Source organism: Perca flavescens, chromosome 4 (assembly GCF_004354835.1).
Source record: "Perca flavescens isolate YP-PL-M2 chromosome 4, PFLA_1.0, whole genome shotgun sequence".
NCBI classification, from domain to species: Eukaryota; Metazoa; Chordata; class Actinopteri; order Perciformes; family Percidae; genus Perca; species Perca flavescens.
Genome location: NC_041334.1, coordinates 28,776,661 through 28,837,608, shown reverse-complemented (window position 1 = coordinate 28,837,608; position 60,948 = coordinate 28,776,661). Strand labels below are relative to the sequence as shown.

Here is a 60,948-nt window from a genome sequence, read left to right as displayed (position 1 = left end):
ACTGGGTGAAATAAGAGTTGAGGAGATTTAGATGAAGAGGTCTTACTCCTGTGGAACTATTTAAATCATTTATCTCAGAGGCAGTCAATCCTTCACTTTTAGTTTATCTGGGGACACAAAATATCTCAAGCCCTGCCCTCCCCCCCACACAATCACACATAATCACACACACACACACGTACGCACGCACGCATGCACGCACGCACACACACACACACACACACACACACACACACACAGAGTACTTAGTATATGGATAAGGATGTAAATAGTAGATGTGCTCTCTTTGTAGGTGACAGTCTCAAAGGCACAATTCAATTTTACCAGGAAATAAAACTGGACAAACAAAATGACCAAATTTGGTTGTGCAGGTGAAGTTTCTTGAAACTTGGTATGTTCCTTTTGAAGTAAGCTTATTACTGTCATTAAGTTGAAGACATGGAGAATGTAATGCAATTACAATTGCCACTGTTTGTACTCTAGTTTTTTAGCTTCCTGGAGAGGGCCTTTTTTAGCGGCTGGTTCCTCTGGTCCTGGGTAGTGTCCTGATCAGGGTGAGTTTGGGCCGTCTTTGACTCGTAGAGCTGTTTGAGGCTAAGGATCTGCTGCTCCTTTGTTGTTTCTCGTTGGGCCTGGCGTAGCAGACGTTTCATGGTCTTCACCTTTTCCCTCAGGTGGTCGTTGGCTTTCTCCAAGGAGCGCACCTTCTGGGAGAGAGTCCAGACCCTCTCCTCTTCCTCAAACAGAGCCTTCTGCACCGCAGAGCACAACAACTGTGAAGATCAAATACATTTGAAATATCAGGAAAAGCGTGAGGAGCATGTCATTAAGTGTAGTGCAGGCAAACCTGACTAACTGTGACCCATTTAAATACTAAACTGTCACATATTGATTAAATACTTTACATTACTTGCATGAAGAAGGCCAGCATCAGCATATATTTTGCAAGATTCCCAACAGATTTTCATCTCCCTCTCCCTTTTGAATGAAATCATATACAGAGTTTCATCCTATAACTGCTCATACTAAATACTAGTGTCATATTTAGTATGTTTTTTGTTTTTTTTTACATTTATGATGTAGCACGTGTTTTTGATACTGGATTTCCTTTGCACATGAGAGAACACTTCTGGCATGCTCTTTGGGCTGACAACCAGCGCCAACAGCTAGTAAGTCTTTCAGCATATTTCACTGTTTATGTAAGAGTGAGACAAAAAAGGGTTTTTTTGGCTGCTTGTAGCCTAAAAGTAAAGAAAGGGGAAGGCGAAAAAAAGTCAAGGAATTAATTAAGTCTTATTTTAAGTTATACCCGGTTTATTCAATTCACTTTAAAAGTTGTCATGTACTGTATGATCTTCATTTACCAGCCAATTAAAATAAGCCAAAGACAACAAACAGTGTTGCTCTAGGTCTAGGGACCAAGATGTCTCTGAGGGAGGAAAATTGGTTACCCAACATGCCCTGCCTGTTTCAGCGAGACACCAACAAGAGATGAAACCCAACATGCCTGTGAACCTGCAACAGACAATCCAAAGGCCCGGACCTTTTCCTAGGTGAAAGAATTAGCTCCAGCTGCCTCTCACTGCATGCTTGTTTCCCTGAGTGTGGATTTCCTCCATAGATCCTAATGCTTCCACATGGGGCCAGCATGAAGCATTGATGTATATTCCCTGCCATCAGATAACAACCGCTGAGGGTTTTGAGGAAATGTTAAAAATGTGCTGCTGGCTGCCGGCCCACATCACTGGTTAATGCATTACTCTCTGCAATATTATCTGTGGATTTTTTCCATGTGCTCTTACTTATGTCCCATAAGGGATTTGAAAGGGGTATGAAACATTATAATGCAAAAGATGAAGTTCAGGAGCAGAACAATCAAGTTATGTAAAGCATGAGGCAGTGGCGGACTCAGGCTGTCTGAGGGGCAAAAGGGAACAGCTGCATGTAGTGGGCCACCATTGTGCAGAAAGTATTTTTAGCATGTAGGGCGGCCTACACAGCACTGCATCCTGTTTTTTCTCAATTTTAAGGCCACCCTAGAGGGCACTTCATCATGTTTTCTCCACTTGAAGGCCACCCTAGAGGGCACTTTATCATGTTTAATCAGTTGTTATATCATGTCTACCCGGTCATCGCGATCCAGCTAGAATCACAGGATCACATATCACACGAAAATCCATATTTTTAGGCTTCAAGTAATGTATTTGTGTCTGAATTTCCAGCTTACCAACGCAATCAGCATCATGTGACCAAAAATCTTAGAAATTGGTCCAGTATTTAGCGAGATTGCAGTGACGAGCTGAAGCGAACCGAGCTGCAATGTAACCTAATGGGGCAATTGTGCAGCCTTGATTTTGATTTTATTAATTTTTTTGCATCCTGACTGGCTCAGATTGTTACTGAAAGTGTCTGACAACATTATCGATTTGAAGGATGTGACTTTTTGTCCGAAGACAGCGGTGTGGAGAGTGGAACGCGAGTCGAGAAAAAGGCGTTCTGGGAGTACGACCTCAACGACCTCATCCACATTGTCGAAATTATTTAAATATTGAGCCATGGTATTGAAAATCTTTTAGATAACAGGAGCCTATAATTTCTGTAGCCTACTTCGAAACAGAAGCCTTTTTCTTGACTCGCGTTCCACTGTCCACACCACTGTTTTGGACAAAAAGTCACGTCCTGAGATGGATAATGTTGTCAAACACTTTTAGTAACAATCTGAGCCTGTCAGGAGCTAAAAAGATTAAATTAAGGCTGCACAATTGCCCCATTAGGTTTCATTGCAGCTTGGTTCGCACCGGCTCGCCACTGTGATCTCGCACAATACTGGACCAATATCAAAGATTTTTGGTCACTTCAGTCTATTAGACCCAAATGCATGGGGAAATGGGGTCCAGGTTGAAAAAAAACAGTAGTTACCCTTTAACAGGACAGAATAATATACGAAGATACAGACTTAATTAAAGCAGTGTAGACTACTGCCCTTACAGGAAAGCAGTCTTTCCTACTAGTTTCCTACTAGCAGTCTTTCCTATTAGTTTGGATATATTGTTTCTAGGGCTGTCAAAATTAACGCGTTAATTTTTACATCTACATAACAGCAGGCGGCGCTACTCTGTATTGTTGCCCAAGTAATGAAAACCGGCAGCTGATTGGACGAACGCGTCACATGGGTTTGTTTTCTCCGGAAATCCAAAGCCAGACTGTCATGGCGGCCGTTCAGAATACGATCTCATATTGTACTAAAATAGTTCACTGAAACATGTTTCTGAAAACATTTTAAGCAAGAAATAGGCCTTGCAGTTGCTGAATCTGTCTTCATTTCAGAAGATTTTCGTCAGATTTTGAGAGACTAGTCACCTCATTGCGCTTGCCATTTCCGGGTGAGTCCCGACTGCCCTGCCGGCGACTGAACTCGTTGGAGATGAACTGCGCCTCGCCTGTAAAGTAGACGAGAGCAGGCGACAGCAGCCGGGGACGGTGACAAAAATCTGCTCTCAAGTCAGACAGTTTCTAGCCGTTTCAGCAGCCTTCAGCAGGACTAAATAAGCCAAATTGTTGCTGCTGTTGTTCTGAAAGATATTAAACATTCTGAACTTAGCAGAACCTTTCCTTGTTTGTTTTTTTCTTCATATTTGCAAAGTTAAGTGATCTAGCATTTAAATATCTATTATTATAAGCTTCAGTCTCAATTTAAAAAAGCAATTAATCGCAATTAATTACAGCAAATTGTGCAATTAATTAGTTAATTTTTTTTAATCGATTGACAGCCCTAATTCTTTCATAAGCATTAATCAATCATCAGGGCAGGTTAAGTATGGGCCAGAGCATAGATGAGATATGACATGACGATTTTCCAACAAGGGTTTTGTAGATAAATATAGATTGGTTATTAAGTCTCTTAATAATGGAAGGCACATTGAATTTATTCATCATATAAAGTGCAGCAGTGAGTATTTGAATTACCTCCGGTCGTAAACTTAGGATTTAAAGGTTTAAAAGAATCAAAATGCTTATGAATAGACCCAGTCGCATATCCATGAATCATATCGTCCTACAACTCATGGGGAAGCATTATTTTGTTTTTTGTACAAAAAGTAAAGCTTCTGTCACAGTTTAGCAACAAGATCTTCTATGCGTTCTTTGTATATTTGCCATCATGTCAGATGCTAAGATAATTGATATGAATATTAAAGAGCGTGAAAGGAGAAATGTATCTATACCTTTGTATCCAAAAATCAACATACATTTTGTTTAATTTGCACTACTAATCTAATGTCATTAAGAGCTGTGTATAAAAAGAGAATTGTCAGGTATATTGTAAAATCATACCACTGGCATAGAGACAATTTGTCAATCAAACAGCAAAGTATGGTTCAAGTTCCCAAAACACTGATTCCTACATTTCCCACAATGCAACTTTGTTACATAGCGCTTTCGTTAGAGCCCCCCAGCGGTTTTCAAACTCAAGATCCCCAGTCTTTGACAGGCCCCGAAATGGATCCATGGGGCACACCCTCGGTACCCAGCAGGATTGTATCCACTCTGATGTCATCCAAACCTAACTGTAACATGTACAAAACAAAAGGGTTTATATTCTAAGCAAGACCGAAGTCTTCTCTATGTGTTATTTTCCATCTCAGAGGAGGCATGCTTGACATCTGAGAAAAAACAGACAAATCTTAGTTGGACCACGTTAACTGAAGCTGAAATCTTCCTTTGTATCCAGCCATCAAGTCAAGGCAGTGTTTGCAGCCGTTCAAAGCTAATATTTCTGCATCAGTGTTGGGACCACAAAACTGTGGGAAACTGCTTAAAATAATGTTTTTATTGCTGATACTGTTTGGTGTTACTGTAAATCTGAAAATGACATCATGCCATCTGATTAACTTTGACATTGGATTATGTGATGTCATGATCAGTTCTGATGTGATTTTAAGTTAGTTGTCCAAACAATAGTTGCGCAGTACCAGTAAAAACAAAGTCTGTTTTTATTTTGCTAGGAGGAAATCTAATTATGAGAATGATGTAAGAAAGCAGCATTTATATCTAAATGTTGCTCTGTAATTACAGTCACGGGCTTGACCCAAAAGTTTGCTGTTAATGGAAATACAAACCACGTTTTCATTCTCTTTTATCCATGGTGGATTTGTGCTTTTATGAGTATGATTGGAAACAGAAGAAGACTGACCTAAATCAGGTAGATTAGGCCCAATGCTTAGATTCATTAAAGGGGATAAAGCAGTGGTGATTGACTGTAAACCATTTATATACTGACACATGGGTTCTGGGACAAGAATCAGGAAACCTACAGTGTCAGGGAGCACCAGGTGTTAGCGTTTGCCATGTGTGTTTAGGTTAATGAGCTTTCATCAATTAAATACTGAAGCTGAAGCATATTGATTTAAGTCATTTTGTCATAAGCATTAGAAAGAGTAGTGACCTTTAGATACTCTCACACACTCATCAATCTGCATTTTCCTGTGTAATCCAGGAGCTATTTTCTGACCCATTAAAGCGTAACTCTTGCCAAAATGCAACCTAGTATCACCAGGGGCTTTACACATGAACTCGAACTTGAAGTAAAATCCTGAGTCCTCTTTATCAGAGACCGAGACAAGACCGAGTAAAAATGTGGTCGATTCGAGATGCAACCGAGACCTTCAAGAAGTGGTCTTGAGACCTAGACCGGTCTCGAGTACTACAGCACTGCTTGTGGCTACGCTTGTGTGCTAGTCTACAAATGTAGATAAGTACAAATTGTTGAACATCTGCATAAATTAGCACTTGGTATTTCATTCTGAGGGACTGACACACAAACCTGACTTTTGTGTTTTTTGAGCCATCAAAGACCATTGCAGTTGCACTGGACATGTCTCCACATGATGTCACTTCTACATTAGAGCTGTTGTCTTTGGGCATAAGAAAATACTCCATTAAACAACAAAATGGTTTGCCAAAAAGCTGGCAAAAACAATATTTCTTAAAGAAGATTTTTCCTTTACACATAGTGAGTTCTTTGTGTAGCCCAAACCTCAGGAAATGTGTGTTTGGTTTCCCATGCATTAAGAACATATGTCACTTTTCAGTTTCTTCGTTGTATTCCTTTGAAAACAACAGGATGTAATATTGAATCATTTTATGTGTGCAACACAGTACTTTGGGGTATTGTGGCTCACTCCAGTCTTTTTCCCAAACCATTTGTGTAGCCATTATAAATACATAACAACATAATCAACTTATCATTAACTGAGTGTGAGAAAGGCACTTCAAAAGAGGCAAACAATGCTAGGAACCATGGAATGGTGGTGGTTCTGATTTACTACGTACCCGGCTATCTTCCTGAGCCTCCCACTCCGGGGCGTAACTGTGAACCTGGGTACCAGACGTGCAGTTGGCAAATTGGAAAAGGCTGGCAAACATGCGGTGGTTATCTGCAGTGTCGGGGAAGATGGGGTCCTGGAAGTTCACTCCATGAGGCATAATGTTGTAGTTCTCATCCATCCTGCATGGCAGAAAAGGAAACGATTGTATTGATACGCAAAAGAAAATTAACGTTTAATTGTGCGTGTGTAAAAACAGAAGCAGATGCACAGGCACACAACCGGAAGTCATAAACAACAAGAATATGCAACAGTTAGTCTTCATGTCATCAGGATTTTAAATTAAAGCAAACAGAAAGGGTTTTTCTTATTCATCCTATAAATAGTAACAAAAAACATCTCTGCATAGTTGTTTGCTGAGCTTTGTCTTATGCAAATTCAAGCACTATGTGGATGAGTCAAGCCAGCAAACTACAAGCCAAATGGATTTACTGTGCATGTTTCATATCTTCTCCTACAATGTGAAGTGTGTGAGGGAAGGAAGTCTTGAAGCAGCGTGTTCCCATACATCTGGATTACATCTCGTATCCCTCGAGGGACATCAAAAGTTTGGTTGTCCCTATCAGAGTGTGTGTGTGTGTGTGTGTGTGTGTGTGTGTGTGTGTGTGTGTGTGTGTGTGTGTGTGTGTGTGTGGTGGAGGGGTGGGGGTATTGAAAGAGCACAAAGAAAGCTGATGTTTTGCTTTCAACAGAAGAGGTCAAATGTAAGGTGTAAGCACAGTGACCAGGAGGTCAGAAGGAATTGTGGATCCAAAGAACTTGTCTTGAATGATGGAAACATAACCAAACATAACACAAAAAATAAACTGAGCACAACAATAGTGACATAAAGTCCCTTCGTATAATGTATTATATATGTTACACTGAAGCACCAATGCACTAACATATTAAAAACCTTGTAGTAGAAGTAGTAGGCATAATTTCTTTACAGAGAACTAATGGCTCAAGCAGAACAGCCAATCTGTTTTATTTAAAGGTCCTGAGGGACATCCTTGGTTCTCCATGTAAGGCTCTGATTTGTCCTGTCCTGGGAGATTATACTCATGATGGATTGGAAAGACTATTTTTGGTCTGAGATAACTGTTGTTCTTCTATAACAGGAAATAGACATCTACTGGAGACTGCGATGAGAACTTTTTAGTTTTGGCTGGCTCATACACGTGTCAGGGACTCAGTGTCGCAGAGCTGCCACAACAACACTCCTTTGAAACTCTATACAGGTATGTTTTAGGTTTATGACGGGGAGTCTAACGTTCGCGAGAATGCCATGGAGCTCATTACTTTTCAATTTTCATGAAAGTTGACATTTACTCTGAATAGTGATACAGCTATACAAGGTTCAATACCAGTAGCGTAATAAAAAAAATTGAAGGAAAAGTTCCGGCAGTTTGGGAAATCTTATTTGATTTTCTGAATATGAAGCAAAAACCAGCAGACTGTTAGCTTATCATAAAGACTGGAAACAGGGTAAACAGCTAGCCCGGCTCATCCCAAAGGTAACTAAAATCACCTAGCAGCACCTATAAAGCTCACTAATTAGCATATTGTATCATGTTTGTTTAATCCGTTCAAAACCGTAGGTGCAAAAACGGCAAGTTGGACATTATTTATTACCCATCTGAACTATGTTTTGTTTCCTATAGATCAACATAATCGGTAAGGCCTGTCAGCACACGTTCCCCATCTCAAGTGTCTCCCTAGAAAAGGAGCCAATGAGGAGGCGCGTTTTCCCCTGGAAAGTTTTAGGCGAGTTTTGTTTCTGCGGAGGAACATAGGAAGATTTTGACTTTGTTGTTGTTGTTTTTTTTTTTTTTTTTTTTTTACTGTGGGCCTATGTTACCTTAGTGCAAACAAGAAATAAATAGACACTGATTATAACACAAACAAACACCTGGCGATGTGCTGTTTGGATGCTCGTATACAATGTTTTGACTCTGTTGTTAGAACACATTACACACAGGCCTGAAACACACACACATGCTCAGTACCTATACATGCACCCATGGAGAGATGTCAGAGTGAGGGGGCTGCAGCTGTCGATGGGTAGGTGCCTCGTTGGGGGTTCAGTGCTTTGCTTAAGAGCACTTTGGCAGTGCCCAGGAATTGAACTGGCACCTCTCCAGCTACCAGTCCACCACCGTACTTTGGTCCATATGGTGTACTGGTAGCTGGAGAGTGCTTTGTGGGCTAAAGTATGCTGCAAAGGAAAATGTGCATGAGCATTCTTGGGGAGTTGATCCCTCCATTATATCCCTGGGAAACACTGGCAACAAAAATCACTGCTTTGGTTTACTGGAGCAATAATTGCTTCTTAATTATCATCAGGTCTGCACTTAAGCGCAACTCTGTTGTGACTTTAGCTTCAGGGAGTTTCCGATGGTGGTCGCCAGGCTTATTATGGGGATAAGGTCCGGATGTTTTCGCCATCACAACACATGCGGCAGCAATGTCATCCGTGGAGGTGTAATGAACTAAAACCAGTGAAATCATCTTAAAAGGCTTTTAGCCGTCATCAGACATACACAATCACACAATGTGAGAGTGATTCTGTGCATATGATGTGTAACATATAGTATATAAAGAATACTATAGTAGTTGGCCCTGCTGCAGACCCTCATGTGGGACAGCCAAACTTTGAACTTCAGGAATGCTTTTCAGTGCCCCCTCTGAATATCTAACTCTTCATCTGTATGAGACAAAATATATCGGTAAGGCCTGTCAGCACACGTTCCCTTGATCGAGCAGCAAACTTGTGTGTTTCAGCAAGACAAAAGGTGGTCCTATACCGACCGGGTTTACCTTCAAGCTGTTGGGAAATGTCTGGCTCTGTAATTACACTGGCTGGAATGCAATAGACGTTTCCTGAGTAACAGTGTTGTTTCTGTCCAACACTGAACAGACATTTAAGAATGAACCTGCCTCATACTTTTTTGAAATCTGAGTGGAACGTTTGGCAGGTTATTAAATATATTATTAGCCTGAAATGAATATGGTACCACATGGACAGATGCTGATTAAAAGAGAATATGTGTGGATTGTGCCAATCCTCTGCTTTTGACTGCTGAATGTTTCCTTATTGGCCAACGATTGATTGAATCCTCTGAGAGTCCTTACTTCTTTTTGTAAGAGCTCTGTGCACAGGTCTGAAGACTTTCTGGTTTTCATTGGAGAGACAGGCCATGAGGAGGTGAGGTTAAATCCATGGATTTTATACTTTTTCATACTTAGAAAATACATTACTGAGAGATGTACTGGAGGACTAGCGTTCAATTCAGTATCATTCCCCCTCTGGCTCCTCCTATTTTATGCATCCTTTCAACTGTTACTGTCACTATTGAATAACGTCAACAATGCCCCAACATTTTTTGCAACATAATTTCTTAAAAGAACAAGTTTTCCAGAGAGACTTTACATCACATGCATAGGATTACTTACCCCACTGTTTCACACGTTTATAGAAATTGAAATATAGTAGGCTATGCAGTTTTCTTTCACAATCGGTTTTTATCAGATCATTAACGTTTTGCCATTCATGGATGCAAAATGAATTCCAATAAAAAGGAGGCAGTCCTGTCATCTTTGCTGGCTGGGTTTGAGTTAATAAACTGCCTTCCAAAAACTTGAGAAAGCTGATGCCTGCTTTTTAAGCATCCAAAGACATTTATGCAACATTTTTCAAGCTTTATCTTTTAGCTCAAACAGAAAATCTGGAAAAGCAAAGACACACAATTGAAAAAAGAGGGTTCAAGTGGGTAATGCATGTCCTCTCTGAGCAACAGTCACACTGACAATCTTTTAATATTTTCAATCCATAACAAATATTCATTTTCAGAAACCTTACCCTGATGAGGGCATACATATATGAGATAAGTATACCCTAACTAAACAGGTTTATTTGTTTGGAAATGAATCATAAAAAAAGTTTATTTTATGTAGACTTAACTCTATTGATGCATAAAGTCTCTCTAATCATTATACAATAAAACTAAATGCATCTTTGACAATAAATATTTTTCATGACTGATTCGATCAATAGGCTATGGGATATCCTGTCTTCTCACCTTAGAAAGAAGTAGTAGTTGTTGTTTTTGGTGACACTGTAGGAGAAGCAGGTGAAGTAGCCCATGCCGGTGACATTGAACCTGGAGCCGGCGGGGACCTCCAGCATGCTGCCCCACGCCTGGTCGCACAGCAGCTCAATCTCGGCGGAGAAAAGCAGCTCAGTGTCGGACGGCAGGTCGTTATACACATTGTAAGACTCCTTGTGCAGTGCCAACACCTTGGCAAAGACTATGATCTCCGCTAGCTCGGCACGGCACGCTTCTGTCTGCGGTCTCCAGTCGCGGGGCAGCTGACATCCCCAGCACCTATCAGGACCCGCCGCTGCCAGAATAAACGCCCAAATAATCCACATGATCCGACAGAGATGAGACGACTGTGGGTCAGTGAGGCGCACCGACGCGCACGATGCAGCTGATGAATGAAATCACGAAGAAAAAAAAAAAAAAAAACTGCAGGGCTTTCACTCCATGCACATACTTAAAAAAATATAAAAAATGCTGCCTCAACAGATATTTACAGTGAGTAAATAATGTTTTAGTACCGGACCGATGATTACTTCTCTGCGGCCTTTGCTTCCTCCTCCAGCCACAATACCTGCGATCAGTGGATCAACCCGTCCACACCAGCATCCCCTGCAAAAAAATGTGCCTCTGACCTTTGAAATGAGAGCAGGAGGTATGCAAGTGTGTGCATTCAGGCCTGTGTGTGAAATTTCCAAACGTAAAAACTAATAATTTTATATAAAATAGGCTAATACATACAATTAATAATAGATTAGCAAAATCGTCCAGCTCCAATGTTGTGAGATTAGGTGGCATTTAATGCAACAAAGAACCGTCGTTAAAGTCTCTACAGCCAATAATGAAAGACTAAGTTTAGAATAAATCAGTGACGCCCTCTAGTGACAACATGGACACATGCTCAGTGGAGTTGACTTTAGAGATCTTTTCCACACTTATTAGGCACACTCCAGGCTCTATAATGAAAATGTAAATTCGCAGGCCGGCTGTCGAATTTTGTTGAGCTGGTGCTCAGGTATGGTAGGTTGATATATTTATCAGCTGACTCCAATAAAAACCAGCTCTGATCAATGCTGTTCATTATTTATTCGTCCACTCTCTCATCTTAATTCATTACCAATCAAACCCAAAGCTTCCTTCCATTATTTGGCAATCAAGAAAGATCTCATATCAATTTCTCACCAATCACAAAACCGATCTCTCCCGGTACGGTAATTTAGATCCCTCCGTAGGGCCAGTGGCGCAATGGATAACGCGTCTGACTACGGATCAGAAGATTCTAGGTTCGACTCCTGGCTGGCTCGACTTTTTAACGTTGAACCTATTATACTTATACCTATTTAGATTACATTATGTAACGTAAAACATAATCAACCGTCATCATACCACCAAATTATTGTAACACAATAATACAGTAGGCCAGATCATATAGGGCCTATTTCCTATTAATATAGGCCTATTGGGAGGGACAGATCATGATGTCATTCTAGTTCTTCGTTGACTCAGAGACAAAAAATCAGTCTAACTGCGGCTTCTGTCCTTAATCTGTAGAAAGTGTCCTTCTAGGTCAAGAGTGAGCGAATAATGTACATTAGTTCTTTGCAGGGCCACGGCCGGTCGGCTGTGTGTCGAGCAACGGCCAGCGAATGACAGCTCGAATAACTCCCTAGAAATGGCCAATGAGGGTGCTCGTTACCACCAGAAAACATGCTGCGTTCATACCACCTCGGAATAACAGGCACCGACCCCCTGGTTACGTTGTTTTTCCGACTGGCAGAGTTCACATGGTCGGCATGAGTGTTCTTCTTCTTCTGTTATATTAGCGTTTGGCATAACAACTTGTTGCATGACTGCCACCAACGGTCGGCCGTAGCCTAGAGCATCAGGTGTGTGAAAACATGGAAGCCACAATAACAGAAGATTCTCTGCTATTTTCTTATACGAGCATCCAAAAAGCACATCGCCGAGGTGGCATGAACGCATCATGTTTTCTGGTGGTAACGAACCCCCTCATTGGCCATTTCTAGGGAGTTATTCGAGCTGTCATTCGCTGGCCGTTGCTCGACACACAGCCGACAGGCCGCGGCCTATTCGCTCAGTCTTGACCTAGCATGACACTTTTTACAGATTCCAGACAGAAGCCGCAGTTCAAAGTGACCGAAGGGTCCCCTCCACCACTTCAAAACGATTGATCACTCACAGACTGATCTGCTTCATTCATAAAGCTTGACTGAGTGAAAGTCATTGTTTTTTTTTTTTATTGTTTTTTTTGTTATTGTTTTTTTTTTCAAAACGTTAGCATTAGTTAGATTTAAATCACTGCTAGGACACACCTCCACGGGAATTCAATGGTACACTTACTTTGTGTCTAAAAAATCTTATTTGAATACAAATATTTTGCATCTACTTACATAACCTATAGTTTGATGTGTTTGTTTTATGTTTTAGTGATTTTCAGGTGAGCTCGTTGGGGTGGAGTAGCCTATTTGTAGCACCAGACTGGCCGTGCACCGGAGGACTACAAATGCACACTGGCTGCGTTGGCGGCAGAGGAGGTGTCTGTGGCCGAGGATGGATAACGCGTCTGACTGTGGATCAGAAGATTCTAGGTTCGACTCCTGGCTGGCTCGACTTTAACATTTTAACAATTAGGCTAAGTAAGATCATTCTAGCCTGGGAACCAGACGAAGAGGAAAAAGAGAAAAAGAGGAGAAAACTAAATTCTGTGGCAACTCTGTTTCAGTCTTTTGGCATTTTAAATTCTTTAATCCCTATAATATATATATTCTTTTAATTAAAAAAAGTTATTTTTGTGCATTTTTAGAGCAGGAAGACATGTCCACAGGATCACCGGTTCGAATCTCAACACCGGCAAGGTTGAGTTTTAGAATATGCCGAATAAAAGTGTTTGTGTTGCCCATTTAAACTTAAATTCATTCAAGCTGTTGACTAATGCACATAGTCTAGATTACATATTTAGACTATCTATACATTCTTTGTATCTCTAATATGTATTTATGTATTATATTTAAAAATATTGTAACGTTTTTGCCAAGTGTTCCTTAAAAAAATAAATGTTTTTGCTGTCAGAGTGGTGTTTAAGCCTGTTTCAGGTTTTCAAATATACCAAAATAACATTATAATCATCCTTTTAATTTGAAAACACTGATAATAAAGGATCACAGTGTTAATGTGCATAAATCATACTAATATATATATATATATATATATATATATATATATATATATATATATATTATAACATAAGTATGATGTATGCACATCATGTGATTTCACATCATGTGATTTCATTATATACGGACTGTATACAAGGTTCAAAATTAGCACCATCTACCATCCAAATGCTGGTAAAATACGCAGGTGGCTGGTAGATTTGCTTCACTCACCAGCCAAAAAAAAAGGCAATCTATTGCGTCGCTGGTAAAATTTGAAACATTCACTAGCCATTTGGCTGGTGGACGAAAAGGTTGATTTTTAACCTTGACTGTATATAATGAAATCACATGCTGCCTCAGACACCAACCTGATGAAGGCAAGTCCAAAATGTGTTTTGAATAAAGCAGACCTTACTTGAGAAGACCTGTGCAATGTGTTTCAATTGCAATGGACTTACAGTATTGATATTAGCTATAACATCATGGAATGTAGGCTAATTAAAATAAAAAGTTACATGGCACAGTTGAAAATTAGTCAAAAAAGGAAAGTTTGGCTGTGTAGGGTTAGGAACCAGTGGTGTACATGGACATCTAACCAAATTTTGCATTTATTGTGTTTTTATATTTGTTTATTAGGAAAACATTCTCATATTAAGATGATATACTAAAAAATACTCAAATAACTTGACTCTCTATGCTGAACAGGAATTAGACGTTATTCATGAAGGTTTGAATATTTTAGTAAAAGTCGTGTGTGTACAAAAAGGGCTACCATGCAGTCATAGTAAAAGAAGCAAAACATGTATGCTTGATGTTGCTGCCAACTAGAGGTGCATTTATATAAAATATAAAAAACATATATCATTTTTTATACATATATAAATGCCCCGCTAGGTGGCAGCAACATCAAGCATACATGTTTTACTTCTTTTCTCTTGACAATCACATAGAAGGCATGATTTGCTGACCATTCAACACGGGCACGAATACATTTTCACATGAGGATATTCTGGTAATTATTTCATTGTTTAAAGTTCCATTACTTGAACTCTGAAATTATCCACTGTACTTGAATACAACAGTTGTAGTTACATTTTTTTCTCTATTGCTCTGACGCCCTGTCAGTGAGTCATAGTGAATCATAACACATCATGCAGGAAAAGTGACTGAAATAAATGCAACATTTTAAAAACATCTTTAAAATTTTAAAGATGTCTCTTTCCAAACCAAAATCCATTCTGAGGACTTTGCACCCTTCAAACACACACACACACACACACACACACACACACACACACACACACACACACACACACACACACACACACACACACACTTTTCTCATCACTCTCACAAGGCCTTCAACACACACTACAGATATTATGTGTGGTCTCCACACACTCACACATTTGTTCCCTTCCCACTGCTGACTTGTAATAAATCCACCCAATGTCTGTTGTCCCCTTGGGAGTGAAACTGGGAGGGTGGTGGGCGTAGGGATTTCTCAGGTGACAAACACAAAGTGCCAGGAGCTGCAAGGGGGCAAAACATTCAAGTGTGTGAGAGATGAAGAGTCTGCATGAGGAGATGGCCGCAACACTGCTGACTATGATGCTCATGATCCCCTACATCTGCCAGGGAGGTGAGATGTTTTTATTACACAGCATGACTGATAGTTCACAAGAAAATGCAACCTCTCGGCTATTATCTGATGGGAAATTAATGCATCGGTGTGCCACCTGTTTATGCGATAGCGCTGCTGAGAAAATCGACAGCGACGGACTTCCTACAAAAAATAAGAGAGAAGCGTGAATCAGAGTGTTTTCCTGGAGGCTGCAGCTCAGAGGTCAGCGAGGCTGGAGAACTGATGGAAGCAGAAGATGTAGGATATGTAAGTTTTCCGTCCTTTGGTCTGTCTTTTACATTTGATGCCAATAGAGGGTTCCGTATAATAAACATTTACCTGAAAATAGATTTTTACATGTGTTTTTTTGTTTGTTTTTATGTAAATCCTTCAGCCAGCAGCTGAAGAAGCATGTCACTCTGATAAACCAGGGTTTAGTCATTGTTATTTTAAATTGTTAAAAACTTGGAATTGCTACATAATAGATATTATCTTATATTATTTGTGGGACAAGTGGAAAGTAGTGAATTTGTTTTGATTTGTTTTTAGGTTTGGGAGGAACACAATCATGATTACAAATGATATCTCAGTAATGTAACTCATGACATACTTTGTACAAAACCAGAATCAGATACAGTGAAGTTTAAATACAGTCCTATTCTAACCCTAACCCCTAACTTCTTTTCTATTAATTTATCTCAATGTTACCTTTCAAAGTTACTCAGGTCAAGCTTTTTACTAAAACACAGTAAAAAAAAACAATACATTTCAAAGCACAATTTGACTATTTTAGAAGTATTCAGACTGAAAATCTTTAGAATTACTCTCTGCAAGTTCTCATTTTTCAAAACAAGTTGAATTCAGTAACTATAGACAATGTTAACAGGAAGGTTTCAATTACAGTAAAAGGGGGCCATCACTCTGTTTGGGTAGGTGAGTGTCTGCAAAGAGGGAGATTCTAGACACATGAAATGAATAAAGACCATGTCCAGAACTTTGACTCAAGAGTTTAGAAGCACTCCTCTGTTCGACAGGGATAAGGTGTAACTCAATCATGCAAATCACTCAGGCATTTACCATTACTGTGTTCCTACATACGAGGCTTGCAATGAGAAGACAGAGTGAAGGCAGGCCATTAACATCAACCTTGTTACTTAGTGCACCTGCTGCAAATATCAAGTGACCAGCATAAAAGCCAGTAGAGAGGTGGAATGTGATCGAGTAGGATTTCTGTCATGTTGCAGGACATTTATCTTGTTCCTTTGTTTCACATAAAGTCATGCCATAAACCAATTTAGGTTTTTAAGAGAGACCTCATGGATAATTATCAGCAATCGCAGCTTGGTATTGTTGTGTATTATGTACTTTGTTTAAAAAATATATATATATATATATATATATATATATATATATATATAAAACAACTTCTTTATAGGAGGAGAGTCCCAGCCTGCTGTATAATGGAGGTGCTGCTCACAAAGAAATAAACCATGTAAGATTTGGCTTTTTTTTTTGTTGTTGTTGTAAGTCATATTACACAAGATGTTTATGAATAAAGCTACAACACCTGTGCCATAAAAACACTTTTGTCTTGTAGCAGAGCCCTGGAGGGGAAGCCATAGTGGATGAAGGATCTGGGATGTAGCCAAGAGGGAGAGCGCAAGACGACATGTTGTTGTTGGGTCGAGGGAAGCTCGGCTTTCCCAAAAGCATCCTGGTACCAAGGGCAACTTTGATTGATCAGTGAAAAACATTACAATTACCAATACACTATTAATATAAAATATAAAATACTAATATTAACCTTTGAACAAAGGAAGGAATTATTCATTCAATTTGTTTCACGGATTAACTTGCATGCTTATTTTCCTTTAGTTTAAGTTAAAATATTAAAAACTGTGATAAAGATTGTTTTATACGTATACCTCCAGTTGTTATTGTTTTAGGTTCAGAACTTGATACTGTTACTTGTTCCAGCTCAGTAACTGTGACTTTTGAGTTGGAAATAGAAAAAAGTAGGTGTCCAGTATGTAAGAAAATTGAATTGAGTTGAATAAATTACAATTTAAAAAAAAAAGTTTAACGTTTTAAGAAGTACATCAATATTAGAATAATTTAGTAGTATATTATAACTAACATTTAAAAATCTATTTGACCTACCATGAAGCTCCTGTGCACGTTAAGTAAAAACTATACATTTTCAACAGGAAGCTTTATATGAACATTTCAATTAATGTATGCATGTTGGCTCAGTTTGTCTCATTTTGTAGTAAATTATGGACTGTAACATTAAGGGTCTTCGTAAGATTGGGCCACCATGAACCGCTTCAGTGCTCTTATAACTCATTTTAATCAATGTTAACTGTAATGACTTGCTAATGCTGTCACAGAGTGTGTACAAAATTAATCATTTAGCTCTCGGGAGTTTAAGATTTTATTCAGAGGGTTGTAAACAAGTCTGTGTGCAGTCATCTCTTCTGCAATGTGGACCTGTGTGTCTTGTATGTTTTGTTATTGTTATAATGTTGGTATTAGTAGTCCATCTAATTAAAACAATCCAGGGAATTAGCCCTAACCCACTGATTAATGGCTTTAACAATTCACTCACTGCCAGGAAAATATCTCAGATCGTGTCCTGACCTGCAACCTGTAGCATTTATTTCATATGTTCTGTGAAACAAAGAATATCATTGTCCTCTGTGTTGTTTCTATTTATAAGTCGGAGGAATGCACACAATCAAGAACAGTTGTCCAGCAGTTTTGTCTCTTTCTCCAAGTAGCCTATTTCCCATTTGAAGAACTAAATCTACAGAAATATTTTTTGCCCATGTGGACTATTTAAAATAACGAGGTTTTCCTCTATTTCAGATGTGAAATACATGTCGAGGAATGCTCCTAACTTTAAAAATGTACAATGTAAAGTTTTTGTTCCCATCAGGTTCCCATGTCACATGCTGATCACGGGCTTTGATGGTCGCTTTTTCCTCGCTCGCATATCTACTGGACAGTTGACCAATAGAATGAATATAGGCACACTAGACATATTTAAACCGTCACTCTTCTATTTTAATGACTAATCTTATATCTTTCCATATCTTCAAGTAAAAGCTCCCTTTGATGTTAGAATTTAATGTTATGCGTTGACAATTGGAGCAATGCACTGAGGGCGACAGACTACTGCCTCTTTAATGCTGCCTTCATGTTCTCATCGTAAGCTTATACTCTTTTACCCTTCAAGTAGTAGGCCTACATATTAATACTTTCTAATCTAATAACAAAATGTACCAAATATCATGAGCCGGTTATTTTATGATATTATATATAGTAGCACACAGTTACATTGTGCATGATTACAAGGTGAATAAGGAATAATACAATCAGAAATAGGCTTACAATTTAGTTTTTGTATATTAATTGTGCTAAAAGTTATACTATAGACTTTATTATCATAATAGCAATTGCCATCACATCTTGGTACAACGAGCAAAAAACAAAATTCTCACTTTACTGGTTTTATTTAGTACATTAGGCCTACTCATCGGTCGTTTACATGACTTGTCCCATTTCCGATAGCACGGGAAGGCAGCAAACCACGGCAGTAACTGTTACGGCTTGACACTATAGCTTTAGCTTACAGACAAGAAACAGCACCGTTGTCGTTCAAAGAAATTTCATTCCACAATGTAAGTCTATCACGTTTATACCATAGGCTTTTAAAAATAAAATGTTACTCGGTGAAACCTGCCTAACATACCGGCCTCCGGGTGCTTTGGTGACACAGGATCACAGAAAAAAAGCTACGCCCAAAACTTTGCAACTAGCTAGCTAGCACGCAACAAGTGCTAGCACCGAATTGAGATTTAGCAAAGCTAGCTAGCTATCTCAGCGTTACATTAGAGCTTGGTAACTTTGGCCAACACAAACTGTTAACGTCCATTTTCTAACGTTAATTAAGAAGACAATTAAAGGAAGCATGGTGCTGTAGATGACAGGCTTGTATGACGTCCGCAGTTGAATATGTGCTGGCCAATGAGCTTTAACGCTATGCTAGTTTAGCATTTCCTCTGTTTTGTTGACCTCGTAGATATAACGTTAGCTAACTATATTAATGGGTTGAGCGAGCTACTACCTACGTGTATACCATGAATATCTGTCCATGCGTGTATACGTTTCAGTTAAAAACAAGCTGAAAACATGTTGTAGTTCAGTTGTGGTTTTAAATAGTGCAACTACCATAACTACAATTTGAGCAAAGTAACATAACAAGTAATAGTGGTAACGTCAATTTAAAACAGGAAATGCATTCATGGCTTAAGTACGTTTTATCAGTTCGTTAGTCAATAATTGTATAAATAGGAGGGTAACGTGAATTAAAGTGGTGTAACTAGGACTGCGTGATGTTTATTTTTTTTAATTATTGTTTATCGAACTTTGGTCATGTTACAATGCCACAGCGCAAGCCAAATCAAATTCCTTTGTTTCCATATTTTCCATCAAGGAATATCAGGAAGGAGGAGGAGTCATGTTCCAGTGCCAGTTCTATTGAAGTTATTAATAGGGCGGGCATGGCAAGTCCACTATAGCATCATATCTGTGTTGTTTCACCTTTTGACTAAAAAAGTCTTCCACAGTTTATTTATTTTATTTAATTAGTTTATTTGTCAGGGACAATGTACAAAATACATTAATCTTACAAAAAGATGTTTTGTACCAGAGTTAGCTAATGCTAGTTTCCAACTGCAGTCCCCGGGCAGGTCCACACAATGTAAAAAGAAATAAAAGAAAACGCAATATGTGACTGATTTAGAAAAAAAAAACTCTAAATCCTTCTTTTTAAATGCCTTTTGTGTTTAGTTTAATTCGTTAAATTGTTGGCTGGAATGTAAGTGAGCTGTTGTATCTCTCACTTTTACATTTATGCTATATTTAAACAGGGGGGCGCAGCTGCAGTCACCTCTGAAATGCTCACAGATATTTGGCTATCTCTAACTGATCTGTGATGTTTACACTCTCCCTCAGCCACTCTGCTCTGTGACAGCCAGGTTGTTTGATCAACCGGCTGTTCGTCAAATAGATTTGTTTACTGACCTGGTAGGCGGCAGTGTACATCAGGCACGCATTTTTAGGCCTTTTATTTCAACAGGACAGATGAAGACATGAAAGGAGAGAGAGAGAGGGGGAACGAAATACAGCAAAGGGCTGCAGGTTGGAGTCAAACCCGCAGCTGCTGCGTCGAGGAGTAAACCTCTATATATGTGCGCCTGCTCTACCGACTGAGCAAACCCGGCCACAACATATTGATTCTAAACCAAAGCCCTCATGGTGTGCTTGCTCTGGCCCATAAGGCTCGGGTATGTACATTTACTGGGAGTTTGGAGAGAGTGGGTGGAGTAATTGGCTTGAATATGTGGAAATACATCCTTTATTATTGCTGCACTTTGCTTCCTCATATTCATAAACATATTTAATGGTGTAATCTTGAAACTAAGAAGGCCCCTCTTTCTGTAATACCAAGAGAAATGAGAAAGATGATGTGAGGATTTGTACTGCACGTCATCAGGGACTTTGTCTTTTTAGCTCTCACTTTTGTTTCATTCCTTGATTAAATATAAATCAGATATTTTATCGCAATTTAATTTATAGCTTTGTTTGCGGCAAGGGATGATAAGGTATCTTTCAAAAGATTTTGTGGACCTTGTCTTTGTATTTTAGTATGCAGGGTGTGCCTGCTTGCTATTTGCAATAGCCTACTTGTTTTGCGTAATGTAGAGCAAATTAAACTCTGACAGGGGTTTAATTTAGAACCCAATCAATATGGGATTTCTGAGACCGATACCAGTTTTACAGGGGGGAAATTCACTGATTACTGATATGGCGGCTGATATATTGTTTGTTTTAGCTGGGATGAAAATAAACCATGTGGATTGTGTGGACCGTTATTACTATGCAAAGGTACTCGAAGGCTGCTTTCTTAAACAATTTAATTTTGACAGAATATTTAACATTATTATTAGAGCCTAGGGCTGGGCAATATATCGATATTGTGATATGAGACTAGATATTGCCTTAGATTTTGGATATCGTGATATGACATAAGTGTTGTCTTTTACTGGTTTTAAAAGCTGCATTACAGTAAAGTGATGTACTTTTATGAACTTACCAGACTGTTTTAGCTGTTCTATTATTTGCCTTTTCCCCACTTAGACATTATATCCACTTACTGCTGATTATTTATCTAAAATCTAAGTGTGAAGATATTTCGTTAAAGCACAGATTTTCAACCCTAGAATATCGCCGCAATATCGATATCGAGGTATTTGTTCAAGAATATCGTGATATCTGATTTACTCCATATCGCCCAGCCCTATTAGAGCCCGACCGATATTTCGGCGGAACAATATTATCGGCATTAATAATAGGCATTTTCCAAACTATCGGTATCTGCATTTATAATGGCCGATAAATGAATATTTAAAAAATAAAAGATAAATGGATGAAACACCCTTCAACCATGTTATGAGTGTTGGCGTCACTCGCTTTTCATTATCCAGCTTATTGCACGGCTACTTACTAAAGACATCAATAATTTGACACAAAATTGTGATTTAAAAAAAAAAAATGATTTTCTTGATTTAAAATGGTCTTCCAGAGTCTATGATCAGAACTCACGGTTTGTTGCAACGGTTCGTTATTCATAGCAGCGGGCTGCCATTCAGAAATAACAGACCGTAGAATGCCGTAATTGACCGATCAGAGTCAAGTGATCCATCTACAGCTGTTTTGTCTTTTAGAGTCTAAGCATGTGCTGTAAATTGCCACACTTGTCTCTTTTACTGAGGCATTATAAATCCTGAATAATCCCTACAGTTTGATGAAAATGCCTTCAACCCATCCTCCCAATTTTAGTTAGCTATTGTCTTTGTTAAGAAAAGTGTGACCATTGCAGAGCAATACTGTCTCATGCCAGATGGTGGCAGTAGGTAACCACTGTAAAAAGGGTTGTCCAAGGAAAATAGGGACAAGGGTAAATATCAAATCTAAAACCCACAAATAAATAAATCAAGCCAACAGTATAATTTCCTTGTCCCAGTTACCATACTGGGGGGTACCATACTTATATTTTTGTGCTTGTTTAGAAACAATCTTCCCAAGTTGTTGTGACAGAACAAGCTTCAGGAAATTAAGAATTCAGAGGCGGGTTTGCTGTTTCAGCGTAGTCGTGGCAGTGCGGACAGCCCACGTGGTTGATTGTGTTCAGGGATTATATAGTTATGGGATAGACCAGTTTGCTTCCACTTATCACCAGCTGTTATTAGTCATATGCGTCTTAATAGTTTAGGTGCAGATTAAGTGACATGCTATGCAAAATCTTTTTTTGTGTGTAATCTCACAGAAGGCTGATATCTACACTTAATTTTTATCGTTTCACCAGGTCAGCAGCCGGTCCAGAAGGTTCTGGTGCAGCGTCAGGCAACAGGCGCTTGCAGCAGACCCAGGCCCAGGTGGATGAGGTATGATACGTCTCTGATTATTGCCTTCTCTCGCTCCATCTTCAGCCACTCTATGTAAAGGCCCTGACACACCAAGCTGACGGCCACGAAGTAGTGACGACGCAGGTCGACTGTGGCGTCGCCTTATGTTGCCGGACGTCGCCTTTGTCTTGGCCAAAGATTTGTGCTTGAACACACCGCAAAGACTTAAACTGACGGCCAACTACCACCTACGTTCTGCGCCTGCGTGACAGCAAATAACTCTCCAAGCCAGCAGGCAGCAGTAATCTATGTCATTCCAAAAGGAAATTAGGTCAGGATTGATCAGATGAGATGAAAAATGAGAAGAGTAGGGATCCACGATCCGACTTTTTCAGTCCCGATACCGATACCAGGGCTTTGTGTATCTGTTGATTCCCGATACCGATCTGATACCGTTGCTGAATTAATAATAAACTGTATACGTTCCACCTTATACCTTCCTTCCACCATGTGGAAGAGACTAAAGCCACCAGACTTTCCTAACTAAACATTACTTTCATAACTAAGACAAAATAACATAGATGTAATGTATTGAATCCTTATTTATTTGTTATTTAAAAAAACAACTGTGCATTCAAATCGAAAATATAATGTAATCAAACTTCTTAAAATAAATTTAAATAACAATAATGGGCCTTTTATATAGGTTTATAATGGCTTATTCTACTGTCAGGAGTACATAGAATATCACAATTTTTTTTTTAATGTCATCATGTTTACTAAAAGCTTTGATTACTGAAGGGTTTGGCTCCATGACATTATACAATAACTTTATATGAAGGAGAATCCATCAAACAGTTACAGAAGATAAACAATTTTTTTTTCCTGCAAAGTAGTAAAATGAACTCAAATCGAATGAATACACATACAAACAACTTTAACATTGTTTCCCTTTCAAAACAAAATAGTTGTAAGCTAGTTGTATAAACACTACCTTGGCCACAGGAAAGTTAGGTTGTAGTGTGGTTGTAGTGGGCGACTGAACGTAGCTCCGCTGTTCGCCTCCTTCGCTGTTTGAATAACGTTAGCAGGTTGGCGGACGTATTTCAATGAGACAAGACATCTTAGATCCAGAGTTTTAATCATTGCTCTGAACCCGTCTTTCTCAACGGTCTGTAGCGGGACCGGAGGTGGATTGCGTTCATAATGTTGCTCCGCTGCATGCTTGAAGTGACTAGACTTTCACGTTAGCGCTGTAACGTTAGCACGGCCGAGTAACGTTAGAGCGACGGGCAGTGGCTAAATTATATCCGATGTTTCAGAAACAAAAAACCTTGAAACAACAGACGGCTCCTCTCTTGAGCATACGTTGTTTTGTAAATGTAAAATTATGAGTGTTAGAAACTGTTTAAGTCACATATTGTTATGTGCTATGGTGTTTTATCCTTTTAAAGAGAGTTAGTTGTGGGTTATTAATTGTTGTGTTATAAAGTTACTACCATGAGTGAGAAGGGTACGCAGTTAACAGGGGTCCCGGTGCTGCGACGGAGGAAAAACAAAACAAAAACTGGATCTGTTAATTTTTCCGATCCCCGATCCAGCTATTTTGTCAATATCGGGCCGATATCCGATCCTAATATCAGATCGGTGCATCCCTAGAGGAAGAGCCTTCTGTGTGCGCTCTTTAGTCGTTTGTTTGCTTTCCTCACTACCGTTTTTCAAGCAGAACAGCCAATCACACGGATTGGCTATTTGGCCGACGCCGATTTCAAAAAGGCAGACGAAAACCGACACGTGGCGACGGTGCGGGACACGCGGCAAAAACTAGGGCGACTGTCGCTCACAGTCCCAATTTGGACCAACAGCCGACGGTCTCCTTGTTGTGTCGGTGCCTTAACTCCCTTTTTCTTTAATGTCTGTCTGGAGCAGAGATTGCATAACCCCTGGCAGCAGTGTCATGAATCACCACAATGTGCTCTTCCTCCACATGTCAGCTCACATGCCAGAGAAAATTGATATTCAAAATGACGTCAGTGACGCCAGCAGGAAAAAGTGGCTGCTAAGTGTCACGCCCCCGTGGTTTCGTTCTTTATCGTTAGTGTTCTCTTTCTCATTTGTGGCCCTCTTCATGTTAGCTCCTCCTAAACAGAACTTTTCCCTTACCATGTCACACACAAAGCCTCCGATTGGCTGCCAGAGAATTATATAATCACTGCTACCAGGGTTATGTAAGACCTGCATGGGCCTGCACACTTCTCTCCACCAGCTGCCAGTCTGTCCGAGAGGAGTGGCAATTGTGGATCAGTGGAACATTTGGGTTATGTGTAGTTTGCAATACTGTTTGTGCACACACACATGCATGCCTGTCTGGTTCTAACTCTGTCATTAAGAAGTAGTGTGTATTACCTTTTTTTTTTACCTTTTACAGTGCGGTGTGATCTCCCTATATATGTTGTTTTTTATTAGGTAACATTGTTCGAGGTTACTCAAGCATCTACAGTGAGGAAAATAAGTATTTGAACACCCTGCTATTGTGCAAGTTCTCCCACTTGGAAATCATGGAGGGGTCTGAAATTGTTATTGTAGGTGCATGTCCACTGTGAGAGACATAATCTACACTCCACTCCATTTATTATCCTAAATTAGATGCACCTGTTTGAGGTCGTTAGCTGCATAAAGACACCTGTCCACCCCATACAATCAGTTAGAATCAAACTACTAACATGGCCAAGACCAAAGAGCTGTCCAAAGACACTAGAGACAAAATTGTACACCTCCACAAGGCTGGAAAGGGCTACAGGGAAATTGCCAAGCAGCTTGGTGAAAAAAGGTCCACTGTTGTAGCAATCATTAGAAAATGGAAGAAGCTAAACATGACTGTCAATCTCCCTCGGACTGGGGCTCCATGCAAGATCTCACCTCGTGGGGTCTCAATGATCCTAAGAAAGGTGAGAAATCAGTCCAGAACTACACGGGAGGAGCTGGTCAATGACCTGAAAAATGCTGGGACCACCGTTTCCAAGGTTACTGTTGGTAATACACCAAGACGTCATGGTTTGAAATCATGCATGGCACGGAAGGTTCCCCTGCACATGTCAAGGCCCGTCTTAAGTTTGCCAATGACCATTTGGATGATCCAGAGGAGTCATGGGAGAAAGTCATTGGTCAGATGAGACCAAAATAGAACTTTTTGGTCATAATTCCACTAACCGTGTTTGGAGGAAGAAGAATGATGAGTACCATCCCAAGAACACCATCCCTACTGTGAAGCATGGGGGTGGTAGCATCATGCTTTGGGGGTGTTTTTCTGCACATGGGACAGGGTGACTGCACTGTATTAAGGAGAGGATGACCGGGGCCATGTATTGCGAGATTTTGGGGAACAACCTCCTTCCCTCAGTTAGAGCATTGAAGATGGGTGGAGGCTGGGTCTTCCAACATGACAATGACACGAAGCACACAGCCTGGATAACCAAGGAGTGGCTCTGTAAGAAGCATATCAAGGTTCTGGCGTGGCCTAGCCAGTCTCCAGACCTAAACCCAATAGAGAATCTTTGGAGGGAGCTCAAACTCCGTGTTTCTCAGCGACAGCCCAGAAACCTGACTGATCTAGAGAAGATCTGTGTGGAGGAGTGGGCCAAAATCCCTCCTACAGTGTGTGTGCAAACCTGGTGAAAAACTACAGGAAACATTTGACATCTGTACTTGCAAACAAAGGCTACTGTACCAAATATTAACATTGATTTTCTCAGGTGTTCAAATACTTATTTGCAGCGGTATCATATAAATTTTTTTTTTAGATTATGTCTCTCACAGTGGACATGCACCTACGATGACAATTTCAGACCCCTCCATGATTTCTAAGTGGGAGAACTTGCAAAATAGCAGGGTGTTCAAATACTTATTTTCAACACTGTATTTATAGCCTTCATGTCATCGTTCTGCATGTATAGTATATATGTGCATTTCCAATGTATTAATTCTAAAATAGCCAATTAAGGCAGTACTTGGTTCATCTTCAATGAGGACTAGTAAGGATTACCTAACATTCAGATCCAGTACACCAAGGGACAGTCTTTTAAAAAGTACTGACAATAAACCAAGTCTTTTGTTCTGGTTTGTGTGTGTAGGTGGTGGATATCATGCGTGTTAATGTGGACAAAGTGTTGGAACGTGACCAGAAGCTGTCTGAACTGGATGACAGAGCCGACGCACTGCAGGCTGGAGCCTCCCAGTTCGAGACCAGTGCCGCTAAGCTGAAGAGGAAGTACTGGTGGAAGAACTGCAAGGTACCTAATAACAGTTTAGTCCAACAAAATGCACCCCTTTTTCCCACTGGAAAGACAAATGTATTAACTGATCTAAAATGAACTCCATACTACAAGTCTCCAGACTGGAAGTAGTCTAAATTATATTGGCCTTGAAAAAAAACCATCCAATTAAATGGCGTGTCAATACGACACAAAGTTACAGACATGACATTGATACAAGGACAAAATAGGACACAAGTCATTAAGTGAAAAGTGCAAAAGTGCGTAGTTTAAGACTTAGAATTAGACTTAGAAAACTTTAATGTTCCTGAGAGGCACTTGTACAGTACAGGCATATCAACACATAATCCACAACACAAACATTGAACCAGACCTCTACAGCACTATTTATCTAAATAGAATACAGTAAAAAGAAGTATGTTGCACTTCCCTAAAAGGCCTAATGTCATAAATAAATGAAACTACTGCACAGTACTTGACATATAGTCCTCCTCCAGTCATACTCCTCCCAACATCTTATTTAATTGTGTTATTGCCATGGGAATGAATGAGTTTTTTGCTCTGTTGGTTGTGACATTAGGGTATCTATAGCTACGACCAGAAGGTAGCGGCTTGAACTCCACTGAAAGTGGATGGGTTGTATCCATGCAAACCTTGTCTGCCCTCTGTGCTAAACTGGTCAGATATAGTTGGTACAGGTCTACCTGTTGCTTACCAATGATTTTTCCACAGGTTTTAACAATCTTCCCCTATTTATTCCTATGGGTGATTTTTGAATGTCCATACCAGCATACAATACAATAGGAGAGAATACTCTCGATAAATGACTTCAATCCTATCTTACCAACATTTTCCCCCAATTAATAGTTTAATTTGACTACACAACATACATTATGTACACGTACCACTTATAATAGTGAACTAAAGTGAAACAAACAAAAATGATATTATTAAACAAAAGGTTTTACAAGTGACCGACTTCTGTCAATCCCAGATGTTAATGTGTGTGGCACTGAATTTGCTGTACCATTACCCCTTGCAGATGTGGGCCATCCTGATAGCTGTCATAGTGATCATCATCATCATCATTGTTAGTGAGTATCAAGCCTGTGGTTGGACAAGCTTCTTGTTGACAGTATTGTTGCAGTTTGTGTTATTTCAGATGCTCAACACAATCTCTGATTTTCAATTAATTACTGCTCACAGCCCTTACTATAAAGTGTAATTATAATTATTTTACAGAGATTTCAGTTTGATCTGGATTGTTGATAAGTCTTTTATCTAAAAAGGTCCTCCCTTCTTCATTCACAGTTTGGAATTACTCCTAAAACGGCAACAAGAGGAGGAGTGAAGAAAACGATGACGAATAGGAGAGGAGCAACATACATAATTAATATCTCAAAGGAAGATGTCACGTGATTACTGCCTTACTGTGCTTCACAACGTTTTTCTCCTTGCAGGGGTCTTCATTCCTTGGGCTGGTTTGCCGTGTGTGTGTGTGTGTGTGTGTGTGTGTGTGTGTGTGTGTGAGAGAGAGAGAGAGAGAGAGTGTGTGTGTGTGTGTGTGTGTGTGTGTGTGTGTGTGTGTGTGAGTGTCACAATACCAGAGTTTTACCCTGCATTACTACACCATACCAGTTATCTTTACATTTATTAGAATTCCATTGCACTTGCCAAAGAAAACAGAAAAAGCATAAAGAAAATGGTTGACAATTTAACTCAATCTCAACCAAAACCTATTTAAAAGTTTAAATGAATCATCTTAGAATGTGTGACAAAACGCACGCACGCGAGCACACATGTACATACATACGTCAACCTCAGGACATGAAGTGAAGAATGTTGTTGTAAACTCTCCTCAATTTATATTGACTTTTTTATGTTTTATTAATAGCCATTGATTTTGTGTGCCAGGCTAAAAGAAGTGCCTTTGAGGATATGCTGTTCTGTGTTAGTTAACATAGTATTAGTAACCCTGCATATAATTGAAGAGATGCCCCTTTCCAACACATAACACATTTGTACTTTTCAGATGCCAAAATTCGGATTTTTCTCATTTAAAGGTTATTTGCTAATTCATTTCTCTGTGCAAAACATTTGAATTCGGATTGAATTAAGAGGAATTTCATTGGTCACCCGGCAACAAATGAGCTAACCAGTAACACACTGTTGAACCACCTGATCATACCTGTCATTGTCCATCTTCCTTTCAGGTAGGACAGTAGAATCTAATATAGACTTGTGTTTAGATAAGTGCCTTCATGTTAAGACCTACAGCCTTACAGCTACGTAAGACTAGAGAAACTGCTAAGAAGCTTACTACACTTTATGCTACACTGGGTTAAAAGTGGCAAATTGTTTCAAGCAGCTGTTCTCAAGGACATGCTAGAAAGTGTGCCTTTTTGTGATATATTCAAGCACAAGAAAATGTAGTATTAGACAGGTGCCTTAATAGGTTTCTCCAATGGAGAACTGCCAAAACACAGCCACGCCTTATTGGTCATATATACCAGCCAGTAAAAGTAGTGCCTTCTGAATGCTCCAACTGTCCAAACAAATACTATGCTGCTTGCATATTCAGCTGAACTCATTAGCCTTTAATAAACTCTTCTGTTTAGTCATACTGTCATTTTTTCCCCACTTGATTGATGCAAAGTACTTCTCACATGTGATATTTTAGTTTTATTGCACCTCTAACAATAGCTTTTTGTAATCTATTATATGTAGATCTAACCTTAAGGAGACTGTGTATAGTATTTTTTGTTTTGGAGATCACTGCTGTTCAGCATCATGCGTTCTTGAGTGTAGAGAAAAACTTTGTTGGGCAATGACCGTGTTATACACCAACACTGGATGATTGCATTCTGTTGCCTCCAACTCTATTAAAATAAATGTATTTTAATGAGATAAACAATTTGGGATTACTTTGTACATTCATTTCACTTTGTCTGGAATTTCATAGCTGAAATTACAACTGTTGATGTTGCATGTTTCAGTAGTTTTTAAGGAATTAGCTGTTATTTGACCTTCACAATGCATGCATTGGAGTGTGTATATCTATCTATCTATCTATCTATCTATCTATCTCAAAGGCCACTAAATAATGCGTTGGAAGACCAGTCTTTTATCACAGATTTGTGGCGTTGTCATCATCCTCTCCGTTGCCTGCCTACACCATCCATGGTCTACAGCAAATATTTGTCACCCAGTAACTTCCAACCCTTGCTTCTGTCTATCTACTGGGAATGCATTTGGAAATGTGCAATTATTTGGCCCTAAGTTCCTTTTTGCTTGAATACAACAGAGTTAACTTACAAAGCTTTTTATTTATTTTTTATCCGTGACAATACATGGCAACGTTTACTCTTCCCAAAAGCAGGGGCCTGTTTCACAAAACCAAGATAAGGGATTAAGCCGGGGTTTCCTGGTTATCCTGGATGAATTTAGCCTTAACTCGGTTTCACGAAAGCAGGGGCACATAAATCACCATGGAGATTTATTCTGTGGAGCTAGCCTGGTTCTGACCAGGCTAACAGCCAGGATTTATTTAATCCTGGAACCTTTTCTGTTCACTCAGCAGTGGTTTTACCCTTTTCTTATCAGCCTGGATTAAAATACAACCGGTGCATATTGCTGTTCATTTAAGTACTGTTATTATTTAAAGTTGTTACCATTATTTTTTTTTATAATTATAAATTTGTCATTGTTACTGTTATATTGCTGTATGAAGACTGCTGTTCATATTGTTGTAAGAAGTTTGATGAATATATTATGGCAGTTGTTGAGATAATTAGAAAAGGCTGATACAATTTAAAATGAGTTTTAAATGAAGTCTGTTACTAAGGGCAATACATACAATGCTGTACATTTCTATAGTTCCCCAATGCACCTTAAATATTTTAGTTTATAATTTATTTTTTTATTCTTTAACAATAAGGATCATGTTTGTTCTGCTTCCATGTGCATTGTATTTGGCATTCTTAGCACACAATTTGTGTTGTCCAGTAAACTGGGACTATAATTTGGGAGGATTGTACAATTTTAAGAACATATCCTAACTGTACAATCCTCCCAAATTATAGACTTAGTTCACTGGACCAGTAACTATCTAGTGATGTAGGCTACTGTACATTCATGTAACAACAGGGAGAGGACACCTTAATGGTTTTGACCTTATTTTTTGCCTGGGGGGAAATAACTGAGGAATATACTCTGTTCCATTCATGTTTATAGTGTGCATGGAATTTATCACTTTATTATCTTTATAGTTTCTAGATTTTTCAGTGCAATTTCTTCAGTGTTTTTATTTTCTATGTCCATATATACCAGGGAGAAAGGCATATAATAAGTAGAGAAGGAAACTCGTCCTCTAGAAAAAATAAAAAAACGCGAGAAAAAGCGTGACAGATAATAGCGGACAGACTAAATGATAGTCTAAAAATATACATTTATGAACTACTGCTTTTAAATGAAACCATTCAATGTGTCACTGGTCATTTGCAAAAACGAACACCTGTACACTTTGCATTAAAAGCGAGTAGTGGAAGTTAATATGACTCTGGAAATTAATATTTTAGCCAATGAGAGAGAGGGAGGAACAGAGTGAAAGAGATATTTACGCTTCATATTCTAGCGTTATAGAAAATGGATCTTCATGGTAAATTTCCTGAGATAACATTATCTTCTGCTTACTTTTAAGGCAAAGAGTACAATTGCTAATTTGTGCAAATGATTAATAGCCTAATCATTGAATGGTAGGATTATGACGGTTTCCATTCAGAGCAGAGGTCAGTTAATGTATATATTTAGGCTGCTTTCGCATTCAGTCGGTCCGTGATCGTCTGCTACACTTTCTCTCGCTGTTTCGTTACAGCGGCCGTGTTATTTTCTTTTTATTCAAATAATGTGTTTCACATCATCATACTTCCACAAGAAGCTGCTGCTCACTCTGTATAAAGTATGTACAATGCGTATTCTCCATTTTGGCATCAGTAAATCTGTGATCGACCTCGCGGTCTTTTGAGGAAATCCGTGGACGCGCATCTATCTGAATTAGTTCAGCCTGGCTCGACCTAGTCGCTCCTCCTCAGCCTGGCTCGGCCTTCGTGAAACGCACCAAGCCAGGATGCACAGATTAGACTAGGTCAAGCCTCGCTTTATCAGTTATCCTGGATTTATATATTCTGCTTTTGTGAAACAGGCCCCAGCTCAGGGATTTGCTGAGCTTAGCCTAGCCTCGCCCTTAGCCTTAAGATGCAGATGACATGTTAGTGGTGGTCCCTGGGTTTATTGAGGTTACTGGGTTCATGTGTAGTGAAACGTCATATGAGTGTCAGGTTTGTTTTGAGTGGGATCAGGTCGTGGGCTGTTAAAGCTTTTCTTTTTCTAGTCGATGGAAGCATGTAAAACAGGTATCGTGATGACTTTAAATCCTCTTTCATATCAGTGATTTTTATTTGTGTATGTTTACTTAATGGTGATTTTGGTTATTGATGTAACATATTTATAGGTGGACTTACAGGCTCACTATACTACTTCTGGCTGCATGTACCTCAGGTCAAAAAAAATTAACTTGTCATAGGCCAGTCAGCCCATTTTCACCTAAATCTTCCTAAGTATGGTTTTTACCCTTATGAAACATGTTAACATTGAGGTGCAGAAAGACCACATTTACATTTTGCCAGTCTGTGAATATCCTTTTATGTTTTCTCATAACCAAATGTTACACTGGGGATGTATATCCTGTTCGGCTTTTACTTCCATATTTGCAGGGCTTTTGTGTGTATTGGTGTTGTGTGTGTACTTGCAAGTATGGCTCAACTGGGTTTCATTCACAGTTTGGAATTACTTCTAAAACAGCAACAAGAGGAGGAGGAGTCAAGGTAACAATAAAGAAGAGGAGAGGAGCAACATCATAATATCTCAAAGGAAGATGTCACGATTACTGGCTACTGTGCTTGACAACGTTTTTCTCCTGGCAGGGGTCTTCATTCCTTGCCCTGTGTGTGTGTGTGTGTGTGTGTGTGTGTGTGTGTGTGTGTGTGTGTGTGTGTGTGTGTGTTTGTGTGTGTGTGTGTGTGTGTGTGCGTGCATGCAGGATTATCACAATATCAGAGTTTTACCCTGCGTTACTACACCATACCAGACAACTATAGACTTGTATTAGAGTTCTATTGAACTTGCAGGTTGACAATTACACTCAATCTCAACCAGATTGTAAATACTAGATGTCTTGGTTTCCACTTGGCAATTTAAAGCCATGCTTAATGAACAAAACATTGTTGAATGTAATTGTTGTTTGTAAAGTTGTGTTTCTGTATTTTTTAAATTATGCTGGACACAGAGCTCAGCTGTGAAAGACACCTTTGTCTCAGTCAAATCTTTCCCTCTATAAATAAAGGTGGAAAAAAAAAAAAAAAAATAGGCAACTGTTGTTTTAAGTTTCCAAGCAACCAATCAAGTTTGGTTTATAAAATAGAAAATAGTGAAAATAATGTCCATCATAATTTCTGAGTGCCCAAGGTGGCCTTTTTAATGTGTTTTTTGTTTGACCAATACTCCAAAGATATTAACTATCACAGGCCAAGGCTAACTAAATTCAAAATGACGATCATCAAAATCAATCATTAATTGCCCATATCCTTGTGATTCTTGCCATGTGATTCAACAAAAACATTGTTAATATGTCAGATAGCTGACAATGCAAATATCAAAGTCATTTCTTGTCAAAGGCATCAAGATGTGTGAAGTTTATCAGCTGGGCCATTATGTTCATCCATTTATGCATGCCAGAATAGAGGGGTGGATGCTGCAGGGGCTTGTACTGAGTTGGCGTTTGGGCAGCTTACAGCTTCCCTCTGTTGTGAAACGTGGGGATCCATGTGAAACGCCAGACCGCTGTGTTAGACGCGCCCACTCCTAGGTGCTATGTCCAATTACATGATAGCTGCAATATTTGCCTGTCCAATCATCTTGGAGTGGGTGGAGTTATATTGTTCCGGCCTCACGTTGCACAAATGTGTCAAGTGCTTTGGAATAGAAGACGATTTAGCTAACGTAAGTGACTGGAAATTAAAATAATACTTTTAATGCGGCCCGGCGATTAATTTGATAGAATTTTATTTGTCGGATATTGAAGGGGAGACATACGTGGAGTGGAAAAGGTAAATATTCCATCAGAAGATTTGAGGTGTTTTAGCGAGTTGGCCAAACACACTAGCTAAGCTAGCCTCCTCGCCCAAGGCACCAACCAGAGAACAGAGGATGTAAACAAATGAAATGTAGTCGTTATCTTTTTGGTGGTACTTCACATTTCCAAACAATACGGTATAAATTGGCTGTAAGCAGTGGTCAATGTGTATTGCTAATATGTTAACTGAATAACATGTCTGCCATGATCAGGGAGCTGCAGTGCCATTTAGTGAGTAACGTGAAGTAACTAAACTGCTCTGATGTTGCTCCGACAAGCTTACATTGCATCAATAATAAGTGCAGTTATTAGCTATTAAGTAAGTAAGTTAATAGCTAATGCACCAACGTTAGCAGACTTCGGTAAAGTTGGAAAGACATTCACAGATTCGAAGTTCCGGGATCGAGAACTTCTGAGCAAAACTTTATTAAATCACAAACAACGCATCTTTCCTACCGTAGTAAGGTAAACAACGAGCTACAAAGTCATTTTCATCAAAACGAGCCGTCCTCCAACCTGGAGAAATAACATTGTCTCTACGAGCACCCGGCTGTGAGACGGCAGTAAGACCAGTGCTTAGGGACCGTCTACAAACTACAACACTGAAAACCGATACAATAACAATATTTATTAATTTAATGATTAAATAAGGTAGTGTCTCCAAACTTACCTCAATTATAATTTGTCTCCTGCTAGTTGTACTACAGCACTTACATTTCAAAAAGAAGCATAATCATAATTTTGGGGAATATCTTTTGCCAAAAACATTTAATATTTTAATAATTAAAAAGAGTGGTTTCTCTAAACTTACCTCATTAGTCTTCTGCTGGTTGTACTACATCACTTTTAAATAGGCATATGTATAATTTTGGGGAATATGTTTTGCTAAAAATATGTAATAGGCCTATATGTCATAAGTACAGAGTCATGTCTCCAAAACTACTCCACACATCAAAGCCTCCTGCTGGTTGTATTACAACACATAGTTTTCAAAAATAATCATATGCATAATTTTAGGGAATATTTAATGCTAAAAACATTTCATACTTTAATAATTACAAAGAGAAGTGTTTCCATACTTACCTCACTATAACTGCTCACCTAATGGTTGAACTATAACGATTACTTTTCAAAAATAAACATGCATAATTTGTGGCTATATTTATCGCAATAAATATGTTATAATTACATAGAGAAATGTCTCACAAAATACTCCAGAGAAGGTGGTTAACAAAAACACAAATTAAATACAAATTTTCTAGCTTTTGTTTGCTTATATATTAAATGTTTTTGGCAAAAGATATTCCCCAAAATTATGATTATGCTTATTTTTGAAAGTTAAGTGCTTTAGTACAACCAACGTGGGGGGGGGGGGGGGGTCTTCTATGTGTGGAGTAGTTTTTGAGACATGACTCTCTGTAATTATGACATATTAAAAACATTTGGCAAAACATATTTACCAAAATTATGAATATGCTTATTTTTTTTAAGTTAGTGCTATAGTACAACTATCAGGCGACTAGTTATAATTGAGGTAAGTTTCGAGACACTACCTTATTTAATCATTAAATTAATAAAAAAAAAAATTGTATCTCTTTTCGGTGTTGTAGTTTGTAGACGGTCCCTAAGTACTGGTCTTACTGCCGTCTCACCGCCGGGTGCTCGTAGAGACAATGTTATTTCTCCAGTTTGGAGGACGGCTCGTTTTGATGAAAATGAGTTTGTAGCTCGTTGTTTACCTTACTACGGTAGGAAAGATGCATCGTTTGTGATTTAATAACATTTCGCTACAGAGTAATTGATCTCGGAAGACGTAATAATTGAAACGGTAACTTACTTACAGTCTTACTAGGACCACCCTTTACTAATGTTAACATTCTATATTTATATATAATTTGTCACAACATAATAATAATGGCGGTTGTGCGTTAGTTTTCGGTGGAGTGGTGGCTGCCTGTGTCTCCCTATGTCATGTTGTGGTCCCTGGGTTTATTGAGGTTACTGGGTTCATGTGTACTGGAACGTCATATGCGTGTCAGGTTTGTTTTGAGTGGGATCAGGTCGTGGGCTGTTGTTGAAGCTTTTCGTTTTTTAGTCGACGGAAGCATGTAAAACAGCTACCGCGATGACTTATATCAGTGATTTTTAGTTGTGTGTTGTGCTGTTGCTATGTTTACTTAAAGGGATATTTCACAGCTGGAAAGATGTAGACATCATTCATGTAGTAGAAATGTGATTTTTTTTTTTTTTTTTTTTTTTTTTTATTTATTTAATTAAAAGAAGTTGGTACCTTCTAGACCGAGAAAAGCCAGAGAATGTATTTTTGGCTCATGTGGATGAAAGACAACAACTTCCAGAATGCACTTGCTTCGCTTCCCTATGTCCACTCCCAAGCCACGCCTACTGGTTACAGACATTCTCTTAATACATTCATGACATAGACAGAGGCAGTCAAGTCAACTCAAGTGTATTTATTGTCATTTCAACCATATACATGAAATGTTTCACCGTGGCTCAAGTGGTGTTACACATTTAAAATGTATAAAAAAGAGAAGGCTCGCCTCAGGGGGACATGAGGGAGGGAAGCACAGCCATTCGAAAATACTACCGGGTTTCTACTGATACAAAGCTTAATGCTAATCGTTGAAGTATCCCTTTAATGATAATCTTGGTTATTGGCGTAACATAGGTGCACTTACAGGCTCACTATACTACTTCTTGCTGCATGTACCTTAACTCGAAAACCTTTAACTTTTTGTCATAGGTCAGTCAGCCCAATTTCACCTAATTCTTCTTAAGTACTGTATTTTCCCTTATTAAACAAATGTTAACATTGAGTTGTAGAAATACCTACATTTAGGCGACATTTTCCCGTCTGTGAATATCATTTTATAATGTTGTTTCATAATAACCACATGTTACGCTGGGGATGTGTATCCTGCTCGGCTTTTACTTCCATGTTTTCAGGGCTTTTGTGTGTGTACATGCAAGTATGGCTCAACTGGGTTTCATTCACCAGAAATGGTTAAAATCATTTCATTGTGTCTGAAAAGCTCTTTGAGATAACAAGCTAGGCTCCTTAATTGCTTGTCATCTGTGTTGTTGCATCCATCCATTTACACATAAAGTTGACCGTATCAAAGAGGACATATTAAGTTAGCAAGCAAGCAAATATTTAAGATAAAATTGGAGACAGACAAGACATTGAGGAGACACAATTCAGTTGACCTGAGCACAGATACTGCATGGTTCATGACCTGGCATTTCAGTGGAGCAGTAGGTGTTGTAAATTCACATTTGGCCACAATTATGAATATTAACGCTATGTCTACAAACATTACTGATGGTTCATCAATTTGGGAGTGATAGTATGTTCCGGTCACCAATTTTAGTGGTGCGACTACACTTTTGTTTACATTTGGATCACAATGTTGTTTGAACAAGAATTCAAACTCACACTTTCCCCCTCTGAGGTCTGTTTGTATACTGTAAAATTAAGGAAAGGCCAGAGCATTATCTCTACACCACAGTAATCACAGGTTTGTGTCTGTACGTTGTACGCACACAGTACAGATATAAGGTCTCAAATAACAGGGTGGCTTATACGCTCCAAGTTGAGCAAGGCGATTATGTAATCCTGCAGTGACGACCTGTTGTAAGACGCAGGCTATTTTCACAGGCTCCTGTTTTTATCTTTGTGTGTTTCTCTCTTTGTCTGTGTTTCACTTACTTATCTTGTGTCACTGCTATGTGTACGTGGTGTTTTTTTATTTTATTTATAACTGATATAATGATGGCTGAAGAAAACTGGCAAAGAGAACATGACTTAAGAAGGCAATGTGTTAACCTTACCTCTGTTTTCTTTGTAATGTTTGAGTTTGATTTCTGAAAAAAATACATCAATTGGACCTGGTGTTGGCAGTATTGATGTATGAAATGTGCCCATGTGTGAATCGTAGATGATGGGAGTGAGTCAGAAAGCAGTGAGCCAGTTTGATAGTCACATGGTCCAATAGTATTAGATAACAAGGCAGATTGTGTTTGTTCACATTAGAGAAATGAAAAACATTGTCTTGTTGCACAGAACATTTATATGTTTGTTTTCCTTGCTTTTACATTTGGAGCTTTTGCCCCATCAGACTTGGCACAAGTTTTTGGCATTTTGATTTGGGTTTTTCCCTGCCTCACATTTTGACACTTCATAGCCGGAAAATGAGAGGTGTAACTAATTACATTAATGATGGCTCTGTCATTCAATTCCCATGCCCACTAGAGCTGACAGTCTTCCTCTATAATACCATTCGAATTTCATGTTTTTTTTTTTATATTCAACTAATATTCGAATATTTGATGCAGCCTGTTAAATATTTACTACACTACTTAGGCTTAAGGCCGTTTCATGGTCCTGCGGAGGCTCCACGCAGAGCTTTCGGCGTAGCCTACATAAGTGGCCTGCATGGTGTTTATACTTGTGTGCTTGTGTGTGCGTCGAGCCGGCGTGTGTGTGTGTGGGGGGAGTGTGTGGTAGAGGGAGAAGTGAGAGAGTGACGGCGATAAGCTTCGGAGCGAGTAGTGACTCTAGAGTCATAGTGAGAGAAACAAAGTGTCTCCCCTGTGCTTTCTGACCAAGGTGAGTTATCTTTAGCAGGGAAAGTTAACCTTCTCCTTGATTTCATGTTTTTTATGGAGAAGGAGAACCAGGAAATGAGTCGGGGGAAATGGAACGCCACCAAGCCACGGCCGAGCGACGAAAAATGTAACCACTCCCCACAGCATTCGAATAGTATTGATTTTTTTTATTGGAATTATATTCGACTTTCGGAATTCGTTCCAACAGCCCTAATGCCCACTGGTATACCTATAGCCAATAGCAATCATCAATGTTATTAATTACACCTGTGCTTTTTCCTGCTGTGAAATGATACTGTTGCATCATAGCTCTGTCCCAGTTTCATATGGCATACTCTCAGATAGAATTGTTTTTTTCAGTCAGAGGGGTCCCACAGCTAAGACATTTTTTAAGAAATTAGTAATTCATTCTTCCATGCTGTGAATTCAGTCTTGCAAACTTTGTTCTGATACTGTTTCTTGTCTCTCTTAATTTCCTTTATCTTACAGTGTTAAAGGCAGATCCTCACATCTTACACTCAGCACTCATTGAAATAATAATAATTTATTGTCACCACATGGAACCCATTCCCTTTATTGAACATATGAAGACCCCTACTGACCACTGTAATTGGACAAATTGATGTGTGACCAAAGCGCAGAGATGCCTGGAGGTGACAGTGGTCCAGATGGGGAGGAGCCTGCGTTACCGTCAGCAACAGGAGGAGGTGGAGAGGAGGGGAGGATGTCATCAGGGCAGCAGGACGGAGGGGGGCAGTCAGAGCGCCACAAGGGGGAGTGGAGTTTCAGGTGGAGAAGTAGGGCAGGAAGATGAAGAGATGACTAGCGGATCGCATGACCTCTCTTCCTCGGCCAATCACAGCCCTGGGAGCGTCACAGGATCCACCTCAGCTTCAACCAAGAGGTATTTGCCTGATTAAGTGTGCCCTGACTACTTGGCCTATATCTACATCATACACAGTGATCAGGTTGATGTCATGTCTCTTCATTCATCTCAAAACAAGTTTTAAAATGCACCACATACCATAGCAGTGGCTTTGCTTCTGTGAATATCCACTTGCATTCTTGTGAAAATGTTGACTTCTTTTTTCAACAGTACATAACAAATAAGCATAATTAAAGTTTAGCCCAACTTGGGTTTTTTTTTTGTAGCTCTGGCCTTTGGTTTGTTATAACGTTGTACTCACCAAACTAATAGCTGAGAACTCCAATGGAGCAAGGCAAGACACACGACCAGTCAGATGATCATACAGGTTGTAAACAGGTTGATATTTTAGCTAGATTACTTACCATTTATTTTGGAGGTAAAAACAAAAGTCAGCACAACCATAAGGTTGCTAAGTAATTGCACAGGGAAACCATGAGTGCACATGGCTACTGGAAGAAGGGAAGGTCAAAGTTGAACCAGAAATTTTGTCTGTTAACTGTGATGAATATTTACAACCAACATTATGGATTGTAATTTTGCCTGTTTGTCAAAGAACTGTATTTAAAATACTACTGTTAGTTTCTAATTAACCCCCTAAATTGTTTCAGGCCAAAATACATTAATGATCTCCTACGCCGTTTTGAAATGTGTAGACTCCAAAGCTCTCAGATTGTCTGGGACAGGTCTACTTCCTGTTCCCAGAGTCAACATTTAAACGGAGAAGCAGAATTCAGTTTTAATGCACCACATCCAGTGCCTTTCAAAGGTATTCACCCCCCTTGGTGTTTTTCCTATTTTGTTGCACTACAACCTGTAATTTAAATATAAATATATTTAAATTACAGGTTATATATATATATGTGTATGTATGTATGTGTATATATATATATATATATATATATATATATATATATATATATATATATATATATATATATATATATATATATATATATATATATATATATATATATATATATAAAACCTGTAATTTTTTTTTTTTTTTATTGTATACAATGGACACAAAATAGCAAAAATTGGTTAAGGGAAATGAAAAAAATGTATAAAACAACTGAAATGTAGTGCATGCATATGTATTCACCCTTTGCTATGAAGCCCCTAAATAAGATCTGGTGCTATCACTTACCTTCAGAAGTCACATAGTATGTTCTAAAAGGCCCCAGAGCCTGTAACAACACTAAGTAAGGGGCACCATGAAGATCAAGGAGCTCTCTGAACAGGTCAGGGACAAAGTTCTGGAGAAGTACAGATCAAGTTTGGGTTCTAAAAAAAATATCCGAAACTTTGAACATCCCACGAAGCACCATTTAAATCATTTATTACAAGATGGAAAGAATATGGCACCACAACAAACCTGCCAAGAGGGACACCCACAAAAACTCCCAGACCAGGCAAGGATGGCATTAATTAAAGAGGCAAACAAAGAGACCAAAGGTAACCCTGAGTGATCTGGAAAGAGAAAGGAGTATCGGTCCATAGGACCATTTTAAGCCGTACTGTCATCAGAGCTGGGCTTTTTGGAAAAGTGATGAAAAAAGCCATTGCTTTCAGAAAAAGAATTAGAAAATATGTTTCGAGTTTCAAACATGTATGTCAAATGTATGTGGGAGAATGTAAACATGTTTTCTTTTCTTTTTTGTCTCTGGAGTGTAGGGCTTGAAGTGGTCCTATGGACCGATACATTACAGGTTGCAATGCAACAAAATAGGAAAAACGCCAAGGGGGTAGTACTTTTTCAAGGCACTGTATCTGGAACAAACTCCCAGAAAACTTGAGATCTGCTCCAGCTTTCTGCTGCTTTTTAGGTCTTTTAAATTAGGGCTTAAACTATTTCTGTGCCACTGCATTTTATGAATGTGTGTGTAGCAGTGAAAATACAGATGGTAGCAGAGGGCAGGCCCACAGAGAGGTGATGGTCACTGTGGCTGAGATGAAGAAGAGGATTCCATCAGACAAACGCAGTCGCAGCAAAGCCAGCACTGTGGAGGCCTTACATTACGCACTCAACTGTGTCAAACAAGTGCAAGGTAACCTGGAAACCTTTGTTACGCTTGGGAGAAGTTTTGTCTTTCTTTGAAATCAGAGTAGTTTTTTTTTTTTTTTTCTCTCTCCAACAAGCCTGATATCATGATTTAGTTTTGTTTCAAAGCAGCATGTGTGTTTGTGTTCCTCTTTAGCCAATAGTGAATACTACAAACTGCTGATGCGAAATGGCCAGGATGAGAGGAGAGATGCCACTGTTTGCACTCTGGAAGAGTTGGAGAGGGTCACATCTGAGCACACCCTTAAAAACACGGTATAAACACACTTGCATACATACTTGCACATTAATTTGCCTCACACCTGGGCCTGTGTACGCGTGTTTACTGCCTTTGTGTACTGTGACTTGGCTCGTCTGTGTGCGTGTGTTTCTGCACGTGCGTGTGTACGTGTCTGTGTGTAGGACTCCTTCGTGGTGGTTTTCTCCCTGTCGAGTGGCTGCGTGCTGTATGCGTCGGAGCAGGCTCCCAGCATCCTGTGCTGCAAGAGGAAGTTCCTGGAGTCGGCCAAGTTTGTGGAGCTGCTCTTCCACCAAGATGTTAATGTCTTCTACTCGCACACGGCTCAGCCACATCTGCCACCCTGGAGCAACTCGCATACAGGTGTGTTTTGGACCACATTTATTATATTTTAAATATGGTTTTCACTATTATATGGCTTTTGGGTTTCGTTTTAATTTAGCTTTTTGTTTTCTTTATTTATTACAGTAATGCTACAACTACAGTTATAGTTTAAGTGCATTGTTTACCTAGGTAAGGTATTGTTTACAGGAAAACACAATTAAAAACAGTACGCTGTGAGATTCAGCAGCAATCAGAAAATAATAACGTCAATCCTGATGGCGGCTATAACTTCGACATGAATAATTCAATAAATACAACACAAAACAAGTATGTACCTTGCACATATTTTAATAGTATTTTGTCCTGTACTTTAAAAGTAAACAACATACAGCATACGTTGGTTATGTTTTATATTTAAATTGACTATATATTTGACTTTACTTGACTATATATTTGACTTTACAGCAGTGTTTGTAAAATGTCTTAATTTGAAATTGTTTGTACATAATTGTGAATCATTGCAGATAACAAGAAATTAAAAAAAACAGATAACTGTCAGTTCTTTGTCCCTGCAGCGGGGGTTCTGTTTGACTGTGCCCAGGTCAAGTCTTTCTTCTGCAGAATCAGGTCAGTATCTTCATTCTGTTGAGGATATTTCCTTTCCTCACCAGGCCTTCCATACATCTGTGATTTTAGAATAATAAAATCTCTCTGGGAAAATCTGATGTGCTCAGAAAGTATGAATCCCACAGAGATCTCAAATACACACAGTTACCATACTTTATCAACAGATTTCAGTAAAAAAACAGCTGAAAGTGATGTTTTAAAGCTCCTCATACATCCTGCCAACCCCATAGGACTTTGTGAGTTATGCAGCTAAAGTTAGCGTACTTTGTTGTAACCGATTTATTTTGTTGACAAAAAGAATATAGAAATGGCTGTAGTCTGCATTTGTTTAAATCATCTCCAGTTTGACATCATTGTTAGTAGAGCTGGGCGATATGGAGAAAATCAAATATCCCGATATGTTTGACCAAATACCTCAATATCAATATTGTGTCGATATTGTAGGGTTGACAATTGGTGCTTTCACAAAATACGCACACAATGACATTTCTGATCAATAGTCTTCAGTTATGTTGATATAATAACTATGTGGGTAAAGGCAAATAATAAAACAGCTAAAACAGTCTAGTGTGTTCAGAAAAGAACATCACTCTACTGTAATGCAGCCTTTAAAACCAGGAAAAGACAACTCTTGTGTCATATCACGATCTCCAAAATTTAAGACGATATCTAGCCTCATATATCGATATAATATCTATATATTGCCCAGCCCTAATTGTTACCAGTATTTAATATTAGTTGAGTATAATGGTTTATGTTTACTATATAAATCATAGTAGAAATACAAATTTCAATTTATGTTTTAGGGGTGGGAAGGACCATGAAGGTGAGATGCGTTACAACCCGTTTCGGCTAACACCCTACCTGCTGACGGTGCAGGGAACAGGAAGCAGTGGGGAAGGCGAGGAGCCGTGTTGCCTGGCGCTGGCTGAACGCATCATCTCTGGATATGAAGGTACAATTATTAGCACCACAAGCTGTGCACAATTTAAACAGCCTTTCCCAATAAATAGTAAACATCAATTTATTTTTAAAGTTTTTTTTATTTATGTGCTTCCTTTCTTTCTAATGGAGAATATTTGTCCAACTTCCTCCGCTCATGTAGCGCCTCGAATCCCCATGGACAAGCGCATCTTCACCACCACACACTCAGCCGGCTGTGTGTTCCTGGAAGTGGATGACAGGTCAGTACACACACAAACGTGCACAATCAGAGTTTACATTGAGCTTTAAAAAGGGCGGTGTGTTGATGCAGCTAATTTGATGGTCATAATCCACAGGGCTGTGCCGTTGCTAGGATACCTTCCCCAGGATCTGATTGGCACGTCGTTGCTGACTTGCATTCACCCAGACGACCGCCCCCTCATGCTGTCTGTGCACCGGAAAGGTAAGTGTTTAAGGACAAAGTCTGAAAACACAAGTTATTAGTACAGGGAGATGAGAATTATTTTTATTTTTTTTGGACATTGAACATGCTAAACAATTAATTGTTTTAATTTATGGAAACAATAACTGGTAGATTAAACAGTAACACAAATACTTAGTTGTTCTCCTCATTCAATCAATCAATCAATCAATCAATACATTTTTCACGTGAAATCCCATAAAATACAATTCCAGTGAAATGTAACTCTGCCAATTCCCATGTATGCAGTACATTAAAGCATTACTTATGTAAGTAACAGCAATAATAATAGAGATATATGTATATAGGATGAGGGGGCAGTCTTAAGCAGGATCCTTGTTTAGGATCCTAGTGGCCTGAGGGTAGAATCTCCTCCTGAGCTTCTGGTGTATCCAGTACCTCCTTCCCTCAACAGGGAGAAGAGGCTCTTACCCTGGTGGTTCGGATCTCGTAGCTAGAGCTCATCTCTTTCACCTTTTTTCCTTATTTTTTTTTTGTCTGATGTTTACATTTTAAAAACCACAGCCAGGCAGTTAGCAGAGGACAGTTCACAAAGTGGGAAGTGATTTTCATTTCCTGATGAGTGACTCGTAGTCATATGTTATCATCGTCCATATGTAGATCAAATATATATAAATATGTAAAACAAACTTAAAGCTACATTGTGTAAGAATTTTTCCCATCTAGCGGTGAAATTGTATATGACAACCAACTGAATATTACTTTCTAGCCCCTCCCATTCTCTCTTTTTCACTTTGGCTAATGTATTTTAAAGATGGAGGCGCAACATGCCAGCCGTCATTCGAGCGACTCGCCCGTATGTATTCTGAATGATTCTAAATGTCAGATTCTACGCTTACGAGAATACTTTGATTAGATGGTGGAAGTAATTACACATGAATGAGCACATATTTGTGAAAGAACAAAGGGATTTTTGCTAAGAATCAACTAAAAAAATGACAATGTAGGTTTAAATAAAATTTTAGCGGAACTGACAGAGAGGCGACTGGAGAGGTCCTCGCCTTCTAGAGATCCACCCATGGTTCCACGCAGTGGATCAGTGATACAGTCTACTACATCGTCACCCCTTTTTTTTTTTTTTTTTACTCAAACTCTTCATGCCATGTGTAGTGTTGAAGTATGCGGGCCAGTCTCCGTTCGAGCACTCTCCGGTGCGTCTGCGCTGTCAGAATGGAGACCACATTACATTGGACACCAGCTGGTCTAGCTTCATCAACCCTTGGAGCCGCAAGGTGGCCTTCATCATTGGACGGCATAAAGTCAGGACGTGAGTGGCAACGGCACAAAATGAAACAATTTAAAGTACTATATTCACTAATAAAGTCTCAATACTTTCTATGTGCTTAGGTGGAGGGTTTGGTATTTTTTTCTGTCTTGTAATCCACCTCTTTTATGAGAAGGTGCTGTAGCAGCACTGTTGTTTTGCGAAGAGACTTACTAAATGAAATTACATCACTGTGCTGTCGTCATTTGTCACCAGGAGTCCACTGAATGAGGATGTGTTTGCTGCTCCGACTACAAAGGATGTCCCAGTCACCCATGAGGAAATAAAAGAACTGCAAGCTAAGATCTATAAGCTTTTCCTGCAGGTCATTATTTCAGTGCAGTTCATTAAATTGTTATCATAATTTATCCTTTCATTAAAAATAATAATGAATTTGACACCATTTTGTATGGCCTAACTGTATAATTGATATATTAATTGATAGTGAAAGCAAATTGCAGCCCTAGACCACACACATGTCCATAGATGTACACCCTTACTAACACACACACACACACACAGATCTCTTACTTTATCTCTATCTAGAGTTTCTCCAGTACCTTGACTTCTTTGTGTCTCTTCTCCACAGCCGGTCCATAACAATGGTTCCAGTGGTTACGGCAGTTTGGGGAGTAACGGCTCCCATGAGCACTACATCAGCATGGCTTCTTCAAGTGACAGCAATGGTAACCTGTGGGAGGACTCACACCGGGAACCGGTGAGACATCACAGTGACATCACAAGCCAGTGGTAAAGCCGCTGCAAAGGTTAATCCTGCTGATACATCGTCTGTGTGTTATTGCAGATGACTTTGCAGCAGATCTGTGCTGATGTTAATAGAGTCAAGAGTTGGGGCCAGCAGCCTTATCTAGGTTCCAACCACAAAAATGCTCTTTACAAACCAGCCACAGGTAATGCATTCCCAAGTATAAATACAAGAGTGAATATATAGAATGAATGAATGAATGAATGAAGAATGAATATATATATATATATATATATATATATATATATATATATATATATATATATATTCTTCATACATACATACACACACACACACACACACACACACACACACACACACACACACACACACACACACACACACACAGTACAGGCCAAAAGTTTGGACACACCTTCTCATTCAATGTGTTTCTTTATTTTCATGACTATTTACATTGTAGATTCTCACTGAAGGCATCACAACTATGAATGAACACATATGGAATTATGTACTTAACAAAAAAGTGTGAAATAACTGAAAACATGTCTTATATTTTAGATTCTTCAAAGTAGCCACCCTTTGCTTTTTTTGATAACTCTGCAAACCCTTGGTGTTCTCTCAATGAGCTTCATGAGGTAGTCACCTGAAATGGTTTTCACTTCACAGGTGTGCTTTGTCAGGGTTAATTAGTGGAATTATTTCCCTTATTAATAAAAAAAAAAAAGCAAAGGGTGGCTACTTTGAAGAATCTAAAATATATGTACAATAATGACTTTTTTGTTAAGTACAAATTCCATGTGTTCATTCATAGTTTTGATGCCTTCAGTGAGAATCTACAATGTAAATAGTCATGAAAATAAAAAGGAAACGCATTGAATGAGAAGGTGTGTCCAAACTTTTGGCCTGTAAAAATATATATATATATATATATATATATATATATATATATATATATATATATATATATATATATATATATATATATATATATATATATATATATATATATATATATATATATAAATTCCTCCTCCAGCACGTCTGCCCCCTGCAGTCTCCAACCCTGAGGTCAGAGATCACAAAGAAGGCAGGAAGCAAACGCACATTCCCTCCTATCAGCAGATCAACTGTGTGGACAACATCATCAGGTGTGTGGTCGTTGCGTCATCATGCCATTCTTGGATCGTTTCAGTGTATTACGTGCAAAAGCACCTTATTCCTGTCACACTATTAATTGTGTACATTTCTGTGTTCCAGATATTTGGAGAGCTGTACAGGCCCAGCCCTTAAGCGGAAGAGTGACTCTTATTCTTCCTCATCTTCTACCTCTGAAGACAACAAGCCTGCTGGAGCCACTGACACAGCTCAGGCCAGCTCAGATGGTATAAAAACACTACATACACCACATAATTATTATCATTTGAGTATTATTTTGTAATATTCCTTGCCAAATCAACATTAACTGTTCTACTTGTTTCTCCTCACGTTGTAGTGGTGTTGGACAGTGCGGCATCGGTGGCCCCAACGGCAGCAGCAGTTGTTGGAGCGCCCCTAAAAGACATCACAATGTCCACAAAGGCCATGAGTGTAGTCTCTGTCACCAGCCAGTGTTCGTACAGCAGCACCATTGTCCATGTGCCACAGCCTGAATCAGGTACATAAACATACCCTTACATCTGTGTGTCAGATCATAGGGGTCACTCAGATGCTCTTTTCCAGCTGTTTTGTGGTTCTTACATTTAAATACACTGCATATGGGAGTTTCAATCTTTATTTAGAAATGCCTTGTATGGCTCTCTTGTGTTTTTTTTTTTTTTTTTTTTAGGGAGGTAAGGCCTGTAAAGTGTCTATTGAACATGTTTTTTCCTAAATGTTCTCCCATAGAGGCCACAGCTTTGGAGGACGCCCCGATGGGCAGTGAGCCTACTGATGCTGCTTCGACCCCTCTCTGTCCCGCCCCGAGCCCGGCCACAGAGGAACGAAGGTTCATAGGTCTCACCAAGGAGGTTCTGTCAGCTCACACCCAGAAGGAGGAGCAAGTGTTTGTGGATCGATTCCGCCATCGCATCCTACAGAGCCCCTACAGCTCCTATCTGCAGCTGGACAACAGCTCTATGGCTCACTCCCATCACCCAGGTATGTATTTACTTATAAATGTGACTAACAGCATGAGTGAATTTAGTGACTACTGAATATAATTTTTAAAGGGACACTTCGGCACCTTCAATAAAACTTATTCTGCAGCTTGTGTCCATCTCACCACAGGCGACCAACTACATCCAGTGAGCGCTGGTGGGTTAAACCGCTCTAGGAGAGGAAAGCCCAGACACAAGCGCCCTAAACCCCAGGGTTCCTCAGACAGCTACGCTTCCCCAGTTGGCCCTCCTTGCCGTGTCCCAGACTCCTCCTGGCCCTCCTCAGAGTCCTCCCAGCCCCAGATGGTTGCAAGCCTTCAGCCAGGTGGTTACAGGGCGCCCTACAGCCAAACATCCCCACTACAGGCGCCATTCTTCCCCATGATGGCAACCCAGCCTGGCCCGGAGCAACCACCTAGACCACAACAGCTGCCTGCAGCAACCCCCATGGTGCTGCAGCCTTCTGACCAACCACAGCTCAGCTACAACTTCAACATCATGCAGTCTCCTCAGAGTCTGCCAGGCATGCAACCAATTCAGATGGAGCCCTTTCAGAATCTGCAGAATATCCAGAATATCCAGAACTTTCATAACCTTCAGCCAATGGCTCCAGCTCAGGGCATCCATCCTTACATGTCTCCGGTCATGGCTGTCATCCTGCCCAGCTACCCAACTCCAGGTTACCCGTCCATTTACCCACAATCCATTTACCCTCTGTTCACTCCTTCCATGCTGCCCCAGGCACCCATCGCCATGTCAGGCTTTGCTTCTGGCAGTGTCCCCTTCCCCCAGCCCCAGTTCCAAGTCCAGCCTGTCTCCCAAACTCAGACCAGCCTGGGCCCTCTGCTTTGCTCACCCAGAGCAGGCTCCTCTGTCGGGGAAGAGGAGGAGGCAGCTGGGCCTCAGGCTCTTTTTTCCAGCTCTCGCTCAAGTTCTCCGCTGCAGCTGAACTTGCTGCAGGAGGAGCTGCCAAAGCCGAGTGAAGGGCAGAGCAGCATCGGGCACAACCATGCCGAGAGCCTCCACGAACAACATGCCAACCAGGTCAGTCTGCCATTCATACCCAGTATCTGTTGATATACAGTAGATAGCTCTCCCAATTGTATTCCCAGCATATGTGGTTGGCCACATTCTGACTGTAAACCTTTGCCTTGATCAGGGTGATAACCCCAGAGAGTCTGGGAACCATGATGCCCAATCTACATCCAGTGAACTGATTGACCTGCTGCTGCAGGAGGATGCCAGGTCAGGGACTGGCTCCAATGCCTCAGGGTCTGGATCAGGGGAGTCTGGAGGCTCTCTGGGATCTGGATCTGGATCTGGCTCCAACGGAACCTCCACCTCACACACTGGTAAGAGGGGAAAACACACATGCACACAATACGCACATCAACAAACCCATTCATAGTTGAAACAATTTGCATAAAATTAATAAAAATACATTTTACGGAAGATTGCAAACGAGTAAAACAATCCAATTTAACAGTTGAGGACACTGCCAGACAGAAGAGCAAGAGTTTCACTTACTAGTAGGGTGAAGTGACTGATGCAGAGCATTCCCTGGCTTACAGGCAGCAGCAACAGCAGCAAATACTTTGCAAGTAATGATTCATCGGACACATCACGCAAAGCCCGTAAGAGCCAGGAGGCGCCGGCAGAGCACCAGCACAGCTTCGACACTCAGGTGGAGAACCCACTGTGGAGCAGGATCCAGCACACGCCTGAGCGTGTCATGATGACGTACCAGATCCACACTAGGTACAGACCCACAACCACTCTTACCGTTTCTATTTTGCTCATGATGAGCAAAAACAAAATGCTTTTGCTGAGGCATCACACATTGAAATGTGGCCGTGAAAGCAACATTTCAACCCGAGCAGAGCGTCAATGTGATTTGCATTTGAAATCACCATCATTTGGGGGAATAATATATTTTAAAAGCAATACTCAAATTATATTCTATTTAGATTATACTGATTATACGATGGCATTGCCCTTTTTGCAATATGTGTTTCCTAAAAAATTTGTCTTTCTGGTGCTGGTGGCAGAAGTTATATTTTCTTTTATTTTGATATGTTTAGCATTCTTATTTATTTTTCCAATGACGATCTTCTGTTTTTTTTCTTCTTCGTGTCTCTCTTTTAAATTTTTTTTTTTTACAGTTTCAAATGTAATTTCTGTCACTGTTAAGGGTTTGAAGGGAGGGGGCAGGGAGAGCGTGATTTACATGTAATCTGGAGAAAACATCAGTCTCAGTCTGGACCCACAGCCCTCTCCGAAGCCTGGCATCACCACACAGCTAGTCTCACATTGCATGATCTATCTCCACAGCGCTGTGTTAGCGCTGGAGTAGCACACAGCTAGCAAACGGTTATGTCTTGAGTTCACCTGGAGCTCCCAAACAGCAAGTATGTGTTTCTCTCTGCTGTTGTTTTTACACATAGAACAGGGCTGGTTAAAGTGAATTTAAAGGGACAATGTTCAAAACATTTAGTGTGCCTTTATTGATTATTTTCCGTTTACAGATATGCTATAAAGTCCAACCGGGCTCTATGGAGAAGCCTTGGTAGTCCCTTGACAAAGTTTTTCTCAAACAAAAACAGCTGGATGCATATTTTCTAAATCAGCATTACTGAGTGTGAGATTTTCCCCTGTTACCTGAATGCTTGGATTGTTTGGATCACTAGCCCAGGTAACAAATGTACATGTTAGGAAATGTAGTCTGCCACATTGTTATCATCTGAATTACAATAGCTTTTTCACTTTTATGCCTACACACACTACAGCATTTTAAGAAGTCATGTTCCAGGACATTTCCAGGAGTTTTCCTTGACAATACAGGACAGCACTTGGTCACAAAACAGTCATATGATTTACCGGTAGGCCTAGTATTGACACATTTAACCCCAGGTCATGCTGCTTTTTTAATGATGCAGGGTTCATGATAAAGTGTCCCAGGTTCATTACCGGTGATGGCTACACATCACTTCTAACTGTACAAAAAGGGCATCTGGCCTCCTTTTTTTGTTAGATGTGATCAGCACTGGTATGTATTTTTTTTTTTTACTTACAAAGCTCTCATCAACAAACAAAGAAACCCCTTGTTTGTTTTCTGTGTTACACCTAACCGAAATGTGGGAGTTACAATGCTCACTTCAAGCACTGGCTTATACTCCAGGTCCCTCATATGAACTTCAAACTTAAGACAAAAATTGACAGTGTAACTACTGTAAGGTGTGTGTTATTGTCAAAGCAGTGTTTAACAGGTGGTATTGTAATACAGTAGGTTGTTACCTGCACCCCTCGTAGCCTATAGCTGCAAGGGTCAAAGCTCAAACCCAAAATGTCCCATGGGTTTAAAGATGCAGTCACCATGTTGCGTGCCAGGAGAGGGCAGGACACACACATGTATATTTATAATGTCCATTTTAATTATTATTTCTATAGCACAAGCTTGATAAGCAGGAACAGCTAAATGTAATTACATATATACAGTAATTGCATATATTGTATGTAATACATTTCCAGGTGTTTTCATGACTGGAAAACTAGTTTGGGAGTTCCAGGAAACTCGTGAAAGCTGTTGCCGTAAAAATGCATTTCTTACTTATCTTTTTTCTCTCTTGTCAAACTCTTTTAAGCAGCTGGTTTTGGTTTAGCATTTTAAAACTTCTAACGTGTATGTCCTATTATGCTTGCCATCATTTTAATGATATTCTGTGATACTGTGTTTTCTTGTTTGATGCTTATGTCTTGTATTTTTGTAGCTGATCTAATTCTTTTAAGCCATCAACCTGCTAGAGACAGCAGATGAAAATTAGCCTGCATGACATTTACAAGTTGGACTCTGTGCTCATGTTGATTAATGTGTGTTGTTCCTTTTTAAATAAAGAAAGCTAAACAAAACAAAGAAATATTCAAAAAAATATGGTTGCTTAACAGTTGTTTGATGACTCTGCTGCTCTAATTCCTTTGATCTTACTCCTCAAACCTGGTTTTAATATGGCAAACTGTTGAGACACGTATTGTTCTAGACAGTCACTCATCTAGTGAGAGTAGCTGCTTAATGCAGAGGTGAAATTTAGCTTTACAGGTGCCCTCTGCTGATTAGATTGTGTAATGACAGTGTCTAACCCTTGACAAGTATAATTTCCAGAAAAAAATGTATTGTCTTATATGTGTAAGATGACATTTAACCCTTCATCCTTGCCTTGTATCTTGTCTTTTCTCTCCTCCAGGGACCAGAATGAGGTGTTGGCAGAGGACAGGGAGAAGCTCCGGGTGCTGCAGTCCCTCCAACCCTGGTTCAGCCAGGAGCAGAGAGAGGAGCTGTTTGAGGTCCATCCCTGGATCCAACAGCACACTATTCCATGGGGGATAGACACACAGGTGAGGATCTCCAATCACACTCTCCCCAAATTTAATCTTTCTGCTCACTTGAACACGTTTGATAATTCTTTGTGTGAAGAGGCACTGGTGAGCCTTCCTAGTCTCACATTGAAAGACCTATCTCCACAGCACTGTGGAGTAAGGTCTGGCTACACCACACATACATTCTAGGATAGGAGAAAAAAAGCAGCGCTAAGTTCCGGACACAGCGAAGGTGGCTGTATAAAATAGTCTCGGGAAGGAACTTGTTTTGTTGGAACATTTATACTCCGCAAAAGAAAACGCCACATACAATATTAAATTAAGTTAACTGTTCTATTTAAATTAGCTGGATACATGCTTAAACATAATTTGCTCTTACCATTGTATTGCCGTGTGTACTTCGTTCATAGCAATTGGTCCCAAAACATCACAGTTAGAAAGTAATGCCGTAAACATACATGTACAGGCCAAAAGTTTGGACACACCTTCTCATTCAATGCGTTTCCTTTTTATTTTCATGACTATTTACATTGTAGATTCTCACTGAAGGCATCAAAACTATGAATGAACACATATGGAATTATGTACTTAACAAAAAAGTGTGAAATAACTGAAAATATGTCTTATATTTTAGATTCCTCAAAGTAGCCACTCTTTGCTTTTTTTATTAATAAGGGAACAAATTCCACTAATTAACCCTGACAAAGCACACCTGTGACGTGAAAACCATTTCAGGTGACTACCTCATGAAGCTCATTGAGAGAACACCAAGGGTTTGCAGAGTTATCAAAAAAGCAAAGGGTGGCTACTTTAAAGAATCTAAAATATAAGACATGTTTTCAGTTCTTTCACACTTTTTTGTTAAGTACATAATTCCACATGTGTTCATTCATAGTTTTGATGCCTTTTGGCCTGTACTGTATGCCTCAGTGTTTCCCACACATAGACTGATGTGTGGCGGTGCGCCTCACTATCAACACCGGCTGCCGCACATTGTGTTTCAATATTATAATTATTGTTTTTTAAACGCAACCCCCCCCCTCCGCCATAAATTGCTTTCTAATCCGTGGGAAACACTGATGCCTGCCTTATTGCACAATTCAAATATTCTTCCGTTGATTCCAACTACTTTGTGTCTCACAGGGTTGTGTGAGTTGCAACTCTGGACAAGAGGTCGCCCACTCTCCTCACCCTACTGCCCCCGATAGCTCGTCCCCTCTGGAGATCCCCCAGCAGGACTCCATCGGACCTGTGGTGGACACTTGAGAGACCTGGACCCCAAAACAACCAACCACCCAACTCGCATTGAACCAGCCCTGCCAGAAACCTTAACAACTCCCACCATGCAATCCGGAGGAGTAGGTCCCTATGCTTTAGTTTGACGTTTAACATATTTTGTTAAGGTATCGGAGGCGGGAAAAGGCAAGAGACGGGCATTTTCTCATTTTCTTTCAGCCAGCCTAACGTGACTGCCTTCATCTGACCATACATATTATACCTCTCTTCTTGTTGTGTTCATAGACCCCTGTAGGGGTTTAGTTTGTATTTAAGGCTGACCATTAATTGGGACCATGAACCATTTGACACTCAATATAAGAAGATGGCCCCCTGAACATGCCTCTGAACATGAGCACTGTGTGCACTGCACGCTCCCAGTCTGTCGTATTAGTGTGACTGGGTGACAAAGACAAAGACGGTGCTGGCCCAGTTTGAGTATCCGAACACACGCCAGACTCTTCTCTCCAGGTTGTACAGTACGTCGGCCACATCATCTCCTTGAGCTGCATAGTAACTTACCCATGGTTTGACGCATGGTACATTTTTTGGATTGACATGAAGATGACGCATTAGCTGCGCTGTTTATAATGTTCATAGTCTTGTCTACTCTGGTCTAAAATGATTGTTATTATAGTATATTCTCTTATTCCATTGGTGGGTTTCCTCTTGTCAAAAAACATCAGTTTTCATGTTAATCTGACACGTGAACAACAACAAACATGATGATCATTTCAAATTGAATTTAGTGCTACAAAACAAGTCCACCTCAATGTCCAAAACGTCATGTTGGGAGTCCTTTCTCCACTCAGTATCCTGGTTATCACTCTACAGTACCTGAGGCTTACCTTTGAATTATACAGACACAGCGTTGCCCTGAATGTCCTCTGATCCTGGGTTTACGAATAAATTGTGTGTGCGTGTGAGTCTGAGAGCTGACCGATTTGAGATACAGTTGTCCAACAGTGCAAGACAGACCAGGGTTTTCTACCATTTTTAGATTGAAGGTACATTACAGTACCATGTTTCTTATAAAACAAGGACACAAACAAACTTCACAAAGTGTAGAAAACCATTTGTCTTGAATTCAGGGAATGTTTGTGTGTGACACAAAGGAATAAATAAATGAACTATGTATATAACGTGTACTTAGGTGTGACTGTCTGTTAAGCACAATACAATACACAAAAAAGTTTACTTTCTACAAAATCACAGGGAAGCTGGTTCTTATATTTGTGGCAAAACAACAAACAAAAGAAATGATTATTTTCTAAAGTTGACAGACCTAACGCTTGCGATCTGTGGGCCGCAATGTGACGCTAAAGGTTGATTTATAATTCTGCGTAAAATCTACGCCGTTGCTACGTGCGTAGGTACGTGAAGACACAAACCTACGCCGGACCCTACGCAGATTTTACGCAGAAGTATAAATCTGCCTTTAAGCGCCGATCAGGCGCCTCGTTGTTCACACCAGATGCGCAATTCTCCGGTGTCAAAGTGATCCTGCTCCTCGCCACTAAGTATCCGTATCCGGCTGCGCTGTGGCGTTCCGGTGTTTGACTACCACCTGGCTTGAAACATTCGCACGCAGGCAGTCTTTTTTTCGGCACAGATCGCAGCCGGTGTGAACAGACCGACACGGACACCGAAATGAAAATGGCTCCGCTTCGTGGCGCTTCCGCGGCCAGTGCGTGCAGATAATAGGCTAACATGATAGATTCCTGCATTACGTGGCTTAATTGCTGGAACAGAGGCTTAATCGTATGTGTTCCACCTGTGCTTTTCCTGTGCTTTTCCTGTGAAGTGAAAATAAATGTTGTGCAAAAGGTCTATGAATCTGGCACAGAAGAGACAGTCAAAGTCGTCAGTCAAATCCAAAACATGAAGCATATCTTGCTTTCAACTTCCAAATGATGAAATGAAAAATAGTTTGGGAACCCCTAAGTTAATATAGGCCTACATTTTACTTGTCACAGTAGGAAAAGTGCAGGTTAAATATTAAATCAAATTAAATAAAACAAAAAGACGTTATCTCCTCGAACCAATCACAAATAACAAACTTCATTCAAATATCTGCCTCAAACATTGAATTTTAATACATATAAAAAAGTAACATTCCAAATAAAATACAGTCTGAGCATCAAAATATTTTTTTTGCATACACTGCTTCATTGGTCAGTTAGCATACAATCATATAGCCTACAGGAAGCAGTACACACTGATAGTAGCGCTTCAGTGGTGTGTAAAACAGAGAAGAACAAAGTGAAAATATATTTTTTTTAAACTTGAGGAATACTGATCAAAGCTGTACTAACTGATCATTCAAATTTACTCAGTCACAACTTCATTCAATGTATGACCTCATTGCGCCTTCATTTAACAGTCAAGGCTGGGATTAGACTCCCCTCTCGGTGACGCTATTGTGCCGTACACAGTGGTCCAAGTCCAGTCTTTTTAGTTTGATCAAGTACAAATAAAGAAAACTGTTTTCCTTTGTCTCTAATACTGACAATTTAAAAACACAAGGCCTCAATGTGAGCGGTTTGTTTTTTTTTTTTTTTTAAATGGTTTTCTGCATTTCACAACATTTTATACATTGCTGTCTCTCCTGCCTGGACAGAAGGCAGTGTGGAGGTGTTTAGTTTGGAGCGCAGCCTCTGGACCAGCCAGTGACTCCAGTTTGTCTTTTCCTCACTTAGAAAATTTCTGCATTTCTGCAAAGATAAAACACAGGTTCAGGAGGATGGAAATATGAGATTAGATAATTCATGATAGCTGAATTTGTGTGTGTGTGTGTGTGTGTGTGTGTGCGTGCGTTACCTTTGTCAAGATCAATGACTTTAGGCTGAGTGTTCATGTGGACCTTCTCTCTTAGCAGGTTGTTCTTGTAGTCTAAAATCACACAGGATAAAGTCAAAACACAGTCTAGACAAAAGCCACTTTCTTTCTCTGTCTTCTGACTTACCAAATCTCTCCTCCCAACTGCACACATTCACTTCAGTAACGTCCATCTCAAACTCTTCTGAGCTGCTGTGACTTCTGCTGGACCTATTACAGCAATAAAGAAAAGTCTGAGTGTGTGTTTAAGAATAAGACAGTAAGAGAGAGTGTGTGTGTGTGTGTGTGTGTGTGTGTATGTGTGTGTGTCTCTGTCTTTGTTCACCTCATGGATGTCTGCGGATAAAACTCTGAAAACACAAGAAAATTAGATGAGATTCCGAAATGTAAATTGAATGTAAATTTACAGTCAGACAGAGGTAGTGCAGGTCAGACCTTTGGGTCTACGTCTGCGTGTGATGAGGATGATGATGAGGATAACGAAAGCCAGGAGCAGGAAGGAGGTGAGGACATAGCCCAGCGGGAGGAGAAAGTGGTGTCTCTGGTCCGGCAGAATGACATTGATGACTCGCGGTGACTCAACCTTAGGGGTGTCTGCGTAAAACAGAGATCACAACAGTCAGCATTTAGTGTTCCTCTGTTCTTCATCTTTTCTCTCACAAACAGACCAATGTGTCATCGTGAGGTTTACAAATGTAATAAACAAGAACAGACCTTACGTTGAACAGACATTACACACCTCATGAGTAACACAGAACTACCATTTAACTTTATTTGTGGAGTTCCTACAGCTACCAAATTCCCCTTCTAGTCATAAAAAGGTATTTAGCCGCACTAGCAGTGTTGGTGCAGTTTTTCCTCCACTTTGGTCTGGACTGAAATATCTTGACAACTATTTATTGGATAATTTGCCATGAAATTTGCAGAGATATTCATGGTACCTGAAGAATCAATCCTACTGACTGGTGTACTCTGACTTTTCCTCTAGCGCTACCAGCAAGCCAATATTTTCAATTATTCTGAAATATCACAATACCTCCTTGTTGGATGGCAAAAACTTTGGCACCCAAGCGACAACTTCCGTGCCTGAAAAGTGAAGCCAATGCGGAAGTGCCTTAAACGTACATTATGTCGGGGTGGCCTCTGGTTCACCCAGTAGAGCGTGCGCCCCATGTAGGCTGAGTCCTTTGCAGCGGCCCGGGTTCGAATCCGAGCTGCGGCCTTTTCCTAACCTGACTCCGCCAGATGGATTGCTTCGCATTTGCTCGGCATCTGCGAGTGGAAAACTGGAGCTCGCGAGATCAGGACGGTCTCACGAGGCTAGCCTTTTCCTGCGTGTCTCCCCCCCTCTCTCTCTCTCTCTCTCTCCCCACTTTCCTGTCTATCCACTCTCACTGTCTAATAAAAGGGAAAAACCCCAGACGCACACACAAAAAGAAGTGCATTATATCTAATTTCCAACAGGGGGAGACTCCACTGGCTCCAAAAAGAAGTCTATTTTCATAGACGTCTATGGGAAAAGGACACCTACTTATCACTTGATTTATTACCTCAGTAAACATTTTTATGATGAGTTTATGGCCTCAATAAATAGTTTCATGTTTCTTGTTCATTTCATAAATCATGGTCCCATTTATTTTAAAGTAGACGATAAAGCATTTACTTTGTTCGAGACTTGTTTCTGTCTGAGCAACAAACTCTCGTAAGATCTGGCAACACAGATAAGCTAACGGCAACTAATGTTTGCGAACAAAACAAATTTTCGTAATACTTTATGGCTTTTAGCTGTTTAAATATATAATGTTAGCAAAAGAAAATATTAATAAATTATACAAATATAACTTTTCATCCATCCACACGTTCACCACATCTTCAAACAAGGCCCATTTACTGTTGGAGACAGGAAGTGTGTACAGTTTCACACTATTGGCACAGCTTGTAATGCACTGCTTTAGTTATAGAGAATCTTCCCTGATGATACATTTCTAATTACTATCCTTTTCCTGCAGCGCCCCCATAAGGTTGCCATTTGTAAGTTTGAGTGAAATGTTAACAACTATTTAATGTATTGTCATACAATTTAAGACATATTCATATCTCCCTTCTGAATTGTAATAACTGGTTATCCCTTAATCTAGCGCCCTCATCAAATCAAACTTTTAAATTGTCAAATATTTTAATATATTACCATCAATATTTTCATCAACCTCAGCTGAACTTTATATTTAGTGCTAATTTGCAAAGGTTAGCGTGCTAACACGCTAAGATAAAAAACGTGTAAACATTACCGTCTAGCCATGAGCATGGTACAATAGTCATCGTAAGCATGTTAGCATGCTAATGTCTAACTTGAGTGCTAAATACAGCCGCGCACACACTTAACACATTAAAAGAATGAACTTTTGAACTTCATTTTTGCTCAAATTAGTTTTGTCTTTGTTCCCGGGGCACTCTTTGGTTTGTCTTTAATGTGTGTTTGCAGTGGCACATTATGCTAGTACATCTAATGCGAAGAGACTCCAAGCCCAACAAACAATATTTTCAGTCTGTGCATGTGGCTGCGTAAGTGTTTGCATTTGTTATTGCATGTGTGTGTGATGTCACCTAAGCTCCAACACTTGCAAGTTATTATTATTATTATTTTTTTTTTTTACATGAAATGACATTTCCTGGCTGTAAAAAGAATGCTGAACACATTTCCAGGGCAGCAAGGAATAATTAAGCATTAAGTGATATGTGCGGTTCTGCTGAGTGTTGAGAAGTAAAAAAGTGCAACGCAAGAAGCAGCTGTGGACCTCAGACTCAACATATTTGCGCCAAAATGAGATCCAGACAGAAAGTCATGCTGTGATTTACTTTTCCTGGCAGTAAAACACAGAAAAGCAAAGAAAGGAAGAGTGAAGGAAGGACAGAGCGGGGTGGAACAGAGGAGGAGAGCCAAGGGAGAGGAAAGGGACGGTGGGATGTTTTGGGAGGTTTTTCTTCACAAAATGAAGCTAGAAAAGACCTTGATCCCAAACACAAATTCAACGTGCATGCACAGCTGCTCATCTGCAGATTACATGAAAAGTCCTGGGTCCTATTATTTAGTTTAAAGATGATAACTTACAGTATGTGTTTGTGTTTAGAGGAAGGGAGGGGTGACCTACATTTCTTCTCCCCTATTTCATCAACTCTTTGTATATCTCCCTCTATTTCAAAAAACTCATTCGTCTCTGTCGCAGTCTGTCTTTCCCTCTGTGTTGCCAGCTGCCTTGCAGATGAAGCAAATGTCCTGATCTTGACCATGAACCCCTGAAAACAGTTATCTTTCTTTATAAGGAAATGCAAAAAGAAAGTGAAGAAAGGGATGGAAAAGAGTGTGAGAGAGTGTGATGAAAATAAACAAACCTGAGCATGTGGGATCATCAAAGGGGGGAAACAGAAAGAAGGCTAGACAGAAGGAAGAGTGAAACTTCTCCAGAATGTCAGGACAGAGCCAAAGTCAACAGGGCAGCCGACAGTCAGAGAGGGCAAAACCTGGATCAGATAAGATGATAAAATACTACAGTGGGCTTCTAATGTCTGAGAGCACAGAGGAAGAAACTCTACAAACTCACTCCTGCACTGAAGATAAATCATTTATACATCTTGCTTTTGACCAGTAACATTCCCATGGTGCAAAACTCAGGGAGTAAAGGATTAATTGTGTGGGCAGAACTGGACTTCAGTCCAAAGACTGTATCCGAGAGATTCCATCGAAATGAGATCAGACTTGGCACGCTCTTTCACACAAAACACACACACACACACACACACACACACACACACACACACACACACACACACACACACACACACACACACACTCACAGATGGACTTGACCACAGGCATGTCTAAACCTCTCAATGATTTTGCCATTATCGG

General features: G+C 39.7%; 4 protein-coding genes, 1 long non-coding RNA gene and 1 other non-coding gene across 8 annotated transcripts in view; 4 read left to right on the top strand and 2 right to left on the bottom strand.

The window, feature by feature from the left end:
• Positions 1-204: 204 nt before the first annotated feature.
• On the bottom strand, positions 205-11,241 carry ccdc3b (coiled-coil domain containing 3b). Its single transcript, XM_028576751.1, has 3 exons — positions 10,445-11,241; positions 6,331-6,505; positions 205-773 (listed from the first exon to the last, which is right to left on the bottom strand). Exons 1-3 carry the CDS (start codon positions 10,795-10,797, stop codon positions 480-482), a joined length of 822 nt encoding a protein of 273 aa, XP_028432552.1. The 5' UTR covers positions 10,798-11,241; the 3' UTR covers positions 205-479.
• LOC114554744 (uncharacterized) lies at positions 6,987-29,922 on the top strand. Its single transcript, XR_003692456.1, has 2 exons — positions 6,987-7,017; positions 28,558-29,922. It is a non-coding gene; the product is annotated as an uncharacterized LOC114554744 (long non-coding RNA).
• Positions 11,697-11,769, top strand: trnar-acg (transfer RNA arginine (anticodon ACG)). The gene has a single exon. It is a non-coding gene; the product is annotated as a tRNA-Arg (tRNA).
• On the top strand, positions 18,846-29,642 carry vamp3 (vesicle-associated membrane protein 3 (cellubrevin)). The gene is made up of 5 exons (XM_028576752.1): positions 18,846-18,948; positions 22,698-22,776; positions 26,868-27,026; positions 28,051-28,102; positions 28,320-29,642. Coding segments are annotated over exons 1-5 (309 nt in total). The 5' UTR covers positions 18,846-18,946; the 3' UTR covers positions 28,337-29,642.
• A 4,063-nt stretch (positions 29,923-33,985) lies between the features above and the next one.
• Positions 33,986-55,351, top strand: per3 (period circadian clock 3). 3 transcript variants are annotated; one of them, XM_028574954.1, is made up of 22 exons: positions 33,986-34,171; positions 39,316-39,730; positions 41,645-41,802; positions 41,953-42,071; positions 42,219-42,417; positions 42,954-43,005; positions 43,812-43,960; positions 44,111-44,189; positions 44,286-44,392; positions 45,542-45,698; positions 45,912-46,020; positions 46,285-46,413; positions 46,501-46,606; positions 47,459-47,570; positions 47,680-47,804; positions 47,915-48,076; positions 48,307-48,558; positions 48,688-49,601; positions 49,717-49,909; positions 50,129-50,315; positions 52,796-52,946; positions 54,072-55,351. In XM_028574954.1, exons 2-22 carry the CDS (start codon positions 39,495-39,497, stop codon positions 54,192-54,194), a joined length of 3,819 nt encoding a protein of 1,272 aa, XP_028430755.1. In that variant the 5' UTR covers positions 33,986-34,171; positions 39,316-39,494; the 3' UTR covers positions 54,195-55,351. The 3 variants fall into 3 exon arrangements, with proteins under 3 accessions (XP_028430755.1, XP_028430754.1, XP_028430756.1); XM_028574953.1 differs by having other exon boundaries at positions 41,642-41,802; XM_028574955.1 differs by lacking the exon at positions 50,129-50,315 and having other exon boundaries at positions 41,642-41,802; positions 54,072-54,152.
• Positions 55,352-56,275: 924 nt separating this feature from the next.
• LOC114554645 (matrix remodeling-associated protein 8) overlaps positions 56,276-60,948 on the bottom strand; it is a 9,142-nt gene continuing 4,469 nt past the window's right edge. The window contains exons 8-12 of the mRNA XM_028576602.1: positions 57,477-57,635; positions 57,367-57,391; positions 57,169-57,251; positions 57,024-57,095; positions 56,276-56,917 (exon numbers count right to left, since the gene is read on the bottom strand). Of these exons, the coding sequence (XP_028432403.1) occupies positions 56,895-56,917; positions 57,024-57,095; positions 57,169-57,251; positions 57,367-57,391; positions 57,477-57,635 (362 nt within the window). The 3' untranslated portion in view covers positions 56,276-56,894. The remainder of the gene's footprint in view (positions 56,918-57,023; positions 57,096-57,168; positions 57,252-57,366; positions 57,392-57,476; positions 57,636-60,948) is intronic.

Coding starts and splice junctions, on each gene's coding strand:
- per3 (XM_028574953.1), top strand. CDS start 39,495: ATGGGGAGGAGCCTGCGTTACCGTCAGCAACAGGAGGAGGTGGAGAGG. Junction 44,393..45,541: donor GCTGTCTGTGCACCGGAAAG/GTAAGTGTTTAA, acceptor TGCCATGTGTAG/TGTTGAAGTATGCGGGCCAG. Junction 46,607..47,458: donor TCTTTACAAACCAGCCACAG/GTAATGCATTCC, acceptor TTCCTCCTCCAG/CACGTCTGCCCCCTGCAGTC.
- ccdc3b (XM_028576751.1), bottom strand. CDS start 10,797: ATGTGGATTATTTGGGCGTTTATTCTGGCAGCGGCGGGTCCTGATAGG. Junction 6,506..10,444: donor AACTACTACTTCTTTCTAAG/GTGAGAAGACAG, acceptor TCTGCCATGCAG/GATGGATGAGAACTACAACA. Junction 774..6,330: donor AGGCTCAGGAAGATAGCCGG/GTACGTAGTAAA, acceptor TGATCTTCACAG/TTGTTGTGCTCTGCGGTGCA.
- vamp3 (XM_028576752.1), top strand. Junction 22,777..26,867: donor CCCAGGCCCAGGTGGATGAG/GTATGATACGTC, acceptor TTGTGTGTGTAG/GTGGTGGATATCATGCGTGT. Junction 27,027..28,050: donor ACTGGTGGAAGAACTGCAAG/GTACCTAATAAC, acceptor TACCCCTTGCAG/ATGTGGGCCATCCTGATAGC.